This window comes from Phaseolus vulgaris, chromosome 5 (assembly GCF_000499845.2).
Source record: "Phaseolus vulgaris cultivar G19833 chromosome 5, P. vulgaris v2.0, whole genome shotgun sequence".
Classification (NCBI taxonomy): Eukaryota; Viridiplantae; Streptophyta; class Magnoliopsida; order Fabales; family Fabaceae; genus Phaseolus; species Phaseolus vulgaris.
Genome location: NC_023755.2, coordinates 39,349,719 through 39,421,343, shown reverse-complemented (window position 1 = coordinate 39,421,343; position 71,625 = coordinate 39,349,719). Strand labels below are relative to the sequence as shown.

General features: G+C 30.8%; 7 protein-coding genes across 10 annotated transcripts in view; 6 read left to right on the top strand and 1 right to left on the bottom strand.

Annotated features, from left to right (window-relative positions):
- The window catches only part of LOC137835924 (homeobox-leucine zipper protein ATHB-15), a 7,482-nt gene extending 2,325 nt beyond the window's left edge, over positions 1-5,157 (top strand). Inside the window, exons 6-18 of the mRNA XM_068644682.1 lie at positions 1-18; positions 99-182; positions 344-499; positions 574-648; positions 847-953; positions 1,036-1,228; positions 1,706-1,891; positions 1,979-2,059; positions 2,712-2,846; positions 2,948-3,273; positions 3,812-3,917; positions 4,415-4,564; positions 4,825-5,157. The exon at positions 1-18 is cut by the window's left edge and continues 96 nt beyond it. Coding sequence (XP_068500783.1) covers positions 1-18; positions 99-182; positions 344-499; positions 574-648; positions 847-953; positions 1,036-1,228; positions 1,706-1,891; positions 1,979-2,059; positions 2,712-2,846; positions 2,948-3,273; positions 3,812-3,917; positions 4,415-4,564; positions 4,825-4,971 — 1,764 coding nt within the window. The 3' untranslated portion in view covers positions 4,972-5,157. The remainder of the gene's footprint in view (positions 19-98; positions 183-343; positions 500-573; positions 649-846; positions 954-1,035; positions 1,229-1,705; positions 1,892-1,978; positions 2,060-2,711; positions 2,847-2,947; positions 3,274-3,811; positions 3,918-4,414; positions 4,565-4,824) is intronic.
- A 1,845-nt stretch (positions 5,158-7,002) lies between these two features.
- On the top strand, positions 7,003-7,999 carry LOC137835922 (uncharacterized). Its single transcript, XM_068644680.1, has one exon. The coding sequence runs from the start codon at positions 7,082-7,084 to the stop codon at positions 7,655-7,657; it is 576 nt and encodes a 191-aa protein (XP_068500781.1). The 5' UTR covers positions 7,003-7,081; the 3' UTR covers positions 7,658-7,999.
- A 5,002-nt stretch (positions 8,000-13,001) lies between these two features.
- LOC137835923 (uncharacterized) lies at positions 13,002-13,888 on the top strand. Its single transcript, XM_068644681.1, has one exon. It carries the CDS (start codon positions 13,104-13,106, stop codon positions 13,701-13,703), a length of 600 nt encoding a protein of 199 aa, XP_068500782.1. The 5' UTR covers positions 13,002-13,103; the 3' UTR covers positions 13,704-13,888.
- Positions 13,889-26,349: 12,461 nt separating this feature from the next.
- On the bottom strand, positions 26,350-28,170 carry LOC137835921 (protein LATERAL BRANCHING OXIDOREDUCTASE 1-like). 2 transcript variants are annotated; one of them, XM_068644678.1, is made up of 3 exons: positions 27,552-28,170; positions 26,737-27,070; positions 26,350-26,654 (listed from the first exon to the last, which is right to left on the bottom strand). In XM_068644678.1, the coding sequence occupies exons 1-3, from the start codon at positions 28,004-28,006 to the stop codon at positions 26,433-26,435; spliced, it is 1,011 nt and encodes a 336-aa protein (XP_068500779.1). In that variant the 5' UTR covers positions 28,007-28,170; the 3' UTR covers positions 26,350-26,432. The 2 variants fall into 2 exon arrangements, with proteins under 2 accessions (XP_068500779.1, XP_068500780.1); XM_068644679.1 differs by having other exon boundaries at positions 26,737-27,043; positions 27,552-28,126.
- A 6,555-nt stretch (positions 28,171-34,725) lies between these two features.
- Positions 34,726-44,657, top strand: LOC137835920 (ABC transporter G family member 36). The gene is made up of 23 exons (XM_068644677.1): positions 34,726-35,058; positions 35,287-35,657; positions 36,987-37,196; positions 37,311-37,395; positions 37,523-37,682; positions 37,760-37,836; positions 37,921-37,974; positions 38,193-38,283; positions 38,719-39,020; positions 40,039-40,637; positions 40,922-41,082; positions 41,170-41,276; positions 41,369-41,522; positions 41,627-41,779; positions 41,894-42,057; positions 42,144-42,476; positions 42,559-42,849; positions 42,941-43,024; positions 43,099-43,232; positions 43,312-43,539; positions 43,633-43,804; positions 43,896-44,150; positions 44,247-44,657. Exons 2-23 carry the CDS (start codon positions 35,311-35,313, stop codon positions 44,514-44,516), a joined length of 4,431 nt encoding a protein of 1,476 aa, XP_068500778.1. The 5' UTR covers positions 34,726-35,058; positions 35,287-35,310; the 3' UTR covers positions 44,517-44,657.
- A 7,070-nt stretch (positions 44,658-51,727) lies between these two features.
- LOC137835919 (NADP-dependent malic enzyme-like) lies at positions 51,728-57,419 on the top strand. Its single transcript, XM_068644676.1, has 20 exons — positions 51,728-52,095; positions 52,397-52,674; positions 53,337-53,457; positions 53,568-53,642; positions 54,157-54,308; positions 54,421-54,526; positions 54,623-54,688; positions 54,853-54,948; positions 55,065-55,136; positions 55,241-55,324; positions 55,414-55,512; positions 55,615-55,662; positions 55,782-55,835; positions 55,915-56,013; positions 56,104-56,193; positions 56,285-56,362; positions 56,520-56,594; positions 56,680-56,770; positions 56,857-56,985; positions 57,068-57,419. The coding sequence occupies exons 1-20, from the start codon at positions 52,066-52,068 to the stop codon at positions 57,154-57,156; spliced, it is 1,932 nt and encodes a 643-aa protein (XP_068500777.1). The 5' UTR covers positions 51,728-52,065; the 3' UTR covers positions 57,157-57,419.
- Positions 57,420-64,965: 7,546 nt separating this feature from the next.
- On the top strand, positions 64,966-70,830 carry LOC137835918 (transcription factor MYBS3). 3 transcript variants are annotated; one of them, XR_011085170.1, is made up of 4 exons: positions 64,966-65,807; positions 67,912-68,120; positions 68,609-69,297; positions 70,508-70,830. XR_011085170.1 is itself a non-coding variant. In XM_068644675.1 (3 exons), the coding sequence occupies exons 1-3, from the start codon at positions 65,483-65,485 to the stop codon at positions 69,140-69,142; spliced, it is 1,068 nt and encodes a 355-aa protein (XP_068500776.1). In that variant the 5' UTR covers positions 64,966-65,482; the 3' UTR covers positions 69,143-69,541. The 3 variants fall into 3 exon arrangements, 1 of the variants encoding a protein (XP_068500776.1); XR_011085171.1 differs by having other exon boundaries at positions 70,353-70,830; XM_068644675.1 differs by lacking the exon at positions 70,508-70,830 and having other exon boundaries at positions 68,609-69,541.
- Positions 70,831-71,625: the final 795 nt, after the last annotated feature.

Sequence of the window (71,625 nt, the reverse complement as noted above, 5' to 3'; positions counted from 1 at the left end):
GAGCTGCTTTATATGCAGGTAAAGTAACTATATGCGTATGAATGAATGATGACGGTGTGACAAACAGACTAAATCTTTTTTGCGTGTTTGATGATCAGCTATATGCACCAACCACGTTGGCACCTGCCCGTGACTTCTGGTTGTTGCGCTACACTTCTGTTTTAGAAGATGGGAGCCTAGTGGTAAGTGACTCTATTGAACTCTCGAAGTTCATGTTTGATTAAATATTCTAGCTAATAATTAATATCTCATCTGTGCAATGCCTAGTCCTACATTTATATTAAATAGTTCTCTGATTCCCCAGTGACATCTACATCATTCTTATAATGCTTCCCTGCTTCAGATATGTGAGAGGTCTCTTAAAAATACACAAAATGGTCCAACCATGCCTCCCGTGCAGCATTTTGTTCGAGCAGAGATGCTTCCTAGTGGGTACCTAATAAGACCATGTGAGGGAGGAGGTTCTATCATTCACATTGTTGATCACATGGATTTGGAGGTATATGAATTCCAATCAGTGTCATTAATAATCTTTATTTTGACGAAAGTAACTTTTGCATGATTGTGTGTTAGCCATGGAGTGTTCCTGAAGTACTGCGACCACTGTATGAATCATCAACAGTGTTGGCTCAGAAGACAACTATGGTGGTATGTTTTTTATTTCATTGCTGATGAGGATACAATCACACAACAGTTCAATAATTTGTTATTTTCCGTCTTATTTCAATATAATTTATAATTCTATAAATTGGAAAATATTTATTATTTTAAGAATAGCATGAATTAAGGGGTTTAGTTGTTTACTAAAGGTTATCGCTTATTTACAATTCTCGTTTTTTCTACAAGGCACTACGTCAACTAAGGCAGATTTCACATGAAGTTTCTCAGTCTAATGTCAGTGGGTGGGGAAGACGACCTGCAGCTCTTCGAGCACTAGGCCAGAGACTCAGCCGGTTAACATATTTAACTGTGGCTTTGATTTTTGTTGAATTTCATTGCTTCTAATTTTAGAATCTCACATCCATTTCCTGGCAGTGGCTTCAACGAGGCGATCAATGGGTTCACTGATGAGGGATGGTCAATGATCGGCAATGATGGTGTTGATGATGTTACAGTTCTAGTGAATTCATCACCTGACAAATTAATGGGTTTGAATCTTTCCTTTGCCAATGGATTTCCATCTATCAGCAATGCAGTCTTGTGTGCCAAAGCATCAATGCTATTACAGGTAAGGATGCTGTCAAATTTCATCAAATTTTCTTAAATTAGAAAATAACTTATCTAGTGAACCAATTTGTCTTTTATTGCAATAGAAATTTTAAAAAGAAGATATTGATAAGGCTCTTATTTTATTTTGAACATAGTTTTTTATTGAGTTGGCAGCATATTGTTAATTGTATGGGCAGTTAGCCCATGTTTAATTGAAGAAGAATCATGGAATACAAGTGACTATAACAATGACTACCAATTCTCTCAGTAATTAAACATTTCCCATCCAACGGGAATATGAGACCCATAAAGAGTTGTTTGATTGTGGCTGACCTTTCTAATGTGCAACTGCTCTACATGCCTTGTTTCTATTGTAATTAGTTAGTAATCAATGATTATTTATTCGTTTGGCCTGCAGTTATTCTTAACAAAAAATCGTGTAGAGACATTGCTACTTCTACATTTTAATTCTGACATTTTATAAATATTTGTCCAGAATGTGCCTCCAGCCATACTATTGAGGTTCCTACGGGAGCATAGATCAGAATGGGCAGACAACAGCATGGATGCTTATTCAGCCGCTGCCATTAAAGTTGGTCCTTGTGGCTTACCAGGATCTCGTGTTGGAAACTATGGGGGTCAAGTTATTCTTCCTCTAGCCCACACCATCGAGCATGAGGAGGTAATAAATTAGTAACGAACACTGAATGTATGTATTATGAATGTAGAAATTGTGCAAGTTCTAACTTCTCTAGCCTATCTGTTCTAGTTCCTTGAAGTTATTAAGTTGGAAGGAATTGCACATTCTCCTGAAGATGCAATAATGCCCAGAGAAGTGTTTCTTTTGCAAGTAAGTTTTTCCCTTGTATTGATTTCTCTATGCTTATCTGGGTCGGGGATTATGTCTTGCTTGATGTGGTGCTAACATGCAGAAATAATTATACGAACTTTTAAGCTGCCTGAGTATGTACTACTACTCGTATCACTTGAATTCACACTTCACTTCTCCAATTTTTCTGTTTGTACAATTTTGAATTATTTGTTATGAATACAATCATTGTATAATACTCCTGCCTAAATTAGCTTGCCATTGCTCTGCTACTAATTTTTTTAAGTTTGCAATGTTTGAGTTGCATGCATGTCCCAAATCAAAATTCAAAGTTGTGTGTTGACTTGTTGCTTTTAGTACTGACATTTTTATAAGTTGCACCCTCTATATAACTCAGTATATTGTTATTCACATTTCCTATATCTTAAAGCAAATGAAGATATGGGTGCTCTCTGCCCATTCCCCCAATTTCTGATGATGAAAGTGTATTGCTATTCCTTGGTCTTTTGAAATCTTTTAGTAGAACGAGTAATTTGCTTTAGCTCATTCTTATTTGAACTCTTGAGGCTACTGAATGATAGGTTTTCTATCTTGCCAACCACCGTCATTTTGGTTTCTATTGTATATGTGCTTGTGTTTACTTTCTTATAGTTCGTTTGTTTTGTTTTGATAGCTGTGCAGTGGAATGGATGAGAATGCTGTTGGAACCTGTGCAGAACTTATATTTGCTCCAATTGATGCATCCTTTGCTGATGATGCCCCTCTTCTACCTTCTGGATTTCGCATCATTCCTCTTGATTCTGCAAAGGTTAGCCTTAGTTATTTTCAAAGCAGTATATATTATTTTGGAATTTGGTATTTACCTTTACACAACGTTCTTTTGGTTACTGCATTTTAATTTTTTTGCAGGAAGCATCCAACCCAAATCGCACACTAGACCTGACATCTGCTCTTGACGTTGGCCCAACTGGAAACAGAGCATCGAATGATTATGCTGGAAATTCTGGTTCTATGAGATCTGTGATGACCATAGCATTTGAATTTGCCTTTGAAAGTCATATGCAAGATCATGTAGCATCAATGGCACGACAATATGTTAGGAGCATTATATCATCTGTCCAAAGGGTAGCATTAGCACTTTCTCCTTCTCATTTAAGTTCACAAGCTGGGCTTAGAACACCACTGGGTACCCCTGAAGCGCAAACACTAGCTCGCTGGATCTGCAATAGTTATAGGTGGGCATACTATTCTTTACTTATGTTATTTCCCTCCACATTCCTGCAATTGAGGCTGGTGTCTTTAGCCATAGTACTGGTTTACATATCTTGCATGATTTCCTTTTGACATGTGAAACCATTGTTCTTCAATATTGTCTTGGGGATGATACGTCACTTTGGTGTTATACCTACATTTAGTGATATTCCTTTTTCTAATAGCCACCTATTGTATTCAAACAGTTTCGCCTACAACTTTTCCACTTGGAAAAGAAATCTTCTACACAACTTGTCAGCAAAGATAGGCCGAGTTCTATTGAATGGATTTATGACACCAAATCTTAACATACTGTTGTAGTTACATTACAACTGTTGACTGCTATTCAATGCTTTCGTTAATTCTTGTATCTGATCAACAAAAATATTAATTCAAATGCTTCTTATTAGTTAACTATGTGTTCAGTTGTATATGCACATATGTTAAAATTTTTGGCTACGACTGATATTTCAGGGAGAGCATTGCATTTCAGACTCACCTGTTTAACTATTTATTATGTAGGTGCTACTTGGGTGTGGAGCTACTTAAATCCAATAACGAAGGGAACGAATCTTTGCTCAAGTCCTTGTGGCATCACTCAGATGCAATATTATGCTGTACTATAAAGGTATGTCCCCAATTTATTTCAATGTCAAAGTACATGCATCTATTCTCAGTGTCATGTATTTTCGTTGTCTACATGGTTCAACTCAGTTGGACTTGGACTCCGAGTGCCTGATATTTCTGACATGAGGGGGTCAAAGAATGTTCAATTATTGGAGTTGTAGTGCTTTGCTCGTATTGTGTTCATTTTTGCATGTAGCATTAGACTATTTTGTACCTGGTAGCTTCTAGGAATGACACCTTTAAGATTTTCAAATAAACTATCGGTAGTTGTTTCTTTTGAAGTTCTAGTGCTCCAAGGAACTATCAACACTTCTGGTTGTTTTTGAAGTTGTAGTGAATTATGCATATTTTTTTTCCTTTTCCTCTAGTATAAATTGGTTTTCTTCTTGGTACACTAAAAGGCGTTATACCTGTTCGATTTGCAAGTGTACTATATATACCCTAATTAATATACCGCTTCTACTAGTTTGAAAAGCACTTTCGTTAAACTTGTTGCAGGCATTACCTGTGTTCACTTTCGCCAACCAGGCAGGGCTTGACATGCTGGAGACCACCTTAGTTGCTTTACAAGATATAACATTGGAGAAGATATTCGATGATCATGGCCGAAAGATTCTGTGCTCAGAGTTTCCCCAAATTATTCAACAGGTCTGCGAATTAAACCTGCATTAGTTTCACTGAGACCAGGCTTGTTATTGATTAGCGTTTTGCCTTTAGACGCGTTACATGCCCTTAGTTGTATCTGTAACTATGCTGCAATCTCTTGTTAAGCCAATGAAGTCTTTTTTGACTGGGCTTTCCCTTACTTTCCTCCCTCATCTCCTGAATTGTGAGCAGAAAATAGAAGTAGCAGCATTTCCAAGCTTTATTGTGGTTTCTAATGAATTCCTTTCGTTCTATTTTGACAGGGTTTTGCTTGCCTTCAAGGTGGTATTTGTCTCTCAAGCATGGGGCGACCCATCTCATATGAAAGGGTAGTGGCTTGGAAGGTGCTGAATGAAGAGGAGAATGCTCATTGTATTTGCTTTATGTTTATGAACTGGTCTTTCGTTTGATATAAGAAGATATTATGATATTTAGGGAATAGAAATCAAGGTGTTACAGATGCAACACTCTTCTAAGACTTATTTTGTTTTCTGTTTTGCTGTATTTGCTGCCAAGACTTGGATTGCATGTAAAGACGACGACTAATGTGTTAGCTTATGCTTGCTTATTTACTTATTCAGCTCCGTTTTATGTTACTCATTCTTGTAACCTACGATTTGCATGTGAAAACTCTTAATATTCGGGTCATACACGCAATTTACAATTATTAAACAAACTTGATTATCTCCATTTGGTCTTAATTTCTTAAAGATATTAAGTCTTAGATCAAATGAACAATATGGATTTGATTGTTTCGACGCATACATTTATATATATATATATAAAAACATTGATAAATAGATGACTAATTTCCTTTTTAAAGTTAAAAACAATTAATTTAAAAATATTTGGATACATTTTCCATAAAGAGTTTTAAAAGTAGAAAAGAATAATAAACGTTTTCATTAATTAAAATTAGTTTTATATAAAATTTTGAAAAATTAATAAAAGATTAATCTAATAAATTAACTTACAAGTTCTGCAGGTCTTAAAAAATAGTGATGATATATTGAGAATCATAAACCAAATTAGACAAAACAATTTTGTACTGAACAATTTTAAATTATATTAGTCAAATTATAATTATAAATTAATGCATTTCTATTTGCAGTTGTGTAACATTTTTCAAAAAAAATTATCTTTCTAATTCACAATCAATATTATGATGAGGACATTACTAGTGGTTTCCTTGATGTTTTTGAACCACAACTACATTTCCATTAGTATCTGTCACAAGTCATATAATGTTTCAGGCGCATACAGCCAGACACTATATCAGACACTGACTGCAACTTTTTTTTTATATCTAACCGAAACCAATGGCTTTCCTTCCTCCTTTCCAACCCCTCGTGAAATAATAAAAAGCTAATGTTTGTGCAATAAGGCTTGTGTGACATACATAGCTAGATGTAATTGTTCAACACAAAAGCATAAAGTTTAGGCAAATATGTGTGGTTTTACCATGCCACCATGTGAATGCCCCACAAGCTGTATTGCTCCTCACCTGTGCTTCTGTTTGATTACAACATCCAATCGTTTTGCTCAAAGCAATAACTTTTTATTAATGCCAACCAACTTTCTCACTCTATGCTCATATGATAGAGATATTTGAAACATATTCTAATGCAAAGGGGGAGTTTTTCTTCTTGTGTGAAGATTAATTTTGGAAACTTTAGCTCTTCCAAACAAATAAGCAGATAGAAAATTGGATTGTTTATACAATGTTTTTAATGGTTCATATATATATATATATATTAATTAAAGGGATTTTAAGACTAACTCAACCTTGACGTGAGATTGACAATATACTCAACATGAGGATAGTGACAGTCATACGCTTGACTTAACAAGGTTAACAATTTCTCGTTAGGATAGACTTGAAATGACTCTGATAACATCTTAAGAAATGAATTTTAAGTTTAATTGAATCTTATACAACTGATTTTTAAGGTTACAGCTACTTATAAAAAATAAATATTCTAATATAATCGATGTGAGATGTTGAATAATGTTTTTCATATATTTGTATTGAAAATGAATAAAAATATTGTAGAACAGGAAAAAGAAAGGCATGGTGTTGCCCTAGTAATATCAGCTAAAGTTAAAGACAGAAATGGTGCACGTGAACCTTGCAGAAAATTTCATTACCATATATATTCTAGCAGTCACAACTACCATGGAAAGTCACAGGAAGTAAAATATATACGTGCAAAAATACATGGCACACACATGCATCACCTTAGATATATATTCAGATTTGGAAAAGCTTCAACAACCATTGCCTTCTCTCATTAAATGATCTAGATCTTTCTTGAAAAAATCTAGCAAGTTCACGGACGCTGAAACGGACATTTGAGTTTCTAAGATCCACACATGTTTACAATGTCAGATTCTCAGAAACAACAAGAACACTATAAATAGGACTGTTCCACCTAGCTCAGCTGAGGTACATGCATATGCATATGAATATCAATTCTTGAACCCTTGAAACAGATCCTTCAGCAAATAATAACTAGCAATATGGCACCCAATGGAGAGTGTTTGCCTTGTTCATTCTCTAGGAACAGCAACACCAACAACAACATGTGCAAACCTCCGAGGCATTCATCTGATCACATTCAAAGAACAGTCTCAGACATCTCGTTTTTTGAGCTAACCAAGGAAGGGACTGATTTGTCACTTCCAGCTATAACTGAGGTTATGGATGCAAAGTGTGAGTGCTGTGGAATGTGCGAGGAGTGTACTCCTGAGTACATAGAGCGTGTGCGTGAGAAGTTCTTGGGGAAGTGGGTGTGTGGTTTGTGTGCTGAGGCAGTGAAGGAAGAGTTGGAGAAAAATGGTGGGAAGAAAGAAGAGGCATTGAGTTCACACATGAGTGCATGTGTGAGGTTCAACAAATATGGGAGGGCTTTCCCAGTTCTGTTCCAAGCAGAAGCCATGAAGGAGATGCTAAAGAAGAACAAAATGGAAGGGAGAAGGGCCAAGTCCTTCAACCCAAGGGACAAAGGAGGACAAAGCAAAGGAGGGATTGCTAGAAGTTCAAGCTGCATTCCAGCTATCACAAGAGAGATGAATGGTCTCACAATGGCCAATTAGCCATTCTTCTTACTAATTATTTAGCTGTTTCCATCATTATTTTTCCTACTGACTAGTGACTGCTGAGTTTTAGGGGATGAACATGGCCCTGTGTTTTCATGGAAAGAATTGAAACCCAAGTTACCTTCTCATGTATGAGTCCAAGGTTTTTGGGTAGCTCTTGCAGCATTCTGGTTTTTGGAAGCTGGTCCATATGACTTGACTTCTTGTCTGCGTTTTTTTTCAATTGCAAGGGTTGTGCCTTGTTTTTTGGTCAGTGGTTTTTCTTGTTTGAATTATTCAATGTAATGTATTCTACTATTTTCAATATCATTCTCCAATAAAATTCACTTCATGCATTAATTTATACAATGAAATCTACTTCGATCTCCAACACACCTCCTCACGTCGTCACGCTGAGAGTGACAACTTGTGCGTGTGATAACATTATGGGTGGTCCGATAATGGGTGACACAATAGGCCCAACAAACACTTGTTAGGATAAACTTTAAATAACTCTGATACCATATTAAGAAATGGACTTTAAGCCTAATCCAATCTCATAAAACCGGTTCATAGAATTGAAGTTTGTACCACTTATATATAATGAAATGTACTCCTCTCTAGTACATGTGAGATTCCAACAATATCTTCATTGTTTTATTTTGCTAATAAAAAAAAAATCTCATTGTTTTATTGAAGTCATATATACTTTCATATTAAAATTGTTCAGATGATGTACCACTTATAAATTTTCGTAAAAAAAGTAATTACCTAAAATCGTAATTTGAATTTTTTTTTACAGTTTTGTGAAAAAAAAAACGTTTTTTTTTCTTTTCCTTGCAAATTGAACGTGATTTCGTGTTCCTGAGGTATGTCTAAAGGCAAAACACACGCATCACGTATAGCTTTGCCTCCCATTTCAAAAACCTGCCCTAGACAAATTCTGTGGCTTGGAAGTAACGGAGAAGTTTGTTAAAAAGAAAAAAAGCTAATAATGATTTTTATAGCTTGAAGAAAGATCGAAACATAAAGTGAATAAAGACATAAACAAATACAGTAAAATAAAGATTCGTATAATTTATATTATCATTTAATTATAAACCATTATGCATAATAATAAATAAATTTATTAACTTTTATAATAATTTTTTGTCGTAATTCATGCACCCCTTTAACCGATTGAGTTACATTCCCTCTTAAAAATAAATATTATTTTAAAATTATCCTAATCATAATAATTACATAACAGTGTAAATATGATTTTTTTATAAATGGTCTGAAAATAGTATATTAACTCATTTTAAATAAGATTTAAGTTTTGGATCCTTTTAATATGACAAACTAACAAAGGTTTAATTATTGATCGTGTAATTTTAACGCATTAGCAAAGGGGCCCTTTGCTTTGGTCTAAAATTCTTTGAGATTCAGGATGAAAGTATTTGGTACACATATTATCTGAATGCAACATTTTTAAAGCAGCAAATCTCACTTCCTACAGTTAATTCTCGGTTCATGGGATCAATACAGGCAGAGGTACACCTGAAACATTAGGACTCATTTGCTGCTTTATAATATGATGTGGTACAAGGATATAAAACAATAACATGATAAGGTGAGAGTAAAATAAATATCATTTGTCCTTTGTGTACCATGATTAAGGTTGAATAATAATATGTTGTTGATGGTTACTCTACTTAATGATAGTGATAATCATAAAATCACATTAATATTAGTATATATGAAAGAGAGTTTTACATTCTATGTTTAGGACTAATTATTTTAGATAAGAGATCGATGTGAATTTGGAAGACATCAGGTTAGGTCACATATAATATCCAACGTAAATTTATGTCGAATCATGCACAAATTTACATTAATGAGTATTAGATAAGAGAATTAGAAGACCAAAAATCAACTTTAATCCTAATGATGTTATCTCAACGGATTTGAAGTCGGAACATTAGCGTTGTTTGTGAGGACGAAAAAGTTCCCTTAATCCCTCAATTAAGAGAATTAGTTCCCTTTAAACCTCGAATAGAGGGATTGTTGCTGTTCTTTTTGTAGGGTGAAAAGACTTTTGTCCAGTTCTTTTTTTGTTAGAATCTTTGTTGGTATTGGTATTGACATGGTCATACCAATACTAGAGAAAATCTTGGAGTGTGAAGATGAGAGGAGGATATGATAGTGCTTTTTAGGAGATACATCCTAAAATTTTTGTGATGTTTGAAGTGTAGAGAGATGAAATTGGTGTTCTGTATAAGGATTGAGATATATTTGAAATATTCTTAATTATTTTTTATTCTGATAAAAATAAAAATAGTTATCTAAGGAGTTACCAACTCATAGGAAGAAAGATATTCTAAAACTACCTAGCTTCAATTCAGAGAGAAGTTATTAAATAATTATGTTTACTAATTCTCACAAAATATTCCATAACCTCGTAACTTCCTTTGTTAACTTGGCTGTTATAACATTAGATATATAATTTTATTCTACATGTGATCTTGTTAGGTATGGACTGAACCCAAAAACCATTGCTCATAACCTTGAGTTCCATTTCAACACATTGATGCACCAAACCGAACCATCATCCAACAGCTCGAATTGTGTTAAAATTGTGAAAATGAATAGCAGAAACCAAATGATATATTCTTTCAACTAAAGACCATGCCATGAAAACAATCTCATGCAGCCAAGTTTCTATGTTCAAAACTTCACAAAACACTTCTTTAACATTTTATTAGGAGTGATTAGGAGAGGACAAAAAAATCTAATTAGAGTAAATTGTTCTATTTTTTTACTGTTCTAATCTACTATAATCCCATTTTTTTATCGACAATAAATAAATAAATATGAAATATTTGAGAAGTGTTCCAATCTACTAAAAAAAAAATTAAACAAAGAAGACGTTGAACCTAACTTATAAGATTTAAGAAAACTATATCATCTTGTATCTCATTAAGAAAACCAATAACATCTGAAGATATTCTATCAAAATCCTCTTAAGCTAATGTAACTACATAAAATAACAACGGCTAACAAGACCATATTTTATTTAAATATGATTTTTAGTTTCATCATTCATTACAAGAAAATCAGGATTAAAAAATCTCTCCTAAAATCAAACTTACTTATAAAAATATATTAAATAAATAATAAATACACAAACATAAAAATGTTAAATTACAATAAAATATTGAAATTAATAAATAATTAAAAATATAAGCCTAATATTAAAAAAAATAATTAACTTTTATCACACAAAAAGAATAAAAAGATAAATTTTAAATTATATTATACTAATAATTTTTTAATATTATGTAGATTTATAAAAATATAAATTTAAAATTTAATCCAAATATTAAAAATTAAAAATTATTTTTTAAAATAATATAAATTTAGATATAAAATTTGATACAAATTTTTGAATTTAGATTAGATTTGGATTGGATATTTGAGAAGCCAATCCATGAGCATCCTTACATTTTACATATATCTTGGAAACATGTTTAACAACCTCATATGCTTTGATTTTTGTTCTTGACTTTTTTTCCAAAGCAACTCTATGATTAACAAAGTCAGGTACACAAGTCAAACTTTTATGACTCACTGTTAATCTCACTTCAGGAGATGAAATTTTTGTTCCATTTTAACGTCATTTTCAATCATTTCATTTGCATAATTAAGACCCAATGATTGATTGTAATAGCAATTAACTTTGGGTGGCTGTGCCCTTCTTTAACCCTAATTTTTTTTCCAAGGATATAATTTTTTATTCATTTTGAAAAATTCATCCTTCTATCTTAAGCAAAAAAACAGCAAAACTGATTGTTTTTTGGTATTTTGTGTGTGGAGAAATTAGCATTAGCAATATCATTGTGTATTTAAATAATTGGTAATAATTATTTTAGAAGGGGTTTTTGAAAGAAACAATGTTAGATTGCAACACAAAATACTAAAAAAAGGTGAATTGATGAAACGAATTCCAGCATGATTAATAAATAAACAAATATTGATGAGATAGATAAAGATAAAGTAGTGATATGGTAGAACCTTGTACCGTATTACAGATGAAGCGATGAATATTTTTTGTTAAAATAAAATAATTTTAGAAAGAAAATGTTGATTTGATATATAATTGTATAACGTAAAAAAATAGTTTATAATTTTTTTATCAGAAAAAAAAAATACTTCAGTATATTTCAATCTTTGTAAATGTTCATACCAAACTATATAACACCTAACCAATTGGAATTCTAACCGAATTTATAAATCAACAATACAAACCTTATAAAAATGACTAAAGAGATACAAACATGATCACATCAGAGTAAAAATACAACATCTCTCCATTAAGTCTAATAACCTTCTATCCAAAAAAAACAAACAGAAAAAACTTTCACAAAAACACAAGAAATCCCATATAAAAATCACCGTACAACCTTCTCCTTCTTCTGAAAGGAATAATTACCAACAAACTAAAATAAGCCAAGTCAACCGAGAACCATGATACTCAATAGAGACATGCGAAAAAGAACAAAAATCATAAACCTGCACTAAAACACAACAAAACTTCCAATCATGAACAAAATGTTAAAATGAAACTTTACACTTAAAGAAGAGGTGATTTACCGTCTCCTATTCCAAACTGCATAGGAGTCAACAGTCACATAACTAAATGATGTCAGAGCTAAAGAGATTGTTCTTAGTGACAATTGTATCAATCAACATTCTTCATGATGTAATTTGTGTCAAAGATAAAGTCCTTAACTTCTAGAAATCTGGCAGAAGTCCTCGTACTCGACAAACTCCTCCCCTTTATATAGTTATATGCTACCTTCACAAAAAAAAAAAAAACATCTCCCTTCAAATATTCTAAACCAATTTATAACTCTAACACAATATAATTTCAAATAAATATGAATTAATACAAGATTATCGACATATCAACAACCAATTTAAAATTTAAATTTACATAATGGGACATCTTAGTGTAAATTGGTGTCTTAAGGTTATCCAATTTTTGAAAGTAGGATTTTAGATAAAGATATTTATGGTTGAAAAAAGAAGATGGGAAACGTGAAGAGGTTGTGTAGGATAGAGGGTGTACCATGTGGGACTTTGTATACCTAAAAAGGTTCCACTCCATAGTACTCCTTTCGTCCTCTCTTCTCTTAAAGCATAACACCTTCCCTCCAATAATTATACCCTCCAAATATAATTAACATAAAGTAACACTAAACATGCATGCACCCATTCCTCTTTCTAATTCTTAACTCTCTCTACAATATCACCATTTTACCTCCACGTTTTCCTTCTTCCCTCTATTCCTCCCCCACTATATATACCCTTCCCCCTACCCTCTTCTCTCAAACCATTTCTTTTCTTCTCTCAAACCATTTCTTCTCTTCTCTCTCAAATTATTTCAAACAACACAAACAAATTTCTCATCTTAAACATTCAAATGAAACCTATAGAAATGGAGAGCAAGGCACCGATAGTAGCCAAGAAAGTGTGGGACATGGCACGTGTCATGTTCTTCATGATGAGAAAAGGCATATTCAAGGGCAAGCTCATCATGGACCTCAATGTCATGCTAAAGCGCCGCAGCAAGCTCGCCGGAAAAGCCATTGCAAACCTAATGTCCCACCACCACCACCACCACCACGGCGCCTCCCACGACTCGCACGCTCAGTTCTCCGCCCCGAGGGAGTACGAGTTCAGCTGCAGCAACACGCCCAACGCCTTCTCCTTCCCAGCAATCGGCAAGCGCCACCGCCACTTCTTCGCCTGCGTCCACGCGCCCCCCACGCAGGACGACGACGCCGTGACGGTTAACGCCGTGAAGGCGGTGCTGGAGATGCTGAACAACGACGTTAAGGTCGAGACGGCCGCGTCCCCTGCGCTGCCAGGGTTCGGGCCGAGCCCCATGGTGCGGCAACTGAGGGTGACGGACTCGCCGTTCCCTCTGCGAGATTCCGACCAAGACAACGACCACCAGGTGGATAAGGCGGCGGAAGAGTTCATCAAGAGGTTTTACAAGGAGTTGAAGAAACAGGATTAGTTAATTAACTACCTTGTGTTTATTTTCCTTCTGTTCATAATAAGTGCACTGTTGTTGTTGATTATCAATTTTTGGATATTTTCATCACACTTCATCCATGGCTTCTCCCTTAATATGGATGCATGCATGTGTGTTTAATTTCATTACTGCTTCTATACAATAAAAGAGAAAATTACAGAGTGTAATTCTTACTTTCTTTTCTAAATCATTTTTAATTTTCTTCAAATTAGTTTTTCTTCTTTCTCTCTTTTAGTTCTTATACTTGCAACTAGCTATCACTTTTCCTTTTCCTTTTATTTGTCTAAGGAGTTCTAGTCCTGCATGCTCAACTAAACCTCCTTTATGAAAAGCAGAATTAATGATTGAAGCTGAGTAGATAAGATTCATGATCTTTTAACCATCTTGTAACACTTTTAACTAGTTTTTCACTGGTGTCTGAAACAAATTTATCAAAAAATATTAGATAAATAGTGTAAGAATTTGCTAGATTTCTTGTTTATAATCTCTGTGTTTTAAGTTTCTGGAGTTGATGTTTTAGGTTGTTGTGTTTGTATAAGAGTTTAGATATTCTTGAAATATCTAAATCTTAGAAAACTACTCTTTGAAAGATTGAAGGATAATTGAACTTATAAAATATAGGAGTGAATATACGAATTTTTGTATTAAATATTCTGATTTCTAACAAACTTGGAAACAATTATTAGAATCTATCTTTGGTATCCTTCGTTGGTACTCCTTTTTGTACTCAAAATAGTTATATATTGAATCTTCAGATTAGATTTAATAGCAGAATTTTTGGGCTGAAATCAAGCCTTGTCTTCATCTCAACTCTTGCTTGTGTTTACCTAGTTTCAAATATTTCTTGTGTTTGACCTCTTATTTAATAAAGAAACATAATAATTATGAAGAATTTTGATCCTTACCTTGTAGGAAGTTAAAATTATGATGTTTTTGAGATATGATTTGTGTATGTATATGTGTAAGGTGGAGAGCAGTAGATATAGACAATATTTGGTAAGAAATAGTTGCATTATGGGTTTGTACGAAAATGTTGAAAGATTTAGACCTATGGCATTTGGTTGGTGAGCTTGGTTTGGTTTGAAGTGAAATTTGCTTTTACAGCAACACAGACAGTTCCACTTCGTTGTCCTACTGTCGCCATAAATGATTCCACTGACACCTCCAACTTAAACTATTAACTCTCTCTACTTTTGCTTTTCGCCCCTTTAATTTCATCTTTTTTACTGGCATTAACGAGTTATACAAACTTTCTAAAATACCACTTTTTTTGGGTTGCTTAAGCTGGTTATTGGTTATGAAAAAAGTGTCCACGCCTCCTTAGGAAGATGATGACCCACACATAAAGAATAGGGCAACCAAATTGACATTGTTTAATAAATAATGCTTTTTGATGTTTCCATTACCACGTACTTGCCTTTTAATATTATTGTAAGGTTATGTAACGATCTGATTGGCAAGTAGCAGGTTCCGAAAGTCTCTTAGTCTCATTAAGTTAGGCACGCTTTAAATTGAAGGATTTGAAATGGTTAAACACTAAGAGAAAATTATGAAATAAAAATTAATTTTTAAATTAAAATAATTAGTTACAATAATAACTAAATTAGATATTATTTTAGAAATTAACAAAAAATTTGATTTCTAAATTAGTTTCTATTATTATTAAATAGTTTTTAAATTGTTATCTAATTAACAACCAATGTTTTAACTACCATTATTTAGTTTCTAAAGTTGGTAACAAATTAGATACCAATTTAAAAACTATTTAACAATAATAGAAACTAATTTAGAAACCAATTTTTTTTTTAGTTTTTAAAATGGTTCTCTAATTTAGTTACTATTGCTATTCATTATTTTGATATTTAAAAATTGGTTTTTATTTCATGATTTTCTTGTAGTGAAAGTAACTAGTTGTGAATGTCTTTTAACTTTATGAACTTATATCCAAGGCTAAGGAGTTATGAGGACTGATGTGTATAGTTAATGAAAAAATCTCATTTTAAAGAGAAAATTACGTTAACAAAGACAATAAGCTGAATATGGAAAATAAAGAATAATGAGAGAATAAAAATCGAAAAGAAAACTAGATATAAAAAAAAAATATGTTGTTGATTAAGAAGCACACCTCCTATTGACCAGAAGAATTATAAATAAATATATATTTTGATATTGTATTTAATAGTTTTATAATAATTTGTAGCAATAAGAAAGTGAGGTGGGTGATTTAGTTTGTTGTTTCTTGCGGGCAAAGAAGGAAGGGTGGAAAGAAGTGAGCCAGTCGTTTTAACTTTTGCAATCACAATGAAAGGTGGCAGCGTCAAGCCAAAACTTTAGGTGAAGTGTGTGCACAAACTATGAAATTAAGGATGTTTCACAGATTCATCTACATACACGTGTACATTTTAGAACTCTCCATCTCTCTTTTCATTTTTTTATATATGCGTTTCACGTGTAATAATTAATCCACACTGTACATATCAATCACAATCTTCTCTATTTGCATTATTATCTTCAACTTTAGAATACAAAATACAAATTATGAGCTATATGATTATATAAGACTTTTTCTATAACTACAATTGTTTTGAAGTGTAAACATTTACTCTGTTAACAAACAAACTTAATAAATATATCAAATATCACATTTCCTACATTATAATAAGTTTTTAAAGAATATGTAGTATTATGAGCTCAACGCTCAATACCATATTCGGTTCTTATAATTGGATTGACCGAACGTCCCATGTCTGTATTAGTTGAGCGACCTCTTCGGTCTAATTATGTTCAATCAAGATTAATGAAGCTAAGTCATCATTAAGAATTAGGTAATACATCTCTAAGCACAATTCACCTCACTAATTTGGTCCAATAAGGTAGATTTATTAAAATAATATAAATAACGCACATTTCAAGAAATAAGTACGTAATTTATTACTGTGCCATAACAATCGAGCATTGAACCTTCTTTACTGATTTGAGCGTCGGTGTGCCTTCTGCAAGTACTTCATTCGGTATTGTCTAGAAGACCGAGTGGTCAAGCAGCTGAGATTGGAAGGAGTAGCGAGAAATTTGAAAGAAGACCACCTGACAAGAAGAAAATAAAATTTTTCAATAGTTCTTTAGGTCTCATCTTCTTAACGAGAACAATTTTTCAATAATGTCATAGACAAATTAATTAGTGTTTCACATTTTGTTGAAGCTACAAATAAAATCTTACATTTTATTGTACAAATATAAATATATCCGTAAATAATAGTGTGCTTTTATTCCTTTACTTAAATCAAACTTATTAACCGTATGGTTTTCTACTTTTTAGCTGTCTACCAACAAAATTTTGAGCATATATAATTAATTATATATATAGTATTTCTCTGGTTTTACTTTTGAGCCCTGCTTTTTGGTCCATAATAGCTCCCTTTATCGCCATGGAAAAGTATGAGATATAGAGTTCAAGTTTCAACGGTTGACCCTGACTAATATTTCACACCATACCTTGTTTTCTACGACCTTTGCTTAAAGCTATAATGCAACTCAAATTTTGCTTCTATATACTTTCTATCAAACATGTTTCTCTTTTTAAGAAGACTTTATATTCGATTATTATTTTCAAATGTAGTTTTCTTTTTAAATATTTCAAAGTTGATACGTACTTGCTGTGAACAAATTGTCTCAAGATGATACAATATTTTTATTATGTTAATAAAAGAGAAGTGTGTTAAGTTATCATGATTTTGATTTTAAATAATTACATACAAAATTGTGCTAAGTTGACACAATTTTTTCAATCTCATAATGTTTTAAAAAATAACCCATTTTGGTAATAAGAAATAAAAATGGTCTCTCACTTATACAAAATTTTTTCTATGATATGAAAGATGGGATGATGGAAAAAATCTTGTAAGGACATTCTTAATGAAAAAAATCTTATAAGAGCATTCTTAATTTATTCATAAGAATAGAAAGATGAAGTAATGAAGGCAATAATTAGTCCTTAAGATGAGTGTATGTGGCAAAATTTGATCCATGTCTATAGCAATTATGTGTGTATGTTTGAATGGCGATTTTATTTGTTTTGTTTTTATTTATATGTTACGTTCTTGTATAAGATATTTATGTCACAGTCTGAATCTAGCAACAGATTACAATTCAATTATTGGACTTAAGTATATTATTATTATACTCTATTTTCCCCCTCTAACACTTTGAACGTAAAATAAATACGTTTATGGTCTTTTTGTAATGGAATGTTTGTTTACATTGTTTTGTCTTCAATGGTTGGAAGTGGTTGATAAGTCCAAATCATTATAATGCATGGGGACATATGGATCATGGAGCAATAACACCATTCATTAAATTTTTAATTAATTAAACAGGATGATGTTGAAGGTGAAGCTATTCAAATCTATGACTTCAGAGATCATATCCCTGTCATTTTCTGCACCCAACTTTCAGATGAATCTTTGTTCCGGCCACTTCTCTGGCTGATTTCGTGCTAATATGTCCAAAAATTATAATCATATAAATATTTTTGTTTATATATATTAATTGTCATATCCGGATTTATTACCCTGAATGGTCGATAAGATAAAAAGTCACTCGATCTTTCAATTATGATCATGAAGTGAAAACATCGTCGATTAATTAGGTTAATCCAAATTAAGAACTATAAAGGTTTATTAAAAACTTATTGGCTCTGGACTAACGTTATTAAAGAGGAATGTCCAATAGAAAACTATAAATAGAGATAATCCTCACAGGTAAAAAGTAATGACTCTTCTAATTTTAAATTCACAAATACATTAATATCACAACTGATTTGAAGTATCTTTAATGGTATCTTTCAACCTTGACGAACAGAGAACCGAAGAAGAAGATTAGACTGAAAATACTTGATAGGAGATATTCGATCTTTTATATTATAAGAACATTAATTAATGAATCTAAATGAGAAATTTAAAATTGGATAAATGTACCATGGATATGGATTTGATTTAATTGTTGATTGAGAATGTTGCAGATTACATTTTATAACAAGTTTAATTCTTAATTAAAGATGTTACGAAGTTTGTAGTAAAAGAAAGAGAGACTTTAATGGAGGGTATAAAATAATTAGAACCCACAGTAATTAAGAAAAGTCATTAGTGTTTATTTATTTATTAAATTTTCAGTGCACTGCAATTATAAAATGATTAAATTACCAGCTGGGTGCTGAAGTGGTTGAATTCTTTTTTCCAGTTTTAAAGCGAAGTGATGTTGAAAGTTAAAAGATGCTAATAAAGCTGGAGTTATGTTATTTTTGTAATATATTTTCTTTTGTATTGTATTTTTTTTTTTTTTACTTCTTTATGTTACACTAATTATTTTATTATTTCTTTCTATTTTGGAACAATTATTTGTTGTAAAATGAACAGAGTTATCCTGCTGTATTATACAGCGGACTTTTACTAGGTGAGACTTCTATATCTCTGAAAGTATGGTAAACTATAAAATAATTTCTTAATAATTTCATATATGTTGGGTAATTAGTTAAAGGTTTAATATCATTTTTGTTTTTATCCCAATATAACTAGTAAAAAATCAGATTTATTTTAAAATTAGTTAAATTTGTGAACGTCTCTTTAAGGTTATCAATATACATGTACGTATTACATCATACTATAAAAAAATTGTAATTATTAATAGACTTATTTTAACTAATAATGCACTAAGTTAGTTAATCTTTTAAGAACTTTATAATAAAACACACTTTCAAATAAGTATACAAGTCATATTAAACTTTGAACAAGTGACTTAGCTCTTAAAAAATTTATAACAACACATTAAATTGAAATTTTATTTTTAAAACTTGTGGCACTCAAATTCATTAAATCTACTAAAATTCAGTTTAGTATGCGATATTTCTTTAGGTCATATTCAATGGTCATTTCACGAGGTTTTTACTTTTTTTTAAGTTTTACTATGTCACATTAATATAAGACATTTTTATTAAAAAATTTAGTCTAATGGTAATTTTTTTTATCATATAAGATAGAGATTTTAATTAATGTTTTATTAAGTTATTGTGAAAAAGATATATTTTCCGTATAGAAAAATATTTTTTTACGCTTAATGTCTTATTTAAGATTTATAGTCTTAAATTTTATCATCTCTTTGTTAGCTAATTAGATACCAATTTAAAAATTATTTAACAATAATAAAAATTAATTTAAAAATTAAATTTTTTTTAGTTTTTAATTTGTTCATTATAACAACTAATTATTTTTTATATCTAAAATTAATTTATATTTTATAATTTTCTTATTAATTTCGTGAAACGAAACTAATTTATAACAAATTATTCTATAAAAAATATCAGATAAAATGGAACGGAGAGTATGATTTATGGTTATCCATAATCTTCGATCCTAACAAGTTAAAAATATCTTATAAAATGGGCAAATATTTTTCTACAAATGGTGTATAAATAATAAAATATAATAAGTAAATTTTGTCGATGCTATTTTGCATGGATTAAAATGATTTATATTTTTTTGGAAAATGATATGAATTATATTTAGGTTTTGTTGATTAGAGTAATTATAAGAGAAAGATTGATAATAAAAGAAAGAAAAAGGTGGAAAGTGAAGTTAATGGTTGGAGAATGTAGGGGTAGAGAAAAGTGGGGTTAGGAAAGAGGTGGGTGTGTAGGGAAAAACCTCATTTTCTTTCAAGTTAAGCTTTCTCCAATTCCTCTTCCACTACCAACTTACTTTCCTCAATATCTTCTACAATCACACTTTTACCACTTTTTTTTTAATTTATTTCTGCCACAAAAATGTTCATCTATACCATAGGACACTAATTTTTTTTTATCTAGAATGGCTAGTCAGTATTTAGGTTATAAGTTCATTCATTAAAAATAATTATTAAATAAAAATCAAATTTAGAGATAAAAATAATTAGTCAATATATTAACTAAATTATATACTAATTTAGAGACTAAAAAATGATTTCTATTATTAATAAAAATTTATAAAATAGTTTCTAAATTTATATATAGCCACTTAATTACCAAGATTTTAATTACTTAATACTCTATATTCTAAATTAGTCTCTATTAGTCTTTTAAAGAACCATTCATAAAATAGTTTCTAAATTAGCTACCTAGGTTTTAATTACTAAAATTTTAGATCCTAACTTGATCTCTAAAAGACTAATAAAGACTAATTTAGAATATAAAGTAGTAAGTAGTTAAAAGTTAAGGGGTTATATACCAATTTATAAATTATTTATTAATAATAAAAACTATTTTAAATATCAATAATTATTTTAATTTATAAATTGATCTCTAATTTAGTTAAATATTAACGAAATATTTTGATCTTATAATTAGTTTTTATTTAATAATTTTATTGTAATATTTTTAACCAGTGATTGTATCTTTGTTTTTTATTTAGAATTTTTTGGTTGGATATTATGTAGTTATACTATGTGTCACGAGCATTTATATCTCATGTCAAATTCTTGTATATGAATTAGAATACTCCTATTTTATTTCATTATTTATTACTAAAAAGAGAAAGTATAAATATAACTAGAGACATAATGAAAAAGGTAAAATGGGATAAAAAAAAAAACGAAAGGTTGTTAAATTTACTACTACATGCCTCTTCTGTATTTCTGGGTTCTTAAGAACTGGTTTTAGAATAACAATAAAGTCAGAATCACAGTTAAAAAATGATAAATGATACTTTGACAATTTTATACAATTTTAATACGGTTGATATAGATATAAATATATATTAAATAATAAATTTATAATTAAATAAAATAAAAAATATTAAAGTAATAGATTGAGAATTGTAATAAGTAGAGTTGTGAATATATAAAAATTATTAAAATAGATCTTCTGTTGTTTATAAAACATCCCTCTTTATTTTAGGTTTAGTAATTGACCCAATAGATTTAATTTCTAGATTCGTGTTATCACTGCAATGCACTTTTCACACAGCTAACTTATAAAATTATACATTCAATCCATTTTGAATATTTTGAATATTTGTGACAGTTGTATAGCATACACATATATGGACCTAATAAAGCAAAAATTGGGTGTAATATTTAATATATTTTTTAAAAATAGATAAATTCTGGAAAGTTTATAAACACAAGTGATTCATGTTAAAAAATAGGATTTCATACTAAAAGTTGTACTTCAATTCAAAATTTTGAAGTACAAAGTTTTGTAAGAAGTTGTAATTTATAGTGTGATGTATTGATTTAAATCATGATTATCTTATTAAGAATATAAATGATCATCTATTATCTGTTACGTTTAATTACATTTTCATTTACTCACATTTGTATTTATAATTTAGAGACGGTTTATAATTCTTATCCTTAAAAAAAATTATTACATAAAAATCAATTCTATAATTAATTAAATTAAATATTATCTTAAAAACTATTTATTAAAAAAATTATTAATATTTAAAATATTTTTTAATTATTAATAAATTTTTTAAATTAATATTTAATTAGTTACTTACTAACTATACTATAATAATATATAATTTAGTACAAGTTTTATTCTCGACCATCATACATGGTCAAAACAATCAACCTAACTAATTAATAATTATTCAAAATAAAAAAAAATAAAAAAGATAAATCAGTTCAAAATAAGATAAAAAAATGTTCTTTTTATCACGAGAAAAATTATTTATGGAAGTAATGAAATGTTTTCCTTAGTATTTTACGTTTCTTTTTAGTAGACCAACAACATTCTTTCCTTTTTTTTTCTAAAAATCCATTCAATTCGTAACGAAATATAATTTATTAAAAAAATTAAAAGAGTTAAAAATATATAATCATTTACCACATAAAAAATATTATATAAAAATAGAAAGAACCAAATGCCAAAAATTTAGCATGCAATTTAAATCATTTATAAAAAAATTACCCTGAAAACAAAATAAACAAATAGAAGTCGCGACTTTTACACACTCTTTTTGGACTACTTTTTAAGAAAACAAAAAAATTAAGGTTGTTGAAGTAGTAAATTCAAACACAATTTTATTAAAATAAATAAATAAATAGCACTTAAAATTCTTATCACAAATCACGATTTCTTAAAAGTATTTAACTTTAAAATATATGCCAAATCACAACTTACTCACATAGATAAAAATTTCAAAATCTATCCATTTCAATAATTTCCAAATTTTTGGTTTACGTATAACTTTATAACCTCTGGAGTGTCATGAGCTGAGTTCGATGTTGCATATTAATGGATAGTTTGTCAATTTTGTTTTTAAGATTTGGATTCTATATCAGTACAAATTGTAGGAATCCCCTTAAATAAAGGATAACGTTTATTATGGAAGAATGTCAATAATTAGACAGATCCAGCAAAAATGAAAAAGAAAGATTAATATATATATATATACCGAGAAGGCATAAGAAGGAGACAAATTATACATTGACTAAGAATACACTTATTCTTTGTTAAACTAAATATTTTAAGTTTGAAGTCGCTAATATTCTTATAAACAACTTCAAATTAAATAATGCATTGCATTTCACCTTTAAAAGTGATATGAGGTAAAATCACATGCAATAGCCTAAATGTATTTTATTTTGTTTTGTTTAGAAAGGAAGGTTTCGTGGATTTTGATTGTTTGGAGTAAGTTTTAGAATGAATGGACATGGGAGTGAGGCTTCCACAATGCTTATACAATGAATATCAAAAGTGCTTTTGGTTTTGGGGAATTTTAAAATTTTACTCAAGCAGATAAAGGTTGTTGTTGTAAAGCATAAACTAGTAATGAATGAGAAGATGAAGACTATTAGACTAAGCAAAACCATGTTTCTTTTTATTCAATCAAACCTGCTGGACTTGCAGTTGGCAATTTCCAACGAGTCGCCGCATTCCAATTTCAGTTTAACCAAAATACCTTTCTTTTGCTTTTACAATAGTTATCCAACTTTTTTCCTATTAAGGCACATTATTGGTCACACATCCATTCATAAAATATCCACCCTAGATTAATGTAGATAAATTTCATTGATACCTTATATTGGGTGCTCTTATATTCGTGGTTTTTTGGATTTTTTTCTCTTGTGTTTTCTTATTATTTGGTGTTTATTTTAGACTTTCTGATTTGGAGACTTCTCCTGATGTTTTGGGTCTATTCTTAGGTGTTTGTTTAATTATGGATTGAAGTTATTTGAACGTGTCATGCATGTCTCTTATGGTATATATAAGGCTTAGATCACCCTTAAAGTGATATCTATTTATTTATTCTTTTTTACTGATAAAAAAAAATAGTGAATAAAGTGTTATAAAGATTATTCAAGTATTTAATAATAAATATGGACTAATTACAATACTAAATGGAATCAGAGATGTACATAACATTAGGAGAGACGTCTTAGGTCGAAAACAGACAACTAGATTAAAAGCTCACTATTTTTTATTACTTTTTAATGTATATCAAAATAAGATTTGATTGACATTTTTAATATTATCTCACACGTTAAAATAAAATAATGTGTGTTGAAAAACTAATTTGATTTAGAAACTTAATAAACTGATATTTTGCAAGTATTAAATGGATAAAATTTAATATTTATAGACATTATACTTTACCCAATTTAACGTTTCTTGTTAATTAATTTACATCTTTTGTTATTTTAGATCTTAAAATGGTTAGAGTTTAATATGCTTTGCTTTTTGAGATATAGATGTATCATCTGAGAATCCAGAAATAAAGGTTTGGATAAAATGAAGTCTTATCCATTTGGCTGAATACATTTTTCTCAGAATCGCTTTTGTTATCATAAAATAAAGATTATGATTGTGTTGAGAATCTAGATTAAGTCTTCCTTAAGAATGTGTCTGCGTGTGTTAGTGGCAAACACATGATAATAGTTCATAGAAAATTAGCTTATCCAATGGGATGCTGAAAAGTGCATTATGAAGCCAACAATCAGGCCCACGAACATCTACGTCTCAACACGAAATTGGGAAAAAGATGCATATTTTGTTGCTTTATTTTCTTCTCTAGTATTATAATTGCACCCTACTTTTTCAGTTGTCATTTTTTTTCTGGCAACAATAATCGTAAGTTCACTCTTATTAACTTGTTTATTCATAAGGGTAAACATAAAGTTTACAGCGAAAAACATTAAAAAAAAAAACATTAAGAAGTAAATTTTAAACCCAACTCAACTTTATAAAACCAGTTTATGAGGTGAAGTTTGTAATGAAATATTTTCATCTCTAGTCGATGTGGGATTTCCAACACACTCCTTACATCGAGAGAGACAACTTGTGTGTGGAACAACATATTATGGATGATCCAATAACTGTCCAATAGCGGGTGACATGATAAGCCCACCAAACACTAACTAGAATAAGCTTTAAATGACTCTAATACCATATTAAGAATGAGACTTTATATCTAACTCAACCTCATAAAATCAACTTATGAGATGAGGTTTGCAGCCACTTATATATACTATAAATACTATAATCTCTAGTCTATGTGAGATTTGTAACAAAAACTTTACTTTTCCATTTAGTTTTGGTAATTTCTTTCGGTATATCCTTCGTAATTTAAATTTAACTCAACTATATAAAATCGGTATAAAATTATATTTTTATGAATAGTTCAAAAGCGGAGATCAGATAAGACGAACAAATTTTATTTAAGATAGACTTTACCTAACTTTGATATCATATTAAAAATTGAACTTTAAATTTATTAAACTTATAAAACTAACTAATTTATAAGATGAGATTTGGAGAATTTTTTTTTTTTCAGTCCAATGAGTGGGGGAGTTTGGGGGAAGGGGATGGTTTTGAGATTGTGGCCCTTATCCAGTATCTTGAAAATAATTTTGAAAAAAGTAAAAAAAAAAAAAAAGGTGACAGGAAGAGAAACAAAAGGGGTGTGAATATCACGGGTGACGGGTACAGTTTTGGTTTGGATTTTTCGCATGTTTTCCCAGCAGACTGTGGACACTGTCTTCTTCTTGTGCTAAAATTTCGGTTTCAGCTGTTTCTTTCTGCACCATACCAATTTCAACCTGCACCCTACCATCTTTCAAAAATTTCAAAATTATTCTTTATTCCGGATTTGAAAATTCAGAATTTAAAAAATACAATTTAAAAATCAAAATCTCATTCCAAAAAATAAATTCAAAAATGAAAAAAATACATTTCAAAAAAGAAAATCTAAAACACAAAATGCATTCTATAAAAGAATTTTCAGATATATTCCAGAAAAGTGATTTCAGAAACATTTTTTTATCTACATCCTCTTTCATTTAAGGTGCTTTTCGTCGTTTTTTGGTTAGGTTCAAATTGATATGATACACGAAAAATTTACCTTCTTCTTAACAAAATATATTTGATAAGAAATACTACTTTTTCTATTTACACCTTTAGAAGAATATATTTTTTTTCTTTAAAAATATACAGTCTAGATTACAAGATCCTACGAAGTTACCCCAACCGGGTCCAAAGTTTTGCCACAAGGGAAGTTAATCTGTCCTTTTTTCACGAGATAATTACATGCAGATTTATTTACAGTAATAATTTTTTTGATTCAAAGTCGTAATATATTAAAGAGGATGCTGTGAATTTGATCGGTATTCTTCACCAAAAAGGTGATATTGGAAATTCCGTAATATTGATGTATTTTGCATTCCATAACAACGACAACATCAAAAAAAATTGTAGACAAAAATCAGGACATGGTACAGAAGAGTCAGAATCATAGCCAATATGAGCTGCAAGCCCAGTGAAATAGTTCTTTCTCTACTCTTTTGGAAATTGTTCTTGTTGTTTGGCAGAGAATAGAGGAAAGCCATTGAAATGTAGTCCTCTTTCTCACCTTCAAATATTGGCCTCCCAATCACCTGCTTGTAGTGCCCATCACTCAACATCTGAAACAAACCAATGGCAAGCAGTGATCAATGTTTTGTAAATTAATTTCATTTTCTTTGTTTGAATAATGTGCAAATGAACCTGAGTTTGGTCTCCAGCGGTGATTACAAGGGCTCCTTTTTCTGGGAAGAAAGAGAGCCAACCTTTCTTAGAGTAAACCTGAAACTCAGAAGATCCGTCACATAGATGCAAGCACAAGCAATGAGAGTATTGGTTTCCTCTAATCAGCATCCTAATCACAGAGTTACCACATTCTCCTGACATCTTAGCAGAGCAGTGCTTATAAACAGAACAAAGCGTCCCACCAATCATGTCCACAGAGTTTGCAACTTTATGGGGAGAATCATCGAATATCACTTGCAAAATTTTCTCCGCCACCTTCTCTATCCTGGCCACAAGATTCTCCATCTTCTTACTGAATGTTCAAGGAATTTATAATCAGATTCATTAAAATGTTCACACTGCAGGCAGAATTAAATGTTGTGGTGGATAGACACTGATTCTTGCGTTTGCTTTGTAACAGTGATGACTTGAAAGTGTACTTTAAATCTAACTCAATCCGGTAAAACCGATTTATAAAATTGAGATTTGCATCACAATGAAAGACTCTATCGAAGTGAGATCTCCACCAATAAACAAAGTATAAAGGTCTTGTTATGAGTCTTGGGCCAATTGTGAAGTTTCAGCTAACGTTGTGTGTAGCACGCAACAGGGACTGAATTCCCGCCTCCAAAAATATTCAACCAACGCTTCTTTTGTATAAACAAACACTCCACGAAATTCTTTTGTTATTATATTAATAAAAAAATTGTTAAGAGATTGTATTTTGAAAAAAAAGGTGTCAAAATATAATAGCAAATGAAATGAAATGCATGCTAAATTAATTAATTAGTTACTTGAAATTGGAATATCCGGTTGGCGAAATTCGCTGCATTCTGAGGTTGAACTCCTTATCTCTTCCCCACACGAACTCATCATCTTCCTCGAAACCCCACGGACTCTCCGCTGACCTCGTCGCGCCGCCTCGCTTCTCCGGCGGCACCTGGAAAATTGCGATGGAAGCTTCCGCCGGCGACGCGATCACGTCCAGTGGAATCCCATGGTTGAGCAGCTGGAAGCACCCGACAGCAGTGAAAGAGTCCGAAATGACGTGACGAAGAGCGTCGTCGGAGCATAAGGAGCGAAAGTCAACCTTTGGAAGTGGCTTTTGGTGGTGGTTGTTGATGCTTGGGAGACGGAGAGAGGTCTCCAAGAATCGGCGGAAAACGTCGTCGTTGGAGAGCGAGGAGGTTCGCCTGGCAGAGGCCACGGGAGATGGCGGCGGGGCTCGGAAATCCATTGAAGTCTTCATTCTTCATTGATTGCAGTTAGGTGTTGTTTTTGTTATTAAAAGAAGAGAAAAAACAGTGAAGCACCATTCCTCTCTGTAATCACCATGACCCACCCTTACACTTTACACCATCATCAACACATTTCCTCAACCATAAAATTATTTATATAACTACTTTCATACTTCATTAATCTTTAATGAGATTCGATCTCAGTTTAAATATAAAGTTAGAATTCAAAATATCATTGCACAGATATGCTTATGCTTAGTAAGAAGACATTTCTCTTGATTATAACTCATAAAAAGAATAATAAACGGACCTAACAAAATTTATATTGACTCATCTTAATAAGATTTGCATTAAATTCCTAACAACAATCCAGGAAAATTACACAGCATTCTTTTTTAAAAGTTATTACTGACTTAATTCAATAGTTTTGCACTTCTATCTATGAACAAATGATTTTAGTGTTTTTTTCTTCAATAAATCTTTTCTTACATTAGATTATGAACTAAGAGAAGTTTAAATTGTTTTCTTCTTCAATAACTGTATTATCTTAAACAAACGTATATGAAATAAGTTTGAGACTAAATTCTTTCAAGGTATCATAAAAAATATGAATGTTAGAAAGAGCTGAGAGAGAAATGGAAGAGGGGGAGTGTGGTAATTTTCTTAGGATGAGGGGGTTAAATAGCGTATTGGAAAGTGGCAATAGCAGCTCTAAAAAATTCTTCCTGGAAGTTGAATAGCCCAATAAAACGTGGTGAGAAGATGCCACTGTTTCACGGCAATTTCTTCCTGGGCCATGTCTATTCTAACCTCCACCCTATTCTTTTTCTAAATTTTCAAAATTACCCTTATTCTGGATTTAAAAATCCGGAATAGTAAATATAATTCAAAAATAAAAAAATACATTCTGGATAAAAATTTCTGGAATTCAAAAATGTGTTCTGGATATCTAAATTCAGAATATTTCCAAATAAAAGGTTCAGAAAGTAATTTTTATTTACACCTTTTTTTAATGTTATTTTTGTCATTTTGAAAGGGCATTTTTGTCATTCTCAATAACAGGTTGGGTGCATGTTGGAATTGATATGGTGCAGGAGCATTTGCCTTGTTTCACAAGTAATCGGCCCAGTTTCTTAAGCCCAATTTTGAACTTCGAAACTGAAGATTAGCCCCAATAAATAATGGGCATGAAGATTAAAATACAACAACTATGTATATACCTATATGATTTAAGTACGTTAGTTCAAATATTCAGGATTAGGTGCATCTTGCTTCTTTAAAATCACTTCATTGTTCTTATACATTGGAAGGGATTGAGATATCAATCTAAATATGAAAATGACAAGTTGAAAGCTTATATATCATCCACATCCAAGTTTTGATTCGAGCCATACAAAATGTTTCATCTACAACAACTCTTCCATTCTTAAAAATAATTCTATTCCTCTAAATCCACACATTCTAAATTATCATCCATATGCTTTTCCAAACCGTGCTATGTTTTCCATTTAGTTGCATAAGATGAAATTATTGGAAGTGATTCTTAGGTTGGTTATGGTGTGTTGTGGTAACCCCTACCCACTTATCGCACATGTCCCATATATTTATGACAATATTACAACAAAAAAAAACAAATGAATGATAATTTCCTCCACTTCACCACATAGGACACATAACATGTTCTTAGTCACAATACCCCTTTTACCTATGTGTGTTCTAGTTGTGATCCTGCTTAACATCGCCAAATGTTATATTGTCGGTGTTGACCTTTATTCTCCAACATTGGTTGAATAACTTAGTTTCTTCCCCTATTAAGATTATTATGCGACTTTGAATATGCAAACTTGATTGCATATAAGTCAAACTCATCATCTCTCCACATTCAGTACTTGGTCTCTTTCTCACTTGAATTATTCTCTTCTACAATCCAAACTCCACTCCCATGTATTTTCATTCCATCTCCCTACCTCTCTAATTGTTTTCTTTTTGTTTGAATTTGGATATAATTAAGAAAATTTGTATTGGAGTGACGCCTCATCTATCCACTCATCCTCCTAAAATGTCATCATATTACTTTAGTCAAATATTCATGCTACATTATCATCAAATCAATTAACTACCCTCCTTTCCTCCCTTGCATACCTCATGTAGATCTCTCCACCATCAAGACTCGTGACTTGGTATAACTCTTTCATTCAACTGAACTCGTGAACTGTACTTTGGTTCTAAAAGGTCTGCCCATAACTCATGTTTTTCCACTCCAAATCTCAATTTTCACTTTGTTAGTAAGCACTATTAAATTTATTTATATAATTGATTCCTAATCATCGTTTCTCCTTAAATTTACACATGTTCTCTCATTTAATATAACTATTTTCCTACCCTCTAACTCTCAATCTTAAAAAATAAATTCTTTAAATTTTTTAATCTCAAGACACAGTTATTGGAGTTTTAAAGAAGAATAGATAGTACAAGGAGATTATTGTAATATATCAAACAAACTCTACTCTTTTTTTTTTATACCTTTTAGTGAATGGTTTGGTCAATTACCTTTTGAATTTAGTCTATTATTATTTTTCCAATATTCAATTGTATAATCGATTGTAAGCTAGTTTAAAAATCGATTTTGATTTTTCCACCAACCGGTTTATAAACGAGACTAGTTAACTTTCAAATTCAATCCCTATAATTTGTTTGAAATTATATTTTTTGTTTCACAGGAACCCGAATTATGCATATTTTTTTAAAGGAAAACTATAAATTAACTATATTTAGAGAGACTAAAAAGAAAATTCATATTATTTAGAGATATCAAATGAACAAAAAAAAAAAAAGTGTCATAAAGTTGAATAAAGATTATTCCAACTTTTAATTTGATGCACAAGAAAAAAAATGGAGAAAAATATGTGTAGCTTTTTGACTTAAGTGGCAGTGGAAATTATGGAAGGTGGAAGTTGAATGTTGTTAGTCTTAAGTTGGAAAACCATGCCTGTTTACTTTAGGCTCTTCATCATTCCACTCAGCAATTATATGTCAAATTATTCCACACGTGAAGAATATTATTAATAAAACAATTTACTTCCACGGGTATATATAATTAAAAAATAAATAATTTTTTATTGAACTATTTAAAAAGTTATAGAAAATAAAAGTAGATTTAAACATTGTTAATAGTTTTGTATAGTACATGTATTTAAGCAATTCTTCTAGTTGTATTCAAGTATATTGACACTGATTGGTTAACCAGGTACTTTGTATGCACCATTGATCCACCCTATAATAAATTGATTTCTTATTATATTTAAATTTTTTGAAAATGAAAAAAAAAACTAAAATACTACAAAAATGTTTCTGGTCAAATGATCAATTAATAAACATAGACATAGACATCATTATACAAATAAGACATGATCAGATCGATGAGAGAGCTTCTAGAAAGAAAGAAAAATATTCACATTGATAGGTGCATCCCTCATTTATCTACTTAAAAATAATTAACTAGGAATTAAAGTCTAATTGAAAAATTAATTAATATTACGTGAATTTTCTAATATTTAAATAAATATATTTTAAAACGAATATAAATTTATGTGGGAGTATTGTTTTTATTGAGGTAAGAAGTTTTATTTGAAAATATTTATTGAGAAGAATGAATAATATGAAATGCCAAATCAGTATACAGCATACATCCATATACATACATACAATTTACACTAATTAATAATTAATATTATATAACAAATGGATTAGTTTTTTTAATGCCTTTTTGGTACAGACAATTTTTTTTTATCTTTTTGTATTTTTATTTTCGTGAATTCATTTTTAAAAAATCTAAAATAAATGGTGGTGATGAAAAACTGAAGATATTTTTACTATATATCATTATAACTATTAATAAAAATTAATTCCAGTGGTCAACGTAGTGAAGTTTAATTTCTTTGTCGGGTAACTAAGGTCTCTTCCTAGAGAACAACAACATTATATAATAGTATAAAATTTGTTAGTATACTTTTGTAATGTAATAAAATATACGTAATGCTTTGAGAAAAAAAATAGAGAGAATAAAACAAAATGAGTATCAATAACATAGTAAGAATAACTGTTACTATCAACATTTTTTATACCATAAACAATGATCAATTATATTACCTTTTGGAATTTATTAAAATTATACTTGATAGTTTTTTGTTTTTTATTATACAGAAATATATTTTTTAATTTTTTAATTGTTTTATGAATCAAGGCATGATAAAGTAATATTAAAATAGAAATGATAAATATTAGATACAATTTCTTTAACTTTTAGGTGCAGGCAGGTAAACTTACCATAAATATAATATGAAATGTTTATTTATTTAATTATTAATATAAAATATCTTAAAAAAATAATCGAATTTTACTACGTGCATTTATTGGTAGAATGATTATCCACAGTTAGCTTAGGTGATACTTTAATTGATATTTTGTCAACAAAAAATAAAATACTTACATGCAATTGTCTGCACCATACTTTTTTAAAAATAAAAATGCTTTCAGGAGTATACTCAGAATAAATAAATATTTTTATTGCAATTTTATAAAAAAAAATTGTTGCATAATTAATAATATCATTAGTTTTTTTACATATTATTTAGTTAAATAAATTCAAACAAATAATATATTGAAATGTATTACGTAGATAAATTTTCTACCGATACTAATTTGTAAATAAATACTATAATAATAATTATTGTTATTACTATTATTATTATTATTAATTTAATTTGTTTTTAGAGGAAATCAAATTCAAGTTTTATATAGAATCTTCAACTACATTAGAAAAATTTAATACAAACTTAATGATCTATTAAATATTATTCTTATTATGATTATCATTATTTTAATTATTAATATTATTATTGTCAATGAATTAATATTAAAATTATTATTATTATTATTAATATTAATACTATTAAAATCATTCTTATTATTATAAACATTATTAATGTATTCAAATTATTAATATTATTGATTATAATAATAAAATTAATAATAATATCATTAATAATATTATCAATATTAAAAGTTTTAATAATACAATACTAATATTAGTAATATAATAATTATTAGTATTAATAATAGTGATATTAATAACAATATTAATAATAATATTATTATAATTAATATTAATAATAATATTATTATAATTTATATTAATAATAATAATATTTTTATTAATATTATTAATAGTAATAACAATAATATGATTATTAATATTATTATATATTAGTAGGAAAGATTCGTAAATAATATCAATATTATTAATATGAAAAATAATATTATTATTATTATTATCAATAATAATATTTTTATTATCAATAGTAATAATAATAATAATAATTTATGGATTATAACTTATAAGTAATATTAAATTTACTTATAGATCTGTATTGATAATAATATGTTTGTACTGTTAAATTTATTGAGGAATATAAATTTGTGAAATTTTACATAGAGATATGTTAAATTGATCGATGATTGCATATCTATAAATAATAATTCATATTTTATGCTAAATTTATCTACGAATTTAAATATGTATATATTAAATTTGTATATAATAGATAAATTTTTTATTTTTTTTAACAAATAAATATCCTAAAAAATGTCTAAATTTCATAAAAAAAAGAGTCTATACAAATAACATTATTATATGTTATCTCCAAATTTAATTTTTTCTTAACCAAAACAAGTGTTGAAATAATCTCAAGTAACAACAAACAAAATCAGTATAACAACAAAAAAATATCTTAATATTTAGGTTTGATTTTGATGTATTTTTCTTTTTATATTGGGTTTAGCTGTCTGAGAAAATCCGAGAAGCATAATAATAACTTAGTCAAAGTTTAGGTTCCGTGAAGATAAACTCAAACTTCATTGTATATACTTTTCTATTGCATAAAAAAATGTTAAGTGACATAAGGTAGTGAATGTTTCAGAAGGAATATTTTATATATTGAATTATTCAATTTATAGAACTAATCGATTTTTTTCATGACCAGGTCCTCAAATGCCATGCAGAGTCTTAAACAAATGAAAAATGAGAAGAAAATCGTTGGTTCCATTACTATTATCTTCATAATTTTTAATATCATGTTTTCTTATCTAATGAGAGATTCATCTCAATAATCTTGCTACATTTTATTATTAAGTAGCATGATAATTGACCTAGTTATTAGTCAATGTTTCATTCCAATTTAATTTTTTATTATAACTATAACAACTTAGCAAAACAAACTTCATAAAACCAGGTTCCAATGCTTTTAGTTTTCCAATTTTTCTTCTGCTTATAAAAAAAATAGTATATTTAATGACGCATTAATAGAAAAATATTTTTGATAAATTTTTCTCATGTTTTTATGGTATAAGTATTTTCGTTAGAAAATATACTTGGACCTTTAAAAAAACACCATTTTACAACTCATTTTATGTATATAATAATATATATATTAGCCCCTTAAATAAATAAATAAATATTAATTTCAGGTAATTCTAGTTAGTATTTTAACTTATAAAGTACTTCTACGTCATTAATTGGAAGAGTATTTTGTACATAATAACATTTTTCCCAGACAAAAACGGAGTGTGGAGATATTGTTCATTGTTCAACGTTCATGTTTGAATGAACCTTCTTTGTTGCATTGAGAACACTACACACGTATATAATAATCATTTAATTAATTGTTTATTCATCAAGTGTTTCATTTGAATAGAGAATTAGATTAACGACAATTCTGCCACCAAACCAATGTCTCTCTTGGTGTTTCTCTCTCTCATTATCATATATACATCTGTATAAGCATAACACAGCTTCCAACATTGCATTATACACAACACTTTCTTTGTATCAGAAACCCTTTGGTCTATCAGTTCCAAATCTTCTCTCATGAGTGGAAAACATGCACAAAATAGTAACTTGGAGACTACAAAATGAAGGGCCATGTGGTAACCTTTTAGTCTCAACCCCCCAACAACTTTCTTTGCTGGGCAGAGAATTTTCTGTTCTGTAATCCAATTCATTCAAGTAAGTACTGTTTGCTTTTATGTTTGATTCATTTGAAATACAGAACAAGAAATTTAGTTAGTTATATGAAGCAAACTAGTATTCTCTCATCTGTTTTTTTTTATGTTTTTTTCATAGTGGTGTGCTTGGTTGCACGTTTTTGGAACGTGGTTTTTTTTAGTTTTAGATGTTTGAAGAATTGTCTCAAACATGTTTTAACTTGTTTCCATGCATGTTTGAAATCCACAGCTGCAGAAGAAGGAGGGAGATAAAATGGAGGGTGGGAATCTAAGCAGAAGCATAAGTAGGAGCTTGAGCAGATCAAGTTGGAGAATGGAGGGTGTGTTTGCGAGTGGAAGATATTCACGAAGAGCTTCAAATATTGATGAGGATGAAGAGGCTCTCAAGTGGGCAGCCATAGAGAGATTGCCAACCTATGACAGGCTAAGAACAAGCATCCTTCAAACTTTTTCGGAGGTTCCAAACTCATTGGAACACAGAGAAGTCGATGTTAGAAAGTTAGATGGGAACGAAAGGCAAGAGTTCATTGACAGAATCTTCAAGGTTGCTGAAGAAGACAATGAAAAGTACTTGAGCAAGTTCAGAAACAGACTTGAAAAGTGAGTTCTCTGTCTTTCATCTACGCCCTTCTGCATCAGAATCTGAGAAAGTTCTGTCATGTTTTGTTTAAGACACTTTTTTTTTTCATTGTGTTCAATATTTCTTATATTATATATTCACGAACGACTTTGCTTTCTTCCACTTACTTCTGACTTACTCAATTAGTATTGAATTGTTTTACATATCTTAAAAGAAACAAAATGAAGGTTAGTTTATGTATGATAGAGCTTTGACTTGGTTTTGAGGCCGGCAAGGTAAGTTACAACAAATGTTTTTTATTTAAGCGTGCACATGATGTAACTATTCATCTCTCATATTAAACGGCATGTCTTTGTCATTTATCAAACCCAACATAAAGAAAATGATAAAAAGATCAAATTCAAAAATTAGAGAGTCTGGTTTTAAGGAGATGGGGATTAGTAACCCACAAGAGAAATATTCCCAATGCATTATTGAAGAGAGAAGGGGACGGGGGGAATGAATCTTCAACAATAGTCAGCAAAGAGATCAATAAAGAACTTGTTCATGTGATTGATTTTTTGTGTGGCTTTTTCTCCATGCTTCTAAGTTGTTTATTGTCTCACTCCATCAAATTATTTGTGGTAATGGGGGTAATTCATTACATGAACAAGTAGAGTGTCAATATCTGAAAGGATACGTTACCTTCTGATGTAGAAATAGAAAATGTCCCTTTCCCAGGATTCAACTACAGGTTAATAATGTGTAAAACATTTAAATAAGATAATGGTTGAATGTTATATAGCACAAAGACTCAAATCGACATTAATACGAAATAGATATCAACATGAAGATACGTATAATATCTAAAATGTAGGACATTGATATATATTATATAATAATGAATTATATAAATTGACACTAAAGATTTATATGCACAAGTATGTTTCAGATTTTTTTAGCAGAAAGATGTTTTTCATGACTAGTTCAAAATGATTTGTTTCATGTATTTCTCCTTTTTAAAATTATGTTAGAATGATGTTAAAATTGTCAGAAATTCAAAAAATACTTTTTGAATTAAATACTTTATTGATACGTGTTCTACAAGTGTCGACGAATGTGGATGTCAAATACGTAACATTATTTGAGATACGTGTCCAAGTCTAATAGGTTGAATCTCTGAAGTGAAATGAAATGGAGTAAGAAACTTGGGCAATAAACTACTCTCTGGACAAGTCATTGTTCCTAAATGATGTCACACTCACACATGCCTGTAGATACACTCTTTTCTAACAAATTGTTCCCACGTTCAATACTTTATGTAGAACAATTAATAATGAACTCGTGTTTTTCAAATGTTCCAATCTCAGGGTTGGTATCCGACTCCCAACAGTAGAAGTGAGGTTTCAGAATTTGACAGTTGAGGCTGATTCCTACATTGGCAGCAGAGCTCTGCCAACTCTACCAAACGTTGCATTGAACATTGCTGAATCAGCTCTTGGCTTATTTGGGATTAGTACAGCAAAGAGAACAAAGCTCACAATTCTTAAAAATGTCTCCGGCATTATTAAACCTTCTAGGTACCACCTCCATTTTCTCATCATTAATTACTTCGAACCAAGTTCACTAGGTTTATTTGTTCATTATTATAATTTGGGTTGGTGTAATGTAACCATTCTTATTGTTCTATATAGGATGGCCCTTTTGCTTGGCCCCCCTTCATCAGGGAAAACGACCCTTTTGCTGGCATTGGCTGGAAAATTGGACAATGATTTGAGGGTACATTGCAGCCTTTCATTTTCTTGACTAAGCTATAATAGGAAAGAAAGCCAAAACTTTTACTCTTCCAAACTTCCATTTTTCTAGCACGTGTAGTTGAATAGATAACGTTGTTTGAATGAAACAGGTACGAGGAGAAATCTCCTACAACGGGTACAAGCTTAATGAGTTTGTACCTAGAAAGACTTCAGCCTACATCAGCCAAAATGATGTGCATATTGGAGAAATGACAGTAAAAGAAACCCTCGATTTCTCAGCTAGATGTCAAGGAGTAGGAACACGATATGGTACTTAATAAGAATTCACTGTAACATCCTTAACTAATTTTGTAGTACAAACTTGTTTGACAAATATGTTACTGTAGACCTATTAGCCGAGCTTGCTCGAAGGGAAAAAGAAGCTGGAATATTTCCGGAGGCAGAACTTGACCTTTTCATGAAGGTATCAACCAGTTATTAAAACAAACCAGAACTTCCACAGGCTTATTGATTTATCGAATTGTTCTAACAGTTTAAACAATTTTAGGCTACTGCAATCGAGGGAACAGAGAGCAGTCTCATCACTGACTATACTCTCAAAGTGAGTGGTTTTTCTTGCACAACATTTATTACGATTCACGGTTTGGTAGAGAAGGAAAAATGAGGCATATGGTTGAAGTTCATCTGGGCTAAGATTATCCATTCCCAGCCACAAAAGTCCAAACCATGATCTCACAACTCTGCTATGTATCTTTTTCAATAGTAATGATCATAATGTTGTAGAAAATAATAACTTGTTGTTGTTTGATGTATGGATAGATACTGGGGCTTGATATCTGCAAAGATACCATCGTGGGTGATGAAATGCACAGAGGAGTGTCTGGTGGCCAAAAGAAGCGTGTAACCACAGGTAGTATAACTCACTCAAATTCTCATTTCCTAAATTTCTCTGTAGCATGAGTTCCAAATTCTTCTGTCATACTTTTCTACTTTATATTAATTTTTCAGTTCAAACATTATCTTTATGTTTTGAAGGCCGTGGTTTAATCAACCATGCTAAGGTCAAACAAACTCGCTCACCAATAAAACATTCCCCCGTGGTTAAGATATAGCCACGTGTACTTTGCTGACTAAGATGTTTTTTCCAAATTAATCCTTTTATATAACAATTTCTCACAATTTTCTCTATAACCATGACTCATGAGTGAGAAGAGAAAAAAAAAAGAAAAATAGTTTAATAAAATAAATAGTGTGACTATAAGAGATGAAATAATATTTACTATTTTTTTCCATGTGACAATTATACATATGAATTGATTTATGAATGAGATGTATGTATACGTAGGAGAAATGATTGTTGGGCCCACTAAAACATTGCTGATGGATGAGATATCAACGGGCCTTGATAGCTCCACGACGTATCAAATAGTAAAATGCTTCCAACAAATCGTGCACCTTACGGAAGCAACCATATTCATGTCCCTACTCCAACCCGCTCCGGAGACGTTCGATCTCTTTGATGATATCATCTTGATATCGGAGGGTCAGATTGTTTATCAGGGCCCACGCGAGCACATCATTGAGTTCTTTGAATCCTGTGGATTTAGATGTCCTGAAAGAAAGGGAACCGCAGATTTCTTACAGGAGGTACGCATACTAATCACCTTTTCCTTTTCAATTACCAAAAAAACACAATATCTGAGTAAAAATAACTATTAAACCAAAAATCCTCATTTAAAAAAGTATAATTTATGATAGATAAATATTTTTATATAAAAATTATATTATAATTAAATCCATAAAAATATATTATTTTAAATCTATAATAAATAATTCAAATTTTAATACAAAGTTTTTTTTAACTAGTGACATATTTTATAAAATATATTATTGAAATTTAATTTTGATATAAAAATAAAAAATGTAGATTAATAGAGATATGTAATTAAGAAAATTAACTAGAGAAACAAAAACAACTAAATAAAAGAGATTAAATGGTTGCCGAGTTTTATGGAGTAATATGTTATAAAAAGAGCTCAAAAGATAAGTTTTACTAATGTATGACTTGATATTTCTGGTTCGGTTGATGCTTCGCAATCAGTTAAACACTTGTCTTGATTAATGTGAAAAAATAAGAATAAAGTTTAGGGTTACTCATATTTTTCGTTAAAGAAATGTGTGTGTGGATAAGTTCACTAACTTAAGATTTATTCATAAATACACATTTCATTTGTATAATAAACTTCCATCTAATCTATTCTTAGAATTCTTTATGAATATGTATAGTTTACTTATATATCGTTTTTTGTTAACATATGAGTTTTGGTTTAATCCTCCCATATTCTTTTATATTTTATTTTCTTTTAGTAATATTTTTTTCAAGTAATGATAAATGATTTTTGTTACTTGGGGTATCAGCCTAACTGAAATGTCAAGTTGCATAATGATGTCTGGCATAAAAGTTTTATATAAAAAATAAAATAAAAGAGATTAAGACCATTAAAAAGATGATTATTTTTTAGTCATGCTTGTAGTATGTGATATGTACATCATGGTAGAAAAAATAGTATTTACTATTATTCTTTGTTATGAATTATTACACAAGTTATTTAAAAATTCAAAACATGAAAAGAGAAAGTAAATGACAGTTGTTAATTTTGTACAGGTTACTTCAAGAAAAGACCAAGAACAATATTGGATAAATAGAAGCATACCATACCATTACATTACAGTGAGCGAGTTTGCAAATAGATTCAAGCAATTCCATGTTGGAATGCAACTTGGGAGTGAACTCTCTGTGGCATTTGACAAATCAAGGGGACATAGAGCATCTCTTGTTTTCAAGAAATATACAGTGCCCACAATGGGACTTCTTAAAGCATGTTGGGATAAGGAATGGCTACTAATCAAGAGGAACTCTTTTGTGTATATATTCAAGACAGCTCAAATATGCATTATTGGTATCATAGCTGCAACTGTGTTCTTTAGGACCAAAATGCATCAAAGGGATGAGGCTGATGCAGCAGTTTACATAGGTGCAATTTTGTTTACCATGATCATGAACATGTTCAATGGTTTTTCTGAATTGCCACTCACCATTGCAAGACTTCCCGTGTTCTACAAGCATAGAGACCACCTTTTCCATCCTCCTTGGACTTATACACTCCCTAATTTCTTACTACGAATCCCCATTTCTATCTTTGAGGCTACTGTTTGGGTGCTTCTCACATACTATCCTATAGGATTTGCACCTGAAGCTAGCAGGTAACCTTAATTAAAAGTGATATATTGACAACTTGCATTGATCTACATCTCCATTTTTCTACCTAAAACTTGTATCAGTTTATGAAAGGACGAAAATAATTTTTCTTAGTAGGTTGTAAACTGGATTAGGTTGTCAAAATATCATTACTGATGTCTTTCTTTACTTTATACTTTGTATACAAATGATACAGATTTAATCATTGGACAAACTATGATTTCATTCTTGGTGGCAAAACATAAATCCTAGTACTAAGTTTCACATTGGGGTCTTGTCCAACTTTCAGGTTTTTCAAGCACTTGTTGTTAGTTTTTCTTATCCAACAAATGGCAGCTGGGATGTTTAGGCTCATATCTGGAGTTTGTAGGACAATGATTATTGCTAACACTGGTGGAGCCCTCATGCTGCTTCTTGTTTTTCTACTTGGAGGTTTTATCCTTCCTAAACGTAAGTGACTAAGCCTCTTAATGTAACATGTAATTTTTTTTCAAAGAATGTGCTCACCCTGATGTTTAAACCTCTTAATGTTAATAGGTGACATTCGAGATTGGTGGATTTGGGGTTACTGGATTTCACCATTAAATTATGCGTACAATGCTTTGACTGTGAACGAACTATTTGCTCCAAGGTGGAGCAATGTGGTAAGTAGCATAAACTTTCAATAGTAGATGTAAGTGTTGATTCAATGGCTTAACATGAAATTATTCTTCACTTGAATTTTCCTATTTTGTAGTCTTCAGATGGTGTAACCCCAATCGGTATTGCTACATTAAATAACTTTGACATTTTTGCTGAGAAAGAATGGTACTGGATAGGTGCAGCTACTCTCTTCGGCTTCACTGTTCTGTACAATGTTCTCTTCACCTTTGCACTCATGTACCTTAACCGTAAGAACTCATAATCTAATAAAAATTTCAATGAATTACTTCCTTCACCATTTGTTCAGTGCTAATAATGCTTTTATTGCATCTTCTATAATTTGATGCACTAGCTATTGGAAAAAAACAAGCAATAATATCTGAAGAAGAAGCAACCGAAATGGAAACTGGAGGAAACTCTAGGGAAGAGCCAAGACTTGTAAGGCCAGAGCCCAACAGAGAGATTGCTCCTCAGCCATTATCTTCTACTGATGGAAACAACACACGTAAATATCAAACTAGATAACTTTGATATTGAGGGATTTAGCTATAAGTGTACCTTTTGTAATATAACTAAAGAAACTTCTCAAAAACATTGTCTTGTACATAAATAATTTCAGGAGAAGTGGCAATGCAACAAATGAGTAGCCGAGGTCAAATGAGAAATGTTGATTCAATGCGTGAATCAACCATTGGTGTTTCCCCAAAGAAAGGAATGGTTCTGCCTTTTCAACCACTTGCAATGTCTTTTGATAGTGTTAATTATTATGTGGACATGCCTGCTGTAAGAACCCCATCACCCTTTTAACATAACTTTTCATCATTCATAATTAATGGGAAATATAAAGGAAAAACTTCAACTTCTAACAGGAAATGAAAGAGCAAGGAGTGACAGAAGATAGACTACAGCTACTTAGGGAAGTAACTGGTGCCTTTAGGCCTGGTGTTTTAACTGCTTTAATGGGAGTCAGTGGAGCTGGAAAGACAACTTTGATGGATGTTTTAGCTGGGAGAAAGACAGGTGGCTACATTGAAGGAGATGTTAGAATATCAGGCTTCCCAAAGAATCAAGAAACATTTGCAAGAATTTCTGGCTACTGTGAGCAGACAGATATTCATTCACCCCAAGTTACCATTCGAGAATCTTTGATCTATTCTGCTTTCCTTCGGTTACCTAGAGAGGTCAATAATGAGGAAAAAATGGTTAGCACTATCTTTTTTTAATCTTTTCTATGAAGTTGCAATGAAGAATGATTCTTATATTCCTTTTTCTTACTCTTTATAGAAATTTGTTGATGAAGTAATGGACTTGGTCGAGCTAAACAATCTCAAGGATGCTATAGTTGGGCTTCCAGGTGTTACGGGGCTGTCTACCGAACAAAGAAAAAGACTAACAATTGCTGTTGAACTTGTTGCCAATCCTTCAATCATTTTCATGGATGAACCCACTTCAGGTCTCGATGCAAGAGCAGCAGCCATTGTGATGAGGACTGTGAGAAACACTGTTGACACTGGAAGAACAGTTGTATGCACAATTCACCAACCTAGTATTGATATCTTTGAGGCTTTTGACGAGGTACCAACAAACTCATAATTTGTATATGTCATGTGTTTTTTCTCTTTATCTCCATTACTCTTTGGTAGATAAATATTTTCTTGTGCACCAGTTGTTGTTGATGAAGAGAGGAGGCCAAGTGATATACTCAGGACCATTGGGAAGGAATTCACACAAGATCATAGAATATTTTGAGGTAATACAAAAAAAATAATCATGTAATAAGGGATTCAAGTTTAGCATCTAACTCCATGTTCATTCCTTGATCAGGCAATCCCGGGGGTCCCAAAAATTAAGGATAAGTACAACCCAGCAACATGGATGTTAGAGGTAAGCTCTATAGCAGCTGAAGTTCGACTTGGAATGGATTTTGCTGAGTACTACAAATCATCATCTTTATACCAGTAAGTCTACAAACATATACTAAACTAATGTTGTCAAGTGAGCTTGATTAAGCTGACATATATACATACTCATGAGCAGGCGAAACAAAGCTCTTATAAGGGAGCTAAGTGCACCTCCTCCAGGAGCAAAAGATTTGTACTTCCCCACTCAGTATTCTCAATCCACTTGGGAACAATTCAAATCTTGTTTGTGGAAGCAATGGTTGACTTATTGGAGAAGTCCAGATTATAACCTTGTCAGATTTTTCTTCACCTTAGCGGTAGCTCTAGTGGTGGGGACAGTATTTTGGAGGGTTGGCGAAAAAAGGTTTGAAGTTACTACCTTAATTGAACAGACATCTAACTTTGTTCTCTATGCATTCTGTTGTTACAAACTATTTCTTCTGTCATAATTTTGCAGGGGAAGCTCAAGCGATTTGAACACTATTATAGGAGCTCTATATGGATCTATATTTTTTGTTGGTGTTAACAATTGTCAAACTGTGCAACCAGTAGTGGCCGTTGAAAGAACAGTGTTTTATAGAGAAAGAGCTGCTGGAATGTATTCTGCTTTGCCTTATGCCATTGCACAGGTTAAAGGGTGCATTCTTTTTAAACAATTATAAAATTTTCTTCATCTTGCACCTGTTGCTTATTATGCTAGCATTGTTGTTTCATTTGCAGGTTATTTCAGAAATACCATATGTATTTGTTCAAACTATTTACTTTGCATTCGTAGTCTATGCTATGGTGAGCTTTGAATGGAAAGTGGCAAAGGTCCTTTGGTTTTTCTTTGTTAGTTTTTTCTCCTTCTTGTACTTCACATACTATGGGATGATGACTGTTTCCATTACACCAAACCACCAAGTGGCATCAATCTTTGGAGCAGCATTCTATGGACTCTTCAATCTCTTTTCTGGTTTCTTTATCCCAAGACCAGTAAGTACCCTTCTAATTTGGTTATCATGCATCAATGTAAGAACTAGTCTTATCATTTTGACTAACATAATTGGTGTATCAACCTTGGCATTTCAGAAAATTCCAGCATGGTGGGTTTGGTACTATTGGATTTGCCCAGTAGCATGGACAGTATATGGGTTAATTGTCTCTCAGTATAGAGATGTAGAGATAGACATTATTGTGCCTGGTGGGAGTAATCAAACTATCAAGCACTATATTGAAGACCATTATGGGTTTAAACCGGACTTCATGGGACCAGTTGCCATTGTTTTGGTCGCTTTTCCAGTCTTCTTTGCCTTTGTATTTGCCTTCTCCATCAAAACATTAAACTTCCAAACCAGATAAAACAATAAATCAGTAAGAAAGTTATGCTCTTGCAGGTTTTATGTACGCTTAGAGATAGCAAATTTATACTCAACTTTATAAAACAATGACAACATTTTAAGGTTGTTTATTTGGTAAATATAAATTATATTGATTCTGTAATTTTGTATATGCTGTCAACTTTTTGCAACAGGTATTATTATTATACTTGCAACAACTTCTAGATTAATGAGAAATTGTAACATGATTAAAACCTTCTACTTTGTTTTCATTTAATAACCTCTCATTTTCCTGAAGTAACTATTGATTAGTTGGTTTCATATATATATTGAAAACTATTTTAGGTATGATCCAAAATTTCGTTGGGTCCATGCCATCAAAATTTTCAAAGATTATTGCGCTTGTCTAAGAGCATTTTTTTTTAATTAGAAGGAATTGAACCAATTGGCGACAAGTAAAAGTATGTGTGGATTTTTTTATTAGAACTTTGCACCTTAAACATGTGAAAGGTGAGGACAATTTATCTTTGCACCATATCATTTAACACATGCATTCAACACAAAATTTAAAATTTAATATTATCTTTGGTTTCATTTTTTTAATATTATCTTTGGCTTCATTTTTGTTTATGGATGTATAAATATGAAATTTAATATTATCTTTGGTTTCATTTTTTTTTATGAATGCATAAATCTGGAAGTGATTGTTATATACTCCGAATTTCGATATCCAAAATGTCATTTTCGTACTTCATTTAAGTTTCTGAATAGTCATATCCAAAAGTAAGTTATGAATTCCAGATTTTCATATCCGAAATATTGTACTGTAAATGGTGTTCAGGATCGAGATCCAAAATTCATTTATATTTGCTTACGGATCTTAATATCAGGAAGGTCATTTATGTTGTTCAGGTAGACTTCCAGATAACAAAATTCAGAAGTGACATATTAGTTCTGGACTTGTATATCTAGACCTTTGTGATTTGACTTATGGATATGAATATTCGAAAGACAAAAAAATTTAAATCATTAAAAACAAAACAGACATTTCTTATCACGGTCTTAGATGAGAATTTGAATTGATATGGTGCAAGAAAATCAGCCAAAGGTGAGTTATTAATTGGGTTGGTGAACAAAGAATAGTTATCACATCACTTATAGAGAATGATAGCCATGTTTGGGTTTTTTCTGTGAAAATTATAAAGGATCAGGACAAAAAAAACCCAATGGCTCGACAAAGAGACATGAAGCTCAACCAAAGACCGCATAACTTCTTTCTGCACCATAGCAGATTGTGACATGCACCTGGTCTATTTTCAAAAAAATTCAAATTATCCTTTATTCTGAATTTTGGCTTCTCTTTCTTAGTTTTGCTTAGTTTGTGTAGAAATTGAATTTTGGATGATGTTTATGTATAGAATTTATTTAAGTAAAAACAAAATGAAGGATGGTGAATGGAGAGGAGAAAAGCGCGTGAGTGGGGGTGCATTTGGCAGGTTTTGTTGTGGTGGTCCTCCTTTCTTTTCTCACCTTCTTTTAAAGGACGCGGCGACCTGAACGTGGTTTATCCCTGCCCACAAAACTATAACCTATTCTCACTATTTTTAAAATATTCATCTTTTCTCACTCTCATTTATAGAGAAGATAGTAAAAAAAATGGGTGTAGTGCATGAATAGGTGTGCCAACGTGCAGAGGGGAAATCAGTGTTAAAATCTGAACACACCCTGCAACTTTACAGTCCAAACCCGTTTAATATTTGGGTGGTTTTAGTTACAAGTTTTAACTTTTAAAAATTAAATTTAGTTTATAGTTGTAAATTCAGGTTTTTCTGGTTTTTTATTTTTATTAATATTAAAATGAGTATTATTTTGGCTAGACTAGGGTGTGAAATGTTTTTTTTAGATAAATTACATGTATGATTGTAACATATTTTAACTGTACGGATAACAATATGATGAAATTCAAAAATCCTCCAAAATCCTTCAAAAATCTCTTGAAAATAAAATATAACTATAATACAACTCATTCAAGAAGTATTGTACATAAATATAACTATAATACAACTCATTAAAAATCTCTTATTTACTATTTGCTATGATGTAAGATAAAATCTATTAATTTTATTCTCATTTGTTACTTTTTTTTTTTTTCAAAAACCTATATCGGTATCATTATCCAAATTTTTATAGACTTTATTATCAAATAATCTTTTAAAAATTCACTCATGTTTAACCCACTTATAAATAAAATTTGAGTATTTTTTAGAACGTACTGACTCATGTCTAACTCACGCACTTTATTAGTTCACTGATGAACACAAGAGTGTTCTTACAAAGCTTTTTAAGGCTTGAAAAAATTTAACATTTTTTTGTAGCTCTCGTTCTTATATATTTTATATTTTTTTCTTCACGAAGGATGTTTTATATAAGTGTTAAAGAAAAAAGTTGTTAAAATACTTTTCTGATTGTTAGGTAACTCTAACTTCTTTTGAGAGGTTTTACTTTTTTCTGAGAACACAGAGGAGGAGACATTAAATGTGTTTCATGAATACATTGAATGTTCTTCTCCTCTTCAAACAACATTCTAATAATCATGTTATATATCCTTAGTTAACAGTGTCTCTATTGTAAATTGTTTAAAACACAAAACCATACAAGTCAGACTGTCTTTTCCAAAGTTGACAATTTGCATGTCAGAGAATTGTTGAAACATAACAACTTTACCTCATTTCTAAATAGATATTTGATGTGGAAAAATGCATTTGACAAATCATATTAGCAGAAGGAGAAAGCAGACATTCTCTGCAACATAAAATAAACATAAAGAATATTTTTGTGATGTACAATGTCACTTTAGTCTATATATTTACCATTTAAGTAACACATTACTTATAAGATAAAAGTAAAACTGCAAAATCAGATAAACATCGAGTCTTAAAAATCTTACATAATTTGTTTTAAATGAATTATTTTCCTCCTACAAACAAAATATATATTTTATTGTTTAACAATAATGTAGGATCAAGCAAATATATTTTTTTCAACCCTTTTAAGAGATGGTTTGATTTTATTAAATCATTAGTATGGTTCAATATTAAATATGTTTTTAATTAACAAGACTACTATGATTTTACAAGTTAAAAATGATAGTAGGTAGGGTTGGGCATGCACATTAATGCACATGGGCACCAATTTAGACTTACACTTATAAATTTGCATATTAAAAAAATTCTTAATTTTTATAAATCCCATTCATTCTACAAAATCAACAAAGTAATATGTGCAGTCAGGATCTGCAAAAATATATTGATATTCTTTGATAAACATTTACATATTACTCAATGTATTAAATAATATACTATTAATATAAGTAAGGAAAATTATATTTTGGGTTTGATAATGTGAGTTTTAAATAGCCCGCGGAGTCATATGTAAAACTCAGTTTAAATGACAGGTTTTTTCAGTTTATAATTTTTTTACATTCAAAATTTAACTCACAATTACAAATTCACACTCATGCAAGCTAAAGATTATGTAACTGATTTTATGCTTCTTATAGGTAAAAAAAAAAATAAAAAAATTCAACTAGTATCTTTCATCTCTTCAAACTACTGGATTGTAATAATAGTCATTTATCTTTAATTGAATTTTTTTTAAAAATTTCAAAATCCATATATTTCAGTAAAAATATTTAAAAAATCATTCTAAAGCAAATAAAAGTCCTAAAATATACTATTAGAAATTTTAAAAGATGAGACTTACTAATGTCTGACTGAAATGTGATTCTGTTTTTGTTTGTATTGCGTTTACTGTTAGAACCAATGTTTCTTAGATAACTAGTAATCGATGGAATATTTGTCTTAATTACTGTGGAAAATCAAGTTTATGACTACTCATATTTTTCGTGAAGGAAATATATGTGCTGATAAGTTGATTAATTTAAGATTTATTCATAGATAATATTTTCATTGATATAATAGGCTATCATCTAGTCTCTTATTAGAATTCTGTATGAACATGTATAATGTACCTATATATCATTTTGGTTAACATATGAGTTTTGATTTAATCTCCCGTACTTTTGTTTTTTTTAATAATGTTTTTTTTATGTGTTAACAAATGATTGTTGTTAAGTGAAGTGTTAATATAACTGAAATGTCAAGTTACCTTAAAGTTTTTTTATAAATAATTAAAAAAATCCTAAATTGTACATTACCCCGAAATAGATTTTTGTTTTCTACTTCCTCTGAGAGGAAGGAGCCTCCACCAGATGCATCTTAATACAGAGTGACGCGATAAAGTGAAATGTGTAGTACTAATACTTGTTTGGTGTATCCTTCTTTGGAATTATCGCATGACTTAAAGCATGAGCGAAGAGGGTTGGTAAGCGCGTTTTGGTGATGACTTGAATGCTCTATGCTCTGTGGTGCCCATCTTTGCCTAAATAGCCTCACATTTTGGTTGGACGTGGAAAACATAACCCATTAATACTAATCACATAATCACATCAATTCAATTAATTATTTTTTAATTATTTTCTCTTCAAAATTTACCATCAAATACAAAATCTTTATCAGTTATTAAATTAGTAATAAATGAAGTAACGGTAAAAAAAAAGTGAGTAAGATAGAGAGGAGGATGATGATGATGATGATGTGCCATAGGACATGACATAATGACACATTTGAAGTGAGATGACCTACTTTTAAAACAGTGCATTGTTATCACCCACAAGATCATATGGTCATCACCATCTATGACCCATCCAATGCAACTCTCTTGTACCACAAACCACTCCTTTTTTTCAGCCATTCATTTTTTTTCTATTTCCATCATTTTCTTTTCATTCTTCAATCAAATAAAAGAAAATAAAATATTTTTGTTTAAATATTTAAATAAAATTGAAGTAACTAAACAAAATTGTTCATTTGACTCCCATTTATTTTTAAAATTATTAGATATCTCATATCGACTAGAGATTAGAACCTTTCAATGTATATAAGTGGGTGCAATCCTCAACCTCATGAGCCGGTTTTATAGGGTTGAGTTAGGTTTAAAGTTTATTTTCTTAATAAAAGTAGAATGAAAATTACAATATATTATGGATGATAAAATGGTTGATGTTAAACTTTAAAATCATTAAATAAAATTTAATTTTAGATAAAAATAATTAATCATTATTAAATTAAATACTAAAAACTGAAAAAATCATTATTGTCTAAAATAATTGTGTTTATTAATAAAATTTATAAATTAGTTTTTAATTTATCTAATTAATTATTGATTATTAAGATTTTATTAACAAAAAATATTAATTTAATTATTAAACGTTGCTTTTGAAATTTTCTTTATTCAATGATGACACATTTAAAATATCTAGTTACGTCTTATCACCTATTTTTTATTTGGTACATTTGGCTTGTGTATTATCTTATTTTATATGTAAAGTTAATTAATTAATATCTATGTATGAATCTTCATGTGTATAACATGAAAACTTTAAATATAAATAAAATAAAAAATGTATACCTTCCCAGAGTCAAGGGTTTGATGTAGTCACACTAGTATAATAGTATAATAAATCATACAATACGAAAAACACCATAGTATGTTCATAGTAATTACAGTTAATTTGAATTAAAAAAGAATATGCTATTTGTGATCCCCATGATTAAGAGGTACCATTGCATGTCGTTTGCCATCTTTCTATTAAGAGTATGAAATTTAGTTTAACAGTTACTTTTATTATAAAGTTATTTGATATACCATTCTACTGATTTTTAAATTTATTTACAGTTTTAATTAGTGTATAACTTATAGACTTCAAATCTTATGATGAGAAGTAGTATTTAGGAAGATATTATTGAATGTTAAATGCATGTTTTGTCCAAATTAATTAATTAATTGTATGACACATTTTTAATTTTAATTAAAATGTTAGACAATTATTTTTTATATTGAAAAAATGTATAAAATATATGTGGATTTCAGCTATCAATTTCATGCATAATTTCATTTTAATAGAATTTAGAGGAACTCTATATATTTTATTATTCATTTTTCAGTTACTCATAAAAATAACTTTAATCTTGAGTAATTTTTCCTAAAAACTATATCATTTTATATTTTATCTTTATAATTATACAAAATTATAAATGAGTACCTCAAAAATAAAATAAAATAATTTTTAACATTATGTTTACTTCTCAGCGTGTTAAATACCACATCTTAATCTTATCCATAAGTGACAAACAATATAGTAAAGACTTATTTAAAATTTAATTATTTTATGAAGCAAAGTTTTCACTTTGATCATTAATGATTTCAGAGCGATAAAAAAAAGTCAAATTTTCATCTTTCAATCAAATGCATTTATATCAATATTATTTTCAAATGAAATAATATATTCACAGAAAATAATAGTTATTTGAATAATTTCATTTACAAAACAAAATATTTAATCACAGTAAATGGGTGTATTTGTGAGTTTAATTAAACCATTAATGTATTACTCAATGCACTACTAATAAAAATTGAATGATGTATTAAATGTGAGTGAGAAAAAAATTAATAATATTTGATAATGAATAAAAGTTTATCTCATCAATATTAAAAACAGAGTTAAGATTATATTATGTATAACATAGGAAAGAAAGATACATAATAGTGTTTTGTTGTGAAGTGGAAGGACGTCTAAAACCAAACAACATACCGACAGGTGCAAGAATTTTTTGATTGAATCTCACGTGAAGTTTTCTCAAAACAGACACCACTTTCTGTAAATCTCAAAGGAATCCATCCAAATCCAAATCAAAGGTTTCAAAACCATTCTCATTCTCACATATTGATGCACCTTTCCAACATCATAGTGTCACTATTCAACCCTTTCATAGCCCACACACATGTCAGCATATAATAATGACACCCACATAGCATTGGAACTTCCCACCATTGCAACCATTCATTAATTAACCTCACTACTCGTAAAAAAGAAACACAAGTTTTTCATACATTTAAGGTTTAAATTTAAAACATGTTCATGTATTATAAAACTATAAGATTTATGCATTAAGACATTCTAATATTTATTAAATGATTTTAAGGAAACAGTCTTCAAAATACTGGAGCTGTGTAAAGAGGGGCGTCTATACAGGTAAGGCCCCACTGATTCTGTGTCTTTTGTTTGAATATTCTTTTGAGGAAATAAATAAAAAAACATGGAAAATAGTTTTTGAACAAGTCCAGGGTAGTGAGGTAATATCACAGGAGATAGTGTTGTTGTGTTGTGTTTTTTGTTCATGCACTTGCACTTACCCACCCTTTATAAGGTTAGATGTAGAGAAGAGTTTCTCCCAAGTTGCTTGCTTTTGTTGTGATCTGTGTTGTGTTTGTTGCTGGTTGTGAGCAACAAGGCTTGTCAGAGAAAAAGGGAGAGGGAGGAGAAGAGAGACAGAGGGAAAGAGAATTCAAGAGAATTTGTGTTACAACTTGTCTCATTTCTTTCTCTTTCCCTGTCATACACCTTCAAAGCCACCGCACCATTCTCTCTCATCTCTCTCTCTCTGGCCATCATGTTCTCATCAACCAGATGCGCTTTTCTGGTGAGTTTTCCTCACATTCATCTTTTGATTTCATCTTCCCCACTTCGTCACACTCAGATTTGCATCATTTCCTGTTATTATTTAGATTCCACCTTGCTTTGTCTTGTACACTTCTGCTCGAGATTTTTTATGATATGAATTCAGTCTTGAAATTTCTCCAATATTTATGGGTTTCTGGGTTTATGATTTTGCCAAAAAAATTGGATTTTTCTTCTGAATTTCACGAGAATGGCTGATTTGTTGATCTGGGTGTTGTTAATTTGTCTAATCTACTCCTCTCTTGTGAATATTTTTTGCTCAGAACAACGCGGGGTTAGGTGGGTGTGGCAGCATATGTGAGGGGGCGAGGAAGCGTTCAAGTCCTATGACGGTGGTTTGTATGACCCCAAGTAGCAGCAGGTCGGTTGATAGAAACAGCAGCGTTGTGATGGAGACGCCGTTGAAGGAATTGAAAAAGGATTCCGCGGTGGCTGACGTTGATGGTGACTCCGTCTCCGCCGGTGGCCCTCAAGATGTGTACGGCGAGGATAGGGCGACGGAGGACCAGTTTGTTACCCCTTGGAGTGTCTCCGTTGCTAGGTAACAACACTCTTGATTTTATTCATTATTTTCATGTTTTTATTTAGCTTTTACGTTCTTTAGTTTTAGATTCAAATTACATGTTTGGATCTTTGTATGTGTCACTGCCCGAATTTGGAGTCCTTGAGAATGGATTGAAAGGTTTTGGTGTTTTATGGATGAAACACAATTTTTTTTATAGAGAGATTTAAATAAGTGGGGTGTGATTAATTTATATGGTCTTTTTTTTTTTGTTCCATTTGAGCTTTATACATCCTTGATATGCTGGTTAATCTGGATAATTTATGCATCTTTGTGTATCTTGAAGATATTTGTTCTATTATTGTCTTTGGATTTCACTCATGATGTGACTGATTATTATAAATATCACAGTCCTAAATATATCAATCTTTGTAATTTTACTCTCGGGGCAGCTAGACTTTCAGAATCCAGATATATTGTGTTTTTTTTATTTTTATTTTGGGGTTGCATGGAGAATATGTTCTTTGTCTTCTTTTCTTTTAGGCTGAATGTGATGTTCTTGATGGTTTAGTTCAATTCTATTTTTAAAATGAAGAAAACAATACCTTTTTAATGTTTATCTGATACTTCATGTACTATAACCAGAAACTCTTTAGCCATCATGCATGTTCTTCCTTCTTAGCCATTTCTTTTTTTTGTAGTGGTTATACATTGTTACGAGATCCCCACTTCAACAAAGGGCTTGCCTTCAGTGAAAAAGAGAGGGATGCTCACTACTTGCGTGGTCTTCTTCCCCCAACAGTTATTCCCCAAGAAACTCAGGTAATATCTTTATCAGAAACTGTCTGAAATCTTTTTTTTTAGTTTCCAACACAATAAATTGTGGGTTGCACTCAACATCGATTCAAAGTTGTTGTCACTTTATTGGTCAGGTAAAGAAAATGATCCGGCACATACGCCAGTATCAAGTTCCATTGCAGAAGTACATGGCAATGATGGATCTTCAGGTGTGGTCTAGTGTGCAATTATTTCAATGATACAGTTTTTTATGAGATGCCTTTTGAACTTCATTTACTATTTGTCCAAAACGTAATTTGATCTAACAGTTTGAGAATACATTCTGAGAAAAATGCATCCATATCTGTGAAGGGTTTCTGTTCCCCATCTGTTGTTTGCACAGCAACATTTTGAACAATGCCAAAAATTCTTGTGGTCTTAATTTTATTTGGCTTAACTATAAGTACCTCATAAATTTAGGCTATTATTTCTTTTATTATTATTCTCGTTTAAGTATCCTGAGTTGTTCCTTCCCTCAATAGAACAAAATAAAAAATATTTTTAGCACTTAATAGAATGAAATATTTTAATAGGAACTGAACTAAAAATGTTATCCATCTTAAACCGTTTTATTTTATCATTTTGATATCCATCTTTGGTGTAAAATATCTTGATGGAAGTTTCTTCACCTGGTTTGATTGTTAAATTATTAATGCTTTCACTTTAATATGTCATGTGTTGCAGGAGAGAAACGAAAGGCTATTTTACACACTTCTTATTAATCACGTTGAAGAGTTACTCCCTGTTGTTTATACTCCAACTGTTGGTGAAGCTTGCCAGAAGTATGGGAGCATCTTTATGCGTCCTCAGGGTCTTTATATAAGTTTGAAAGAGAAGTGAGTTTGCTTTTGATTTCTCTTTTATTTCCCTGGAATGCTTTGTAATTGGTCACTGGTTGTATTGATTTTATTGTTCCTTTGTCTCTTGGGTGGGGACTTGAACTTAAAGGGGGAAGATCCGTGAAGTACTAAGGAATTGGCCTGAGAAGAACATTCAAGTCGTAGTTGTAACTGATGGAGAACGGATCCTGGGTCTTGGTGATCTTGGTTGTCAGGTAATTTCTATCATACATACCTGTTGACATTTATTATTTGAGTTATATTGAATCACAAAATCTGATGTTGTAATCTCTGGTTTGCTGTATTCTTAGGGTATGGGAATACCAGTGGGGAAACTTTCTTTATACACAGCACTTGGAGGAGTTCGCCCATCAGCTGTAAGTACATTTGACCACACTGTTAACCCATAAGTCATGCCTGCTATAAACTTGTAATGATCTGTTTCTTTGTCCGAAGATGTTACTGTTTTTTTTATTTGCAGGTATTAAGGATTGTTGTACATATTCTAACTTTATTAATCCTATAATGTTATGTTTTTCAGTGTTTGCCTATTACCATTGATGTGGGTACAAACAATGAGGAGTTGCTGAATGATGAATTGTACATTGGGCTAAAGCAAAGACGTGCAACTGGGCAGGTTCATGATTTATTTTCCTTGCTCAATCTTGTGGAATTAGTAATTTTTAATTTCAGGCATCATCCTATTTCCTAATATGCTAAGTACTTACTCTGTTTCAACTTCTCTGGTTCCAGGAGTATGCTGAGCTTATGCACGAATTTATGACAGCACTCAAGCAAACTTATGGAGAAAAGGTCCTAATTCAGGTATTAATAAGCGTTTCAAGAGACAATATTTCTTGGCATATTATTCTGTAGTCTTTGCTAATTTCATTTTTCTGATTTCTGTACCTGTTTTGTGATGTATTTAGTTTGAAGACTTTGCAAACCACAATGCTTTTGATCTGCTCGAGAAATATAGGTCAACACATCTGGTCTTTAATGATGATATTCAGGTAAGAAATTTCTGTATTCAGTAATGAATTTAGGTACTTACCTATACTTATAACCAGGCCTAATATTATATCTATCTACCTTGTTCCAGGGAACAGCATCCGTTGTCCTTGCTGGATTAGTTGCAGCTCTGAAATTGGTTGGTGGTAATTTGGCTGATCACAGATTCTTGTTCCTTGGTGCTGGAGAGGTGAGTCCGTGCAATTCTTGGCTCATGTTCCTTATTTGGTCTTAGATGAAAAAGGGTCTGTTTTTATCATTCTGGCTTAATTGTATTGTCTTGTGGTTGCAGGCTGGCACAGGAATAGCAGAACTCATAGCACTTGAAACATCTAAACAGGTTTGTTAGCTACTTTTGGTGTTATTGTGTGTTTTTTTTCCTTTGGCAGGTGGTGAGAGTGTTGTGATGTGAACAATGCATGAAATTTAGTTATTGAGAAACTTCATTTGCTTATGCAGACAAACTCCCCACTGGAGGAAGTGCGCAAGAATATTTGGTTGGTGGACTCAAAGGTAAAACCCAATTTAGCCCACAACCTGTTTGGAGTAGGTTCTCATCTTCTTTATTAATCTTTTGTTTCTACTTTTACAGGGATTGATTGTTAGCTCCCGCAAAGACTCACTCCAACATTTCAAGAAGCCCTGGGCTCATGAGCATGAACCTGTTAGAAATCTTTTAGATGCTGTTAATGTATGATGGTTGTTTATCTTTCTATCCATTACACCACACATACACATCAGAAGTTTCAATTTTCTTACACTTTCAATGTTATTTTCTCAGCAAATTAAGCCGACAGTGTTGATTGGAACATCAGGACAAGGAAGAACTTTTACTAAGGAGGTGATTGAGGCTATGGCCTCCAACAACGAGGTACTATTTTAACCTATTTATTACCTAGTACCTTCCATGAATTTCATGTTCAAAATAAGCTAATCAATTTAATATATGATAATGCTTGCAGAAACCTATTATTCTTTCTCTTTCCAACCCCACGTCACAATCAGAATGTACTGCTGAAGAAGCTTACAAGTGGAGCCAGGTTAATACACGCAACTGTGTTTTTTGCATTAGAATTTTAATATTTCAATATTGTACAACAATGGACTCAGTTTTTATTTATTCTTATAGGTGTTTGTTATTGACCAGTACTGAATAATAATATATTTGTTCCTTTATTTCTTGTGCATCACCAACAGGGTCGTGCCATTTTTGCAAGTGGGAGTCCATTTCCCCCAGTTGAATATGAGGGGAAAGTGTTTGCCCCTGGCCAGGTCTAAGCCCTTGAGATTTTTACTTATATTAAAAATGTCACATCTGAAATAAGGTCTAATTTGGAGATTCTTCTTTGTTCCTCAGGCCAACAATGCATACATTTTTCCTGGATTTGGTCTTGGTTTGATAATGTCTGGGACCATTCGAGTGCATGATGACCTGCTTCTGGCTGCATGTAACTACACAAATCACTTTAACAATAATGAGTCCTTTAAAATTAATACCTTTTTATGCCATTACTGATATATGACAATGCAACAGCTGAGGCTTTGGCTTCACAAGTCAGCCAAGAGAACTATGACAAGGGACTCATATACCCACCATTCACCAACATCAGAAAGATTTCTGCACACATAGCTGCCAAAGTTGCTGCTAAGGCTTATGAGCTTGGTAAGCTTTTGTTGCACTTTTTGAAGCTTTTTTGTTTGAAATTTGTGAAAACAAAGATTGAGTTTGGTTTGTTTTGTGTCAGGTTTGGCCACTAGGCTTCCTCAACCAAAAGATTTGGTGAAGTTTGCAGAGAGCTGTATGTACACCCCATCCTACAGAAGCTACCGGTGAAGTGATGAATAGATAGATAGAAAATAAGCCGCATTCCTTTTTCTTTACATTTACAATTTTATTGTCAATTTTTTAATTTTTTCGTTGTTGTGGCTGTTCTTGTAAGTGATTTGTATGGTTGGGGGTGGGTTAGTAGTAGTACAAGGTTTTAGGAGGGTGGTTGTAGAAGCGGTAGATGTGGTAGTTGAACTAAATGTAGCTTCAAAAATCTGGTTCTGCTATAAATGTTATGACAGACATCAATCAAAATTAAAATTAGAAAATGATGCATCTCTACACCTTCTAATATAAATGCTTGAGTGAGTGGAATTCATTCTATTTTTTCCTCAACGGTTCAAACAAACACCTAATCACCCTCGTTTTTCTTCTCTCCCCCCTCACTTATGTCTCCTTCTATGTTACATCTTATAAGTGCAAACCTCATTATAACTTTTAGTTAATTTTAGAAGTTACGATGAGTCTTTAAAATTCAATTTATATCAAAATCATCTAGAGTTTATTTTAACAAATTCAATCATCCAAAATCATTAAAAATCTATTTTAATAAATTTTAACAAATTCAATCATGCAAAATCTATTTTAATAAATTCAACCATCATCCAGTATTATGTCGTTATTGTTTAATCATTCAAAATTTAAAGTCTATTTTAACGAATTCAATCATCCAATATTATATTATGAGTTTTTATATAGGATTTTTGTATTTTAACAAATTCAATCATTCAAATCCTATTCAATCATTCAAATCCTCCACTATTTGTTATGTAGTTAAGAGATTATGATGAATTGATAGTCTTTATACAAAGGATGTGTATTTGTTATTGATGTTGTTGACTCCATTTTCGAGTTGGTTCTTTGGAAAATTGAGATGTGGATTAGCGAAAACTAATGGTTGTAACGGATAAGTGGAGTTATGATTTCCTTGAAAGTGCATAATAGATGATGAGAGTGATTAGTCGGGTCAAATTATTTGGAAAAGGTGAAGAAGAAAATTAAGGTGTCTATCATAGAGAGGTTAGACAAGAGAGTAAGAAAACATGCAATCTTGACAACAATTCACTCATATACTAATTCTTGAATTTTCATGAGCCAAACACCTCTTTATATAGTCTAGAGGTTCAGCTATTCAATACAAAAATTGATGGGAAAATTCAAATGTAATGGGTTTGAAAATGATGTCTAAATGCAGTCACATTGCAAGCATGACCTAGGTGTGCTTCATGTGACTAATTTAGGTCTAAATGACTGGTCTAGGTTATGTAGGAGCTTTCTAGAAACCCTAATTTAGCATATGTTGGTTGTTAGATCTAAATCCAACCCTAATTACAATTAAGAAAAAATACAAGTAAAAATCCTATTTTACTTTTGACAAAAAAATAAATTCTACTCTACAATTCTACAAACCTTAATTACAATTAAGAAATAAATACAAGTAAAATTCCTATTTTACTTTTGATAAAAAAATAAATTCTACTCTACAATTTTACATTAGGTTTATGGTATTTTTAAACATGTATAAGAAGGTTTCTTTATCATCGTAACAGAGTTTCAATCTTCTTGTATCTTCATTACCATGGACCTATAGTTGGACCTTCTTCCATCAGTTATTATGTCGTTGTCGGATTATAATGAAGGAGTGATGAGTTGACAAATTTTGTATAAGGAATCTTTGTTTAAGGGGATGTGTTGTATATTTCATGTTGAATAGAAACAAGATACACTTCTTAGTGAATAACTTGGACCATGCAACATTTTCTACTTTTTAGATTGGAAACATACGTGTTTAAAGAGCAATTGGTAGATAAAGAATGAACCAAATCAAACGTTTTGATTGAAACAAGTGTGGTCTCGTGTAGCCACTACTTCCAATCCATTAATGATGGAATTGAAAACTATGAGCAATGGACTCTCTTAAATTATTAAATAAATGACTTGCATGTACATAGTGATGAGATGGGGAAAACATCCAAACTTTTATTCATCTTCACGTGATACTCTTAATTTATAGGACCAATAAATTGAGAGTTTTTCTATAGGACGCAACTTTTTTGCTAGAAAAAAAATACAAAGGAATATAAAATCTCTTTCCATGGTTTTAATAGAAAAAAAAAAATACTATGACACTCTTAATAAATAAATAAATGTCGCTAAAAAATTATGGGAAGGAACATGCACTCAAGTTTATGTTAGACTACGCAGCGTTAAGGGACAATCATACATTATGTATTATTTTTATTCCCCTTTGTATTTATGGATTAATATTATGTCTTTTCACGGTACATTTTAATTTAATTTAACAATTATGTTAGCAATTTATTTTATTCAAGCTTTTTTTTTTGGTTTTTAAACAATGTTTATTTTCAATGTGTACCAATGTATATATAAAAAATAGGATTCCACTATATGTATAAATATTTGATAGTAATAACTCATTCTCAAACATACAACGATTTATGATTTTATACCTTCTAAATCATATAATTTAAAATACATTATACATCTGAAATGTAAATTTTATATTTCTAGAATACAACTTTTTATAATTTAGATTGCATAATTCAGCAAATTTTGTATTTTAAAATATATTTCATATTGTACCATTCAGAAGGTATATTTTGTATTCGAGATTATTAGATTCTATCTTCAAGTTTTGCATTCAAAATTAAAATAAGCGTTAATAGAAAAGGGTAATTTTGATATTTTCTAAAACATGGGTACATGAAGAATTTGTCAAAACTCATTTCTGGTAAATGGTTTCTGAAGTTGGGCCATCTTTAAGTTTTCCTTTTTAAAAGGACAATTTTTCCCTACATCCATTTTTTTTTTGAATCTGTACCTAAGTAGTTATAATTTTTGAAAAAATCCTCCATTTTAAAAATGAAAATCGGAAATTAAAAATAGTACATTTCGAAAAAAAAAATCAAAATATTGATAAAAAATTCGTAATACATAAATTTATTCCAGAAAAAAAAATCCAAAAAATATATTCCGGAAAAGAGGATTCGAAATATATATTTATACTCCCTTTTATTTAAGGGTAGTTTTGTCTTTTCATACTGAAATTGGGTGCGGTGATAAATGATATGGTGCAAGAAGTAATTGTCTTTTAAAAGGCCCATTTTACATAAGCTATATTATGCGTTAAGCCTTTTTTAAAAGTCTGATTACATAAGCTATATTATGCATTCAACTGAACCATGACATTATTTCAAGGCAAGTTAAAGTTTAAAAACTATACTTTTTTCTTTAATGTTTCTAATACAAATATATTATTTATAACTTTTTAAAAATATTTAGTATATTTAAAAGCGTTAGAAATGAGTGTATTGTGTGGATAGAGGTGTCACTCTTTGACATTTTCCAAGTAAAATAAAAATCTGATCTTATCTATGCATTGCAGATATGCAATCTTAGATGTAATATTTGTGATGTGAAAAATAAGGAATCAGTATCTTGAAATATATATGATCGCAGTGTTTGTCTCCTTCTTTTCCATTTATACTCATACATCAAATCATCTCTCACTTTGAAAGATCCAAAAATATGAACAACATCATAAATCATAAATATGTACCCTAACTATGTAAAACCACTCTTCAATATGTTTGATACATTACACCACAAAACAAATAATATATAAAAATATATTATCCATAGAAATTTATAAAATATCACGTAGTAATAGATGAGAATCGTTAAAGTAGTGATGACACTTCACTCATAACTTAATTACATTTCACTGATAACTTAATTGCATTACATAATGTTTGGTCTTAATTATTAAATAACCGTCAACTCACCTTAATAATAAGATACACGTAGGGAAGAACATGATCTAAACAGTTACGTAACCACTTTATTTTATTGGATTACTACTTAAGCCTGTAAGTTTATTATCTGACCTCTACTTATACCTTATTCTTCTCATAAAATAAATCTATCTTATTATTTATTTATATACATACGAAATCATTTGTATTCTTACTGACTTGAGCGTCAAAAAATCTTTTACAGATACCACTCAATAGAACAACTCAAAAACTTTTACCATACTCACGTCCACCTTCAAAAAATATTGCACCTTAAAAAAATATTCCTCATCTCCAATAAGAAGAAATTCAAATAAATAATATATCGTAATGTCTAATAAAAAAACAATAAGTGTAAAATATAGTGTAGAAAAGAAATGACAACAGATAAATGTAAAAGAGAGTAGAAAATGTGAGAAGAGCGTGGACCAGAAGTAGAAATGTTGAAACTTATACGTATAGTATTTAAGCATGACATACTGTAGATCAACCGTCCACATTCGTTGGACTTTGGACTTTTCATCATCTTGACTTTACTTACCTTATCAACCACAAGGGTACATCAAATTATATAAGATATTACATTATAATATACACGTATTTTTACATTCAAAATTATTCTACTAATTCTCGTAGCATCAAATTTTAATTTTTTTAAAAATTATAATAATAGAATAAAATAAATATTTATTTATAATTTATAATACTAAAATAAATATGTCAGTAAGAATGATTATTTGGTATTTTTCGGCACGAACTTCTGCGAAAAAAGTATGCAAATATCAACTAAAAAAGAAAATAAATATCAGGCTAATTAAAAAAATCTCGTAATTCAAAGAAAGAAAAACACTTGTATTTTATTTGAAAGAGAGAGTGCTTACGTTTCTTATATTATTGTCAGCAAAATATTTAATACACGATTAGATTCTTGAAAGGATATTTATCTGTTACATGAATTTAAATTTTATTCATCATTAATTATATTGTATTATTAATCAAAGGTTTCTAATAATTTTATAGTGATTATTAAAAAATAAAATAACTCAAAAATTTTATATTAAATGATAAAAGAATCTGGACGTTATTGTATGCTACTCCTATGGTTATATTTAATAAAACAGTAGAAATGAATGTAGACCAGCTTCTAGATTATTAAATAGAATTTTTTATCAGAATTTTGATAATATGTGTTTCTAGAACTTTTAATTCCTCTTGATATTTTATATACATATATTATAATATATTATCTAAATTTATAAGATTATGATGAAAGAAATAGAAATTCTTGAAGTATATAAAATAAATTTGAAATCAGATTAAAGCATAAAGATAGAAGGGTAGTAAATTGAAATCACACCACGATTATATGTTGAAGTTGTGACAGAAAATTGACCAAAGAAGAAAGGTAGCAAAATCTGAACAAAAAAAATTATGAATACTATAAAAGCACGCCGCCAAAGTCAAAGGTTTGAACCGCAACCGTGTTTTTTTGTTCCATTGAACTTGGATTTGGTGTCTTTATTTTATCTCACATCAAACAAAATTTTAAAATATCTATGATTTTAATTTCTTACATTTTAAATTATAAAAAACCACTTTTTTTACTAGCATAACAATAATCATCTATTATTTTATAAAAAAAATAAGAAATTAATATTTAGAAACTATTTAACAATAAAAATATTTTTAAATTTTTTTTATTTAGTTTTAAAAATAATCTCTTAATTAATATAACAAATTTTTTTTTCTAAATTTAATTTCTATTTCGTAACGTTCTTTCTTTCTCTAAGATTTTGGAAGCTAGTCAAAGAATATAAGATAAGTCCACAATTATTGAAGAAATGTAAGATGAGAAGTAGAACATAATAATTATATTGTATGAGCTTATGTTATATATATATATATATATATATATATATATATATATATATATATATATTATGAAAAACATTGAAGGTGACAGAATATATAATTAATAAATGATATGAGAGAATTGAAGTATGCAAAGTTTGACCATTGACTATGCTTTTTCCTGATATTTAGTATTCTGATTTGTGTCACTCCTGGTGTTTACCAAATGTGAGAGGTTCACATGTCCGTACACATCTTATCTTGGTGGATAATATTAATTACTTTCGACTAAAACTTTATCAACACAATTATTTCCCTCATACAAAATATTTGTCGAGTCAATGAACCTGACCCATATAACTTCTTCACAACCTCAATTTTCACCTTTATTTAATTCTTTAAACTTAATAATTATCTTCAACTTTAATTATTAGCAAAACCAACCTTTTACGTAGAAATTATTTTATTTACGATAACATTTCTTCTTTTAAAAAATATTATCCTCATTTCATTTCTTATTTTAAAGTCTACACAGAGAGAGATTGCACATACTTATCCTTGCAATATATAATTGAGTTGAGATAGGATCAAAGATCACACTCTTTTTTTTTTTCCATCTAATTCTTTTTAACAAATGTTTTTTAATTAGTTTATAGATATTTTATTAACGTTAAGAAAATTTATTGTGTTTTCTTTTCGTAATTTTAAACCTCAATTTTTTTAAATAAAAACTTTTATGTTAGACATCACTATGCCACTTAAAATCTCAGCTAGACTCACACCTTAAGTAACAATAATCATTTATCATCACATGAAAAAAGTATTATTAAACAAAAAAAAGAAAATACAAAAATACGGAGAGACTAAACCAAAACTCATATGTTAACAAAAACGATACATAGATAGACTATACTTATTCATAGAGAATTCTAAAAACATATAAGGTGGAAGCCTATTATACCAACTTAAACCTCAATTAAAAAGAAGAAGATCGTGATATTTTATTATATTTTTAGTAGTAGATAAAATAAATTTTATACATGGTTTTAACTTATTTTGTCAAAATAAAATAAAGTATATGAATTTTCCATATCCTAGGTAAGGTATTAATTTTTTAGACTTTAGAGTATTATTTAGATTATGAAAGTCATATTTTTTGTAAAATTGAATTATTTTATTAAAACAAACCCATTCAAATATTTATCTAATGAGAGAAAAAAAAAGGAAATATTCGTTTTAGAGTGGGTGAAGAAAAAAAGAAGAAGACAGTAACATGTAATATAGCGTGAAAGGCACGTAAAGTAGGTGGGAACCACCACATGATCCACGTGTCTTATTACGAATCCGTAAAGGACATTCATTGGGCTTTTCCAGACAAGACTCCTAATTTCATCCAAACACCTCCCAATCACTTCACTACAAAATTACCCACCACCCATTCCCGATAATTGCGCATTCTTCCTTTTATATTAAACAATTCAAATTCTTTTTTTTCATCCCATAAATAAAATTCAACATGCAAACAATAATTTTATTTATATTTATTTAACATATAGTTTTCATATTATTATTGAAAGCTTCGATAAAATAATAACAAAAGGAATAAATAACGGTGCTCAAGTAGTTCCCCGCCAACGAGTCAAAGTCAAACACGATTTGTCTTGAAACATTTTTGTCTCATAATAGTTATCACTATCTTCATTCAAGATAAGTAATTTTGGAAGTTACTTTCAGTTTTCTTTTTCTATTTTTCTTAAAATTTATAACAAAAAAAATGTCACTAATTATAAGTTAACTGTGTCGAGAGAAAGTGTTGGGTAAAGTATGATTGTTGTTGAATTGAAGATGAAAGAGGTTAGTGAGCAGTGATAACGTGGAAGCACTTTGTGTATGATTGATCCATTTTTCAGTGGCCCAGTCTTTAGGCACGTGTTTAGAGTTGTGATGTACGTGCCATTACACGAGAACCGCACGCTCTACTCTCGCCATCCCTTCCTTTTTCTATTTTACAAAATTAAAATCGTATTAAAATAGTTACACACTCACGAATACGTGTATTACAAGTGTTAGTGTCCTGTCAAAATGTCGGTATCAGATACATTATTTAAAAAGATGTATTTAAATATCTTAAGTTATTATAGATAATCCTATATCAACTAAATATAAATATAAAGATATTTTATATATACAGGTAAATTGGTATTATAAAATTGAACTAAATTTAAAAAATAAAATAAAAAAAATATATTTATCAGAAACAGGAATTAATTGAAGCACAGAGAGAGTTGAGACGATGATGTGTAGAGAGAGGAGAAAGGAAACGAGCGATGGAGCGCGTTCCACTAAGACAAAATGATAAAATAAAAAGCGTGAAATAAGAATCCCAGAATTAACCTCGAGAATATTCTAAAACCCGGAATTATCCATGAGGAGGAGGAGGAGGAGCAGCGTGTTGGTGTGTTTACCTTAATTAACGAAACACATGCATTTTTTTCCATATCTCTTTTCTCTATCCATAATTCCATTGCATCCTGTCGCATCATCGCGCATTTTCTAATTTTCTTTTTCTCTCCTTATTCGCCTTCTTCTGTTTCTGTTTCTCTTTCTCTTTCTGTTTTGTTCACGTTTCTCCCTCCCGAGACCGAGTCACGCGGCGGAGAATCGGCATGACTCGGCGGTGCTCCCACTGCAGCAACAACGGCCACAACTCCCGGACCTGCCCCTCCTCGCGGGGGGCGGCCGCCGGCGTCAAGCTCTTCGGGGTCAGGCTCACCGATGGATCAATCATAAAGAAGAGCGCCAGTATGGGAAACCTTAACCTCGCCTCCTCCGCACACCACCATTCTTCTCCTTCTTCTTCCAACCTCGCCGCCTCCTCTCCCAATCCAACCTCTCCCTGCTCCGACCTGCTCCATGAGCCTCACGGTTACTTGTCCGACGACCCCGCCCATATCTCCACCCTGGCTAACCGCCGCGGAGAAAGAAAAAAAGGTTCTCATCCTTCCGTTTCTCCATTTCTTTACCCTTTTATTTCGTATTAATCGGAATCGGAATTTATTTTATTCGCTGGTCTCGCATTTTGTTTGTTGCTCTGTTAGATTTGTTTTTTTTTTTTCATTCCCTGTGTTTGTTGAGGATTTCTCATTTCTTGTACTTCATAAATGTCTATGTTAAATACGTGTTTTTTCCAACCTTTTACTCCCTTGTCTTGGAACTAGTGTATTTTGGTTTTCTCGTTCGTGTTTTATGCAATTGTTGGTTCTCCCAACGGGCAATGGCTGTATTTAATGTCTTGATTGGTTGGTAATTTGGACGAATGTGGATCATTTATTATATAGCGCGTAAGATATCATACTACAGTTGGGACCTCATGGCATCACGGTTCGTTGAATTTGTATGATATCATATACGAACTTCAATTTTTTTATCATTTGATAATAGTGATTATAATAATATTATTAATGAATTGTTCCAGCATCCATTTAATTTATTTGGGATATCGGAAATAGAGTCATCCACTAAGGTGCAAGCAATTAAAGAAAAGAAGAAGAAGAAGTAAATGTGCTTATTTGACAATTACTGGCCTTTCTATCTTGTGGAATCTGTTCAAACTAGATTGAGAATTTGTTGCTTGAGTTTAATTACCTCTCTAAGTTATGCTCCTGGATGGTTTGACTAGTTTAATCGCCGTTGTTTGTACTGCTGTTGCACATTTATTTGTTTCTGTAATTGTGGCAAACCGTAGCTTTTGTTTATTAATCATGATCTGCTTGATACCTGAATAGGCAGAGTTGTTGTGGTAATTAATTATTATGTTTGGCTTTAAGATAGACACAATCATGACTTTTGGTTATTTTCCCCTTCGGAAAGGGGTGATACTTGAATGCTTATTAGTTTAATAGAAAAATTACACAGGACTAAATGCATGAGATATTTTCAAAGGCAAACTCAATCAATTTATTTTTATACTTATCTGAAGTTTTTAATTTTTTCACGTTTTATTTGCATGACTGCTGCATTTCTTTCAATAACAATTGTTGTAATATCATTAAGTTTCATGACAATGTGTTTTATAGTGTTGAAGTTTGTTGACAAATATTTTTCCCAATTTTAAAGCCAACAATTTTGTTCATGATTTGCTATTCATACTAAGGTGGCGTTGTAATGCAATTTTTTTGCTGAAAATGCTATGTATTATTCTTGATATTCCGTTCTCTGTAGGCTATAGTTTGTTTAACTTGGAGCCGCTTCTCGAGAGATTTTCAGTTACATGAAATCTTTAACTCTTGGAATGATGATATCCGGTTCTAATCAATGGCCAACAGAGAGTTAAATTCAGCTAATTTTGTTACTTTATTACAAGAAAAAGAAGCGGATTCTTTACAATTATACTGAAAAGAAAACTGGTTTATGTGCAGAAAACAATAGAAACAAAATAAAATTAAATTAAAGAATAGTATTTAATATACTAACCAACTCACTTTTAGGTTCCGCTTTTGAAATATTTTTTTTATTATAACCTTAATTACTTTTATTTTGTTATTCATACTCTTATCTTTCTCCAAAGGAACATTAAACACACTTAAAAAGGAAGGTAGGAAGTAAGGTAGTTAACTGAAATCAACTCTCTTTTGACACTAATCCCATTATTTCATGCCTATTACCTTACCTAGAATTGTTTCTACCTTGCTACTTAGCCCCTCTATTCCTCTATATAGTGGTCAGTTTTTGAAGAATTTTTTCCCCCTTTTTATCTGTTATTTTTAAAATTTCAAGGTAATATATTTTTTCTAGTTATACACTTATTTCCAATTTGATAATGCATTGAAAATTGTTTGGTAAGAGAAAACTGAAAGAAGTATAATAATAAATTATTGAAAATAAAAGGATTAAATGTTTTTCTTGATTTAGATGAAAGAATCTAAGCAGGACAGAGGGAGGGAGTACCTTATTTTGTCACATACTATCAACTCTGTGTTGCATTTATTGAATCATTGTATTTTCTCAATAACAGCTGATTCACTGAGCACGACGAGTACCCTTTTGTGTCTGGTGATTGGATTACTTTATTCAGTATTTACTTCGTTTGTTTTAGGTGTTGCATGGACTGAAGAAGAACATAGGCTGTTCTTAATTGGTCTCCAGAAGCTGGGCAAAGGAGACTGGCGTGGGATAGCACGTAATTTTGTTGTATCAAGGACCCCAACCCAAGTAGCAAGTCATGCCCAGAAGTATTTTATCCGGCAAAGTCATGCTACCAGGAGAAAGAGACGTTCCAGCCTTTTTGACATGGTTCCAGATATGGTTGGTCTTATTCATCATATCACATCTAATTGGCAATCATGCACACATCTTATTATGCCTCGATGTTTTCTAATATAAGGGAAATGAGTGTCGTCCTTGCTTGTGCATGAACAGCAATACATGTGAATACATGTCATGTCTTCTCTTTCTTAAGTTCAATAGTTCTTGTTATATTCCCATCACTCTTCTAGTTTCTTGTGAATACATGTCACGGTCTTTATTGAAAAACACCAAGGTTTTTCTTGGCTTGTATATCATGACATGATGACAACTTTACTGTGTTCGACAATTGACTCTGGATTTTTGCTTTAGATAAACTTTTCTATTACATTGATGTATATAATAGGATTCTGTATTTGCCAAGTAAATGGGGTCATCCTTGTTGTTGGTGGACACTGCCAATTAGTTATGTTCTAAGATTCTTATGTAAACGTAGTGGTAATACTTTTCATCTGCTTCTCTGGCTAACTTTTTTTTAATCATGTCAGACTTCAGATCCACCTTCAGTGCCAGAAGAACAAGTGCTGCTTCCACCTTCTGAGAAGCCGCAACCTTGTAATGGAAAACTACAGCCTTCACTAAATCTCTCCCTCAAATCAGAATTTGAACCCATGGAAACTACTTCTCAAGAAAACATGGATCAGGCCAATGAAACTATGATGGGATCAAACGGACTGACATCAATGGCTCCTCATGGATTCTTCCCCACTTATTTACCTGTTCCATATCCCATATGGCCATCAACTGCAGCTCCTTTTGAAGAAGTTAAGGGAGGAGAGACATCCCATCATCAGGTCCACAGGCCAATCCCAGTCATTCCCAAGGAACCTGTCAATGTTGACGAACTTGTGGGAATGTCTCATCTCAGCATTGGGGAAACACAGGTACGTGATAGAGAACCTTCCCCGCTTTCCTTAAACTTGTTAGGGGAACCCTCAAGGCAGTCAGCATTCCATGCAAATGCTCCAGTTGGTGGTACGGATTTAAAAACTGGCAAGAACAAAGCAATTCAAGCGGTTTGAGCTTTTAAGGTCTGGTGAAGATAGCAGCAGTAATTAAGCCTCAGTTGTTAGGGGAACCCTCAAGGCAGTCAGCATTCCATGCAAATACTCCAGTTGGTGGTTCGCATTTTAGAACTGGCAAGAACAAAGCAATTCAAGCGGTTTGAGCTTTTCAGGTCTGGTGAAGATAGCAGCAGTAATTAAGCCTTCTTTTGCCCATCTTTTCATTTGTACTATCATATATAATTTTTTTTCCGAGTCCTAGTGTTTAACCTTCCAATCAGTAGAGCAAGTTATATGATGGCATGTAGCTCAGGTTAGATCAATTCTTGGCAAATATTTATTCTTTCTAACTGTAAACAAATGAAGCTTTAATAATCAAATATCACCAAGAGGTCTTTGTACCTCTAGGTTTGGTTATTTAGGGTTAATTTGGATGAAATTTTCAATAAATAATTATACCAATTGATCAAAATGAAATAAAGTGGAGTCTAATGTCTAATAGTAGTTAAAATTAATTTATGCATCTTATTTTTTTAACTCTTTTAAATCTCTATGCATTTAAAAATACTTAAGTTAGGAATCAAATATTTATTTCAATTAAACGGTTCTTATGAGTTAAAAAGTTAATCCAAATCGAGTCATAATTGTTGTCTAGCCAGCACCATCTCGTATTCCTGCTCTGGTCCAGTGTTCCAGCACTCCCGCAGTGGATGTGCTGTGAGATGTACCCATTCTTATGTTTTACGAGTTGTTGTAATTGATATTACTCACATCACATCCTTCTCTTCCTCTTCTCCCCTTTTGTTACACCCATAGTTTTACAGTTCTTGTCGGGGAACTTGAAAGAAATTGTATATGCTCTTATCAAGAATTTATGACTGTATATACTTGAAAATAACTAATATTCACTCTTGGATGGACCGAATTATGTTATTTGTCTAATGGATTATTTGAGACTTGTCAAATGGAAAACTAGTGGACTAGTTTTAAATGCTGTATTATACGGCTCGTTGATGCTGTTTTTCCATAAAAGTATTTTTTATTTTGATAACTGAAATTTAGAATTACCATCGAAATAAAGTATTAGTTTTGATCTGAGAATAGCATTAATAATAACTGTAGTCCTATGTTTCAGTTTTGTCCAAAATCAATCATGAATGAATAATACAACTGATGTGATCTAATTTTTTTATTGAAAATAACTATGATATTATGCGCGTGTTTACAGATTCAGGATAGGAATACACCAATTATCGTATAGATAACGCCGCGGATAATTAGTGATTATCCCAAACATGACGCATTGTAGGCTTATCCATGTTCTGATGACATAATGATAAGACAAATTACTGTCTTAATCTTTCCAAACTTGATGTGTTGTAGGATTGTCCATGTTCTGAAGATAGGATTTAAGGTGGGATTTCAGCAAGAGAACATCAGAGGAATGTAGATAAGACAGATTACTGCTAACAGTGGATATGTGATTTCGAAAGGATAGAAAGCCTGTATAATCCTTTGATGAACTCAAATTCTCAAACCTTGATTATCCCAGGGTGCTTCATTTCGATTTATGATGTTCAGAATGTAGTCAAGCATTGGATTGTGTATATGTAGACAATATAACAAATTACAGAATGTCATTCAGTTAAAGACCACATATTCAGAAATATTATTTACTGTGAGATCTCTTGACAACTTCTCCCAAAGTATATGTGTACAATGTAAGAACATATTGTGTGGAACTATCTCGTATCTTTTAAAAATGCAAACAAATTGCATGCATTTTCTCTTGACAGCAGACTAGAGGAGCATTATGTGGTATATATCATATCCTTTATAGAAAGGTTCATATTCATAAGGCCAATCAATGCTTTTCTTGATTTTGCCATTTCTTTACTGGTGGTTCAATCATCATTATTTGCTCCTTTTCCATGTTTGCTACAAGGATCTTGTCTCGTGCATTTGGATAAAATTTTGGCGGACAGGAAAAGTTGCCTTTAGTGGCCATGCTTGTTGCTTTCAATAGTGTCGTCCACACAGTGGATTCTGTAGATGATTAGTAGAATTGATGCTTTTGCAGAACAAGAATAACCCCCTAAAGCCACTGAGAAGTGAGATAGCAACATCAGTAAACCTCTCGAAGATTGCATCAATTCTCACAGGCTTGATTATTCGTGTCAGCTAGCGCACATCTCTTGATGAGAAAAAGAAAGGAAACAACTGCTATGCTTTTTCAGGTGCTGTGAGTGTAGCAGCTAATTCTTTGACATGCAATCCATCTGAGACATTGTGTTGTGCTCCAATCACGTCCCTTTCAATGTAATTGGATCTTCCTCGCTTTAGGAGATGCAGGCAATGCTTTCTAGTGGTATGAAAATGATCATGAAAGCAGCACTGAAACATGTTAAGATTCTAACATTGTGTTATGTTTACTAGTTAAAGGTTATTTTGTTTTGGGACCATTACCTTGTCTACTTTACTGTCTCTGAAGTAATTTATAG

Bases quoted from the DNA above. Each gene is read 5' to 3' on its own strand.
- LOC137835918 (XM_068644675.1), top strand. From the start codon at position 65,483: ATGACTCGGCGGTGCTCCCACTGCAGCAACAACGGCCACAACTCCCGG. The intron at 65,808-67,911 runs GTTCTCATCCTT...CGTTTGTTTTAG, and splicing joins CCGCGGAGAAAGAAAAAAAG to GTGTTGCATGGACTGAAGAA. The intron at 68,121-68,608 runs GTTGGTCTTATT...TAATCATGTCAG, and splicing joins TTGACATGGTTCCAGATATG to ACTTCAGATCCACCTTCAGT.
- LOC137835919 (XM_068644676.1), top strand. From the start codon at position 52,066: ATGTTCTCATCAACCAGATGCGCTTTTCTG. The intron at 55,137-55,240 runs GTATTAATAAGC...TGATGTATTTAG, and splicing joins GAGAAAAGGTCCTAATTCAG to TTTGAAGACTTTGCAAACCA. The intron at 56,194-56,284 runs GTACTATTTTAA...TAATGCTTGCAG, and splicing joins CTATGGCCTCCAACAACGAG to AAACCTATTATTCTTTCTCT.
- LOC137835921 (XM_068644678.1), bottom strand. From the start codon at position 28,006: ATGAAGACTTCAATGGATTTCCGAGCCCCGCCGCCATCTCCCGTGGCC. The intron at 27,071-27,551 runs GTAACTAATTAA...TTGAACATTCAG, and splicing joins ACCGGATATTCCAATTTCAA to TAAGAAGATGGAGAATCTTG. The intron at 26,655-26,736 runs GTTCATTTGCAC...GGTTTGTTTCAG, and splicing joins CCGCTGGAGACCAAACTCAG to ATGTTGAGTGATGGGCACTA.
- LOC137835923 (XM_068644681.1), top strand. From the start codon at position 13,104: ATGAAACCTATAGAAATGGAGAGCAAGGCACCGATAGTAGCCAAGAAA.
- LOC137835922 (XM_068644680.1), top strand. From the start codon at position 7,082: ATGGCACCCAATGGAGAGTGTTTGCCTTGTTCATTCTCTAGGAACAGC.
- LOC137835920 (XM_068644677.1), top strand. From the start codon at position 35,311: ATGGAGGGTGGGAATCTAAGCAGAAGCATAAGTAGGAGCTTGAGCAGA. The intron at 39,021-40,038 runs GTACGCATACTA...AATTTTGTACAG, and splicing joins CCGCAGATTTCTTACAGGAG to GTTACTTCAAGAAAAGACCA. The intron at 43,233-43,311 runs GTAAGTCTACAA...ACTCATGAGCAG, and splicing joins AAATCATCATCTTTATACCA to GCGAAACAAAGCTCTTATAA.